Source organism: Cavia porcellus, unplaced genomic scaffold (assembly GCF_034190915.1).
Source record: "Cavia porcellus strain 051 isolate PalLab524CR breed Dunkin Hartley unplaced genomic scaffold, mCavPor4.1 scaffold_40, whole genome shotgun sequence".
NCBI classification, from domain to species: Eukaryota; Metazoa; Chordata; class Mammalia; order Rodentia; family Caviidae; genus Cavia; species Cavia porcellus.
Genome location: NW_026947523.1, coordinates 3,457,051 through 3,526,017, shown reverse-complemented (window position 1 = coordinate 3,526,017; position 68,967 = coordinate 3,457,051). Strand labels below are relative to the sequence as shown.

The 68,967-nt window shown below is 60.1% G+C and overlaps 1 protein-coding gene and 1 long non-coding RNA gene across 6 annotated transcripts in view; both read right to left on the bottom strand.

The window, feature by feature from the left end:
• Wnt7b (Wnt family member 7B) overlaps nt 1-5,354 on the bottom strand; it is a 33,151-nt gene extending 27,797 nt beyond the window's left edge. Inside the window, exon 1 of one of the 5 annotated variants that reach the window (XM_063243712.1) lies at nt 5,203-5,354. In XM_063243712.1, coding sequence (XP_063099782.1) covers nt 5,203-5,273 — 71 coding nt within the window. In that variant the 5' untranslated portion in view covers nt 5,274-5,354. Of the gene's footprint in view, nt 1-25; nt 205-246; nt 365-1,545; nt 1,931-5,202 lie in introns of those variants that run through there. The other 4 variants (XM_063243711.1, XM_013158730.3, XM_063243713.1 and 1 more) reach the window with 4 other exon arrangements.
• A 35,675-nt stretch (nt 5,355-41,029) lies between these two features.
• LOC134474866 (uncharacterized) lies at nt 41,030-57,912 on the bottom strand. The gene is made up of 2 exons (XR_010045755.1): nt 52,426-57,912; nt 41,030-48,693 (listed from the first exon to the last, which is right to left on the bottom strand). It is a non-coding gene; the product is annotated as an uncharacterized LOC134474866 (long non-coding RNA).
• Between the last annotated feature and the right edge of the window lie 11,055 nt (nt 57,913-68,967).

The window sequence follows — 68,967 nt, the reverse complement described above, 5'->3', positions numbered from 1 at the left end:
CCCCCAGCGCACCTCCCAGGCATACCAAACCTCAGCCAGCAGCTCCAAAAATGACTCGCTGCCGGATGGCTAGCGAGGCTGGCGACCCAGATGCCAGGATTCTGGGGAGGGGGAAGCTTTCAGAACTCCCAGAACCGGAAGCCGGGTTCCAAGGCCCCTCTGCCATCCCGGGAGGGACACCAGAAGCAGGACCGTCCGGCTGGTCACTCTTTTAGCCCGAGTCCCCACGAATCAGGCGGTGCTCACCAGGCCCTGCGCCCTGCCCAGGGCGGCGTGCTGCCCCCCACCCCGCCCCAGGCGATGCCTCCTCAGCGGGGCTGCCCGCGGGCCTGGAGCGCTCGCTCTGCCTGGACCTTGTAATTATGTCCCACAGCCGGGGAAACCGCGGGCCTCAGCAGCATCTGGCTGCGGTTGCAAACTTTTGTTTCAAGATGCGCGACTATTTATAGAAGGGAAACTGGTAGGATAGTAATTTCCTAGGAGCTGGAGGAGAAATTGGCTGTGTATTTATTAAAAGGAAGGGGGGCGCAGCGATTTATTAGGTCCGCGGCCGCGCGGCGGAGGGGGTGGCGCGGGAACGGGAGGCGGTGGCTGTCCCCTCTGGCCACTTTAGGCGACCCCGGACGTGGCCCGCGTGTAAAGGAGGGGGCGGGGGAGGGGACGCGAGGGGGAGGGAGCGCTGGCGCTGAGGTTTAATCAGTAGCATCCAGCTTAAATTCCCCCAAACAGCGGTTCCATAAATCAAACTCTTTTAAATCGGAGGCCAGAGCATATGCGTCCTATTAGAGAATCGGGCGAAGCCACCGCTGTGCGGACGCGCCCCCCTCGATTCACTGGGCCGGACTGGGCCGCCCGGCTTCCCGGAGGCTGGTGGGCGCTGCCCTGCCCAATGCCCGCGTGCCCCCGAGCTCCGCGCGCTCCCTGCGCCCTGACACCTGGGCGCGCCGCCGCCGCCCTCGCGCACTGCGCGCCCTCCCCGCCCGCAGGTGAGACGCAGACCAGAGCCGGGTCCGGCTGCCCAGCCCGGCAGGGAGGCACGAGAACCCAAGGCAACATCGCTGGGCACAGGATGGGCGCCGCTGACCGGGCGCCGGCTGCACCGCGTGTCCGGTGTGCACAAGGGGGAGCAGGCGTGCGCGTGCGGTTCCCGCTAGTGTGCACGCCCACGCGCGCCTCGTGGGTTGACACAGAGAGACCCCCTCTGGTCCAGATCCGGCGGGGACGCGCAGAGATTGTCTGCTCTGCCCCATCCCTCGGCCCTCGCGCCGCCTGCACACAGCCCGGTGTGCAGGGCCGCAGGACACCCCTCTGAGCCCGTCCTCCCCGCCCGCCGCTGGACTTCCTCTCCCTGCCGCAGCGGCTGCTCCCCAGGTGCGTGCGCTGCCCCGGCGGCTCAGCAATCCAAGATCCCCAGCCCCCTGCCTATGCGCGGTATCCCCGGAGCCCTTCCCTGGACCCCGCTGCCCAGTTCCTCGCCCGCCCCGCTTTAGCACTGCAGGCCGGGGGATCACACCACCCACCCTGCGCGCCGCCCGCGGCACTCACAGGTAGCTGCCGCTGGACAGGAGGAGAAAGATCTGCGGGCAGTAGACGGAGAGGAGCGCGCTGCGCGGCGACAGCAGGAGCATGGCGGGCCGCGCGCCTGGGGCGCTGGGCAGGCCCCTCTGACAGGGCTCTTGGGCCAGCCGAGGCCGGGGGCCTCCGCGGCCCTCCCCGATGCAGGGCGGCCGCACTGGGCGCTAGGGGCCCGGGCTCGCGGGCCAGGAGGCAGTGGTCGCCCGGGCCCCACCGCCAGGGCCGCGCATCGCGCTGGATCTGGGGACGCGGCGGACGCTGCGGCTGGAGGAGAGGGCCGGGACCGGGGACGGGCCGGAGGTGGCGGACGCGCCTCGATGGCTGTCTGGCCCTCCGTCCGTCTGTCGGTGCGAACCGGCTCTGTCGCTGCGCTGGCTCACGTCTCCAAGTCTCCCAAGGCGCGCAGCTGCCATTGGACGGGCCGCCCCTACATCCGCCTCCCCGGCGGGGCGGGTTTTTTAAAGGGGAGGCTGACCGGAGAGCGAGCGAGCGGGAGGCGGGAGCCGCCCCCAGGGTTTGTCCAAGTTGCCTCCGCCGGGGATGCGCTCACCCCCACCTTCGCGAGCCACAGGGCTCTGAGCTGGCTCTGGAGCGCACCCCTGGGGGTGGCACCCCGAGGTAACAGCACAGAGGCGCAGGCTTCTCTTCGGGCTGGGCTCGGCAGCAGCGGCCGGACGCATGGATGTGCCGCCGTGCGCCTGTGGGAGCGTGGGCGCAGGTGTGTGTGCACAGACCGCTGCGTGCGGGGTAGGGGACCTGGGTGTGGACCCCCGCGCCGTGCAGCGGCTGTCTGTCCTGCTTGCCAGAGCCCTCCTGGAGTGGCAGGAGCCCTCTCCTCACACTAGGCAGGGCCCACATCCAGTTTTCCCACCCTACAGCTTGGGCTGTCCTTTGAGGATTTGCTTGGGACCGCTGTGGAGCGGAAAGACACTTTCCAAACAATCCCTTCTCTTTCTGTAAGGTGTTGTTTTGGTTTTTTGCCTAGAAGCACAGGATTGGAGTCCCAGTTCCTGTTTTTCTGCCAATCCTGGCTGCATAAGAGCATCCCCCTGCAGGGGTGTGAACCCTGTCCATTGTGGGGGTGTCACAGAGCATGCAAGGCCCTGCCAGAGTCCAGAAGAAAGGCTCCTCCCCCCATTCCTCCTTCATGGCTTCTGCTTCCCAGATCCTCTAGCCCCTCTGTTCCTTCTGGCCATGCAATCCCAGGCAGGGCTGGTCCTGAGACTCCAGCCGCCCAGACTCCAGCAGAGCTGCTCCCTGCCCCACCCTGGCCTCTTCCGAGCCTGGGGCTTGCAGGCCAAGCCATCCAAAAAGTGCCCCAGGTGAGGAGCTGCCGCTCCCAGGGCCTATCTCCTTGGGGACTGTGAGGGCCAACTTCTGGTTCCTCTGGTATGGGAGCCCCGAGGGCCGTTCTGGAAGGTTGCTGGGTGGGGGTGGGGGCTGCATGTTGTCCCAGAACATGCAGAAACACGCAGCACACCGGGGTGGGCTAGGGGAGCGTGGATCACGGAAAGCCCCCAGCACCCACAATCTCTGAACTGGGGTTGGAACCTTTATGACCCTCAAATCCCATCTCCCCAGATTGTGAGACGCTGGGCCACAGCGTTGGGACACATCCCCCGGTTGCCACTTAGGCTGTGGCCTCTTGGTGGTTAAGGTAAAGAGGCTGTATAGAGGTCCCTGCCAGGACAAAGGCCCAGGACACCCCTCTTTCCCCAGCCTCGGGAAGGAAGCTTCATGGGTAACCAGCTGCTGCTCCAGGACAGGCTGAGAAGGCTGGGGGTGGGACTCAGGCCCCCGAACCTCCTCCTCATCTGGGCCCCACTGTCCCCTCCTGCCTACCTGATACCTCTAACAGTGCACACAGGAAGCAGCCAGCCAGGAGGCTCCCCTCCCTGCCCACCCTTCCCTTAGGGACCTGAGGGACCCACCGGGGCAAACGACCCCCTCTGAGGTTCCTGGGTAGGGCGAGGGCCTCCAGGAGAGGAGCCTGGGAGTGCTTCCCGGCTTCCCACAGCCTGCGGTGAGGGGCCCAGCCTGGCCTTAGGGGTCCACTGGGCTCCGGCTCACCTGCTTTTTCTGTCCTGTGCCATCCGGAGTGGACAGAGCCTCGATCACTCTTACAGCAAGCAGGCAGGGGCACAGACCTCCATGCTGGGGACTCATCCCCCCAGGGGCCCAGGCTGCCTGACCCTCAGCTTCTGCTACTGGGGGAGGGGCCACAGAGGGCCCCAGCTCTGCCACTGATCCCCGTGTTGGAGACTTGGCCTCCTCACTCCTCGGGATAGTGACTTGGCCTCCTGCACTGTTTCCTAATCCTTAAAGCCCAGGGAGCTAAAGCCCCAAACCAGGGCTTGCCAGGAGCTGCCCAAGGCCTCCGGGGGCAGCCAGGCAGCAGAGATGGCACCCCGGGGCGCCAGGTGTCTGGAAGACAGTGGCCGGCCCACCCCAACCCCGGAGGCTGGACGCAGGCGCCCCACAGCTCCATAAACAAACACGCAGGGACACAGCCTGCCCACAGACTACAATAAACAGAGCCACCAGAGCAGGGCAGGCGCCCGCCCAGGCCTGCAGCACTGAGACCAGCGCCCGGGCTTCCAGCACTGCTCCGGGGGCCCCTGCTCGGGCCGCGGTTTCTCCACCTGTAAAACTGCGGAGGCCAAGAGGTCTGAAGGACGCGAGAATCCACCACCGCCTGGGAGGCCTGCCTCTCTCTCCACGGGTCCTGCGGGTCTACTCACAAGGGGCCCGTGGGTGTGCCGGGCACACAGTAGGCGCACAGCAGGACGGGGCGGTGGGGTGCGGCTGCCCCAGGGCGCACGGCGCGGGGCAGTGGGCGCCACTTGCGAGGTGCACCGTATTCCCTCCGGTCACACCAGCCTCCACCCCCAATCGAGAGAGGCCGAGGCAGATTCTGTCTAAAGGAGATCGCAGCTCAACAGGTAAGGACTCGGCTGGGTTCAGGAATGTGGAAATACGACTCGGGGCAGCTACCGCAGCGAGCAGCGCGCGGCCGCCGGGTGCCCGCCCGCCGGGCCGCGCAAGGGGGAGCGCAGCGAGAGGGGGCCGGGCCCGGAGTCCTGGGCGGGCGGGGGCGCGGGCCCTGGACCGAGCCCGAGGCGGCCGGGCCAGCCCGCAGCCCATCCCGAGCCAGCCGGACGAGTTGTCAAGGTAATTTCAACACGTCCGGGTGATGGATAGAGACGCGGGGCCGCGGCGGCTGCGGGGCCTGCACGCGCGCCGCCCAGTGTGCGCCCCTGTCCCCCTCCCGCCCGGCCTGCCCGGCTGCGGACGCCCCCCGCCCCCCGCCTGGCGCGCCCTCCCGGCGGCGAGCGCTCGGCCCGGGCTCGGCGCCCAGAGCAGCCCGGGGGAGGGAAGGCGCGTCCCGCTCCGGGGCCCGGAGCCCAAACAGGTGAAAGTAGGCGCCGGGCACGCTCGCCGCTACCCGCGCGCCCCGCGCTCGCGTGCCCCGCCCCTGCCCAGCGCCCCTGGGAGCCCGCGGCGTCGGGCCCGGGTGCCGCTGCGCGGGACCGGGCGCAGGGCCGGTGCCCCGGCCGCCCTGAAACCGAGCGCAGCCTTGCGCTCCCGCGCCCACGTCCCCGAGGGGACCCGCCGCCCCGTACTCACCCGAGCTTCACGTAGAGGACGCCGAAGCAGAGGAACACGTAGAAGATCCACTCGCGAGAGTTTCTGTGCATGATCCAGGGCGGGGGGCTGCGCCATAGACAGCGGCGGCCGGGGGACGCGCGGGCCCGGCGGGGGCGGGCAGGGGCTGGGGCTGCGGGCGGAGCGCGCTCAGCCGGCGCTGCGGCTCGGGCGGCCGGCGACGCGCGGGCGCTCGGCGCGCGCAGCCACCATGGTGAGCCCGGGGCGCCGCGGCCGCCGCGTGCGCCCCGGAGAGGCACCGGGGCCCGGGACCGCGACCTCGGAGGCGCGCTGGGCGACCGCGGGGCCCTACGAGCGCGGGCCAGGGCCAGGCGCGGCGGGCGGGCGCTGCCTCCACGGGCGCAGCCGCCTCGGGCCGTGCGCGCCTCGCCGAGCGCCGCCGCGGCGGCCAATGTGTCCGCACTTGTCGGGCTCCCCAGGTGACTCGGGCCCGGCAAGCGAGCCGCAAGCAGCGAGCGCGCCCCAGGTAGGAGGATCCGCCTCCCGCCCGCCTCCTCGCTCGCCGCGCGCTCTCTCGCTCCCCGCGCTCCCCTCCCTTTTCTCCTCTCTCCCCCGTGACACAGACGCATCTACCCCGGACCCCTCCCCGCCGGCTCCCTCCTGACCGCTTTCCCGGGCGGGGGCGGGGGCGGGGGAAGGCGCCGCCTGGAGACACCTGCGCTCCCGCGCCCGCGGGGGGGGGTAGGGGAGGGGCGGGGCGGGGGCCGGGGAGGACCCCCGCAGGTCCCGGTGGCCCCTGGGCTTTCGTTTTGAGGAGGGGGTGGAGTAAGGGACGGAGAGACCGTCCACCCCATCTCCTAAATGAACGCGCATCTCCTGGCCCCAGAAATTATCCACGCTGGGTCCTCCGGACCACACCCTCAGCGTCCCCCCAGCACTGCCTCCCGCAGACCCGAAGTGACACAGACACTCTCGCGCACACACGCCCACGCTCAGACGCACGCACACACACCCAAGGGCCCAGCATTGCAGCCAGTGGCGTCAAATTGGAGACTTGGAAGAGGGACAGACCAGCCTAGCCACAGGCGGAGCGATGGCATGAGTGACCTCCTTGGCCAAGCACCATGAAGGAGGACACTGAGGGGGCTCCCGGCCTCAGGCGCAGGCTTCTGGGGTCTGCACCGGGATGGCACCACTCGGCTCAGGACCCAGGCTGAGCGTCACAGAGCAATGTGGACTTGGTCTCGGTGCCGGCATCCCGGGGCCGGTCTGGCTCTGTCCGGTCCCACAGGTGGCACCATGAGCCCACGGACCCTGCCACGCAAAATCCACCTGTCCTCAGGCAGGGGGGCGTAACGGGCATCTTCGGTCCGGGCCATGGACCCCTCTTGCACCGTGTCCCCAACCCTGGACGTCTGGGGCGGGGGCGCTCGGGCGTGGACCGAAGCAGACCGCACTTTGTTCCCAGACCAGCGCGGACGGAGCCCTAGGTGGCAGCGAGCAGGCGCGCAGGGCACGGACCGCGACTCCCCCCGGCCCCCTAGAGAGGCTCCCTGGCTCCCTGGCAGAGAGCCGCTCTGCACGGGGCGGCTGGGGGCTTCAAGGAGGAAAGGCGCGTTGGCGATCCGGCCAGGGAAACTGAGGCAGGGAAACTGAAGCGATGAAATGACAGTTGGCCCACCCCGCACCACCTGCGCCAGAGCCCCGGAAGTCGCCCCACTTCCCGAGGAGCTGAGCGGGGATCGCAGGGTCGCGAGGCTCACGAGCTGGGCGGGCGGATGCTGCCACCCTGCGGCGATAACGCGCGACAGTCGCGCGTTGCAGCTGGGCAGGAGGGCGCGCGTGGCCGGACACAGCGGACCGGCCGGAGAGGTGGGTGGTGCCCACCCGGGGGCCGCGCCTGGGGGCCATAGCGCGCCCCTCGGCTTCGGGCCGGGCGTGGGTCCTCAGGGCTGGGGCAGCCGGGGACCCCGAGCCGTCCCACGCCGGCCGCAGCGACCCGGCCCTCTCCGCCCCGCTCTGGCTCCTTCTGTCCCGCTCAACCCCAGCCCACTTGAGATGCGTTCATGTCCAGAGTACGACGCCGTGCTCCTCAGCCAACTGCCGCGCCGTGCCTCAGTTTCCCCTGCCGAGCGGAGCTGTAGGCTTGAGCCTGGGATCGCGAAAGGCCCGCGGCGTGGCGTGGTGCTGCCCTCTGCCGGCCGCGGGGGGAAGGGCCTCTAGGGAGGGCTGTGCTGTACCAGGGCGATGAGTGACCTCCCAGAAGGGGTCCCCAACTTGATCCAAGGCGGGGAGGGGGGTGGATGTGTCTGAGATCTCAGACCCAGGCAGGCTACACTGCATATTTAACAGGATGGCGGCTGGGGTGGGCATTCAGCGGGAGAGGGGGCCTGCAGCTCTCAGAGGGCAGACGTCCCTGGGGGTGGACACGCTGCGGTCCTCCGAGGCTCAGGTTACCTGCGGGATGCGGGGCTCAGCAAGTTCCTATGCGTGTGCCCTTGGCAAAGCTTACAGGTGGGTATACTAATCATAGAGGGAGGCTGAGGCAGGAGGGTGGCAATTTCAAACCCAGCCTGGGAAGTTTGTCAATTTAGGGACACCCTGCTCAAAATAAAACATTAAAAAGGGCGGAGGACAGCGCTCAGTGAGAAGACCCTGGCTTCAATTCACAGTGCAGCAAAGAGAGAAAAAAGAAAAAAATACTAACAATCATAGCCCCTGCCCCACAGCTTTGTTCTAACCAAAATGAGTTCACCCCAAAAAGATTAAAGAGTGTCTGGCACACAGGACACTGTCCCTGCCCTGGTGACATCCGGATGCCTAGCTCATGCAGGGTAGGATTGAGGTGTGGCTGGGCCAGGCCTCCCTCTGAGGGGTGCTGCCCATGGGCGTCTGCGGCAGGACAGAGCCCTGACCCTCAGCATGGGTGGAGGCCCAGTGGGCGCTGGAGCCGGCCCCATGCCTGCCAGCTCCCCAGGGACTACTTTTCTGAGGGACAGCAGCGCTAATCTGTCTCTCTGGATCTGAAAGTCGTCGGGAGGGAGGAGCGTGGTGCCTTCGGGAAGAAGCAGAACAGTGTGTGCAGCCGGAGTGGGGGGAGAGTCCTGGGTGCTCACCTGAGGGTCCTGAACTCAAGGACCATGGGAGCCATGAATGGGTGCCCTGCAGTGCAGCCCAGGCTCAGCTTTCACACTGGGACAGCCCGTGTGTCAGTGGGCCACCTCTAACCATCCTCCAGGCTCAAGTCCCAAGGCAAATGTCACATCTGAGTTATCTCCTTGTCCCCAAGGTCTAGAGCAGAGCCAAGGAAGGGTCTGGTGAGAGTTAAGATTGGTGGACAGATGAATGGATGGAGGGAGGGATGGATGGATGAGTAGGTCGATGGAAGGGTGGGTGGATGGGTGGGTGGATGGATGGGCAGGTGGATTTGCTGTGGAAGGCAGCAGTGTGCCATCCCTCTCCTCTGTGGGCCAGGTGTGTGTGGTTCTCCTGGGTCTTTCTCAGTTTTAACCATGAAGGCTGCGTATCTCAGGGTCCCCTCAAGACTGGACAAAGTGATAATCGGTTATCCTCCATCCGGGAGAGAAGAGTCCTGAGCTTTCCAGGCAGGTGCTCTGGGCCTGGTCCGTGGGGCCGTGTGCTGTGTGGCTGACCCCCAGCCCTCACTGAGGGGACGGGGGCTTCGTGACCCGGGACACTGCAGAGCAGGGTGGCCCCCGTCCCCTCTCTGCAGCCTTCCACTGAACGAGCTCTGCTGGGCACTGACATCCTGGCCCATGCTGGGCCTTGAGGGGACTCAGTGTCCATCCTCGGGAGCTGTCAAGCTGGAGGGTGAGAAGGACACGTCATGGTGGGGAGGGTTTGAGCTCCGTGCAGCCAACTCTCCCCAGACACTGCTCCCACGGGAGCTGGGTGGCACCCCAGATGGAGCGCAGTCCCCCCGGCCGCTCACCATTTCCCTGGCTGGAGTCTGAGACTTGTCCACATCCTTCTTTCCTGTCATCCCTGTCCCCTTGGTCACTGCCGGGTCTGACTGCTCGTCTCCTCCTGCCCTGCTGCCTCCACTCAGAAGGCCAACTGTGCCCTGGCCTTCTGGAACCCCACAGTGGGAGGCCCGGGTCCTCCTGTCCCCAGGACATAGCGGGGCAGGAAACTCAAAGAACGACTTCCTTAGAAGCTCAGATGGTGTTTGAGGGCCCTGGGGTTGGTCGTGACTCCCCAGCATCACCAGCATCAGCCCATCTCCACCATGCTGGGCTGCAAGGGAAGCTGGGAGCTGTGGCCTCGCTCAGCTCGCAGCACAGGGTGACCGGGAGAGGGACAGTGACTCTGGAGGAAGCCAGCAGCCCCACCTCGGTCCTCATGCTGACCACCCTTGTGCCTCTGGAATCTGTGCCCAGAGGCAGCCAAGCTCCCGGCTGGGAATGACTCACCCCGCCCTCCGGCCCAGGACGACCCCCTGGCTTCCTCCCACCCCGTCCTGAGGCTCTCTAGTTCTGCCTGGCTCTGATGCTTGAACAACAAAAGTCAATGTGCACGATAAATGAAATGATCTTTTATAAAGATAAATGTGCAGGTTTTTACACTAGAGTGGTCGGAGGGCCGTGCGTGTTGCGAGGCACCCAGGTTCCCGGCAGCTCATTTTCTTGTCTTCTCGGCTAGTGGCTCTTTCTTTGCCTGAGTCCAAAAGACCTGCAAGAGCTCTGCCTTCGTCTTTGCCTTCACGTTGCTGGCTTAGAGGAAAGCCTAAAGAAGGGCAGCCTCAGTCCCTTCCTGGAGGCCACCAGCCCCGGCTGTCCCCAGGGACAGAAATCCAGTGGAAGGAAGGAGGGACAGGAATGGGGGGCCCCTCTCCCCTCCACACCCAGCCACCCCTGCCCCAGGCCTGGGCTGGATGCGGAGGGCACGTTGTGCAGCCCAGACCCTTAATTATGTTCTCCGCACTGTCACCCCACGCTCCTCTGAACCTCATGCATGTTTCATGCCTCTTGGGCCAAGTGTGCTCTTTAGAAATCACCCCGGGCCGGGCTGCGCTTTCTCAGGCCCTCTGCGTGCCGGGCCAGCGGTGGGGACCGTCCCGGGAAGCTGGATTAGCCATGTGGAGCAGTTGCCTGTGCAGCCTAACCCTGTTGGCCAGGTTGTGCCTGTTCTTTGTCTTTGGCACCAAAAGCCAAGCTCGCCAGGCTGGCCACAGCTGGAATGAGGTTCTCACCCCTCGCCCCGCACAGGACCACTCTGGGCTAATCTGAACCCCTGGCCTTTGGGCTGGTGGCACTGCGTTTACCATTTGGTGGGTGCAGGCAGCTGCTCCAGGGTCAGACTCTGGGCTTGGGGGGTCCAGCCACGCTGCATGGGGCCTGCACCCCACCACTGCGCACAGCCCCTCTGTGGGGTCCTGGTGTCCGCCTGAGAACACACCCAGGGCACCGGGCCACATCCAGGATTGCCCGGGGCTGACCAGACCCCCAGATACTTGCGGAGGGGGAATGGCCAGGAAGAAAGAAAAAGGTAATATTCAAGGTACGAGGGTGGGCGGGAGGAACCCGGCTCCAGTGGGCAGCACAGAGGTCTCCACGGCTGACCCCTTTTACCAGCAGGCGAGGAGCGCAGGGAAAGCGCAGTGTCCGGCAACACAGTAAAAATGGGGCAGTTAGTGGAGACCGCGTCCTTCTCCCGGCCTTGCCGTGCCTGCCTGCTCTAGGTCGCCCTCCGCCGATGTGGTCTCGCCCCGGGAAGGCTGCGGTCAGCAGCTTTCTCTGCAGCCCTCTGCTTGCTTCTCTGCCCTAAAGCAAGGACGCTCCAGGCTCGAGACCGCGGGACCCGTCTCACAGCCTGGCCCCCTGCATAGTCTCCTGGTCCCCAACAGTTACCCCTTTCTGTTTCTGTAATTGCAAGAGCTGAAACAGTGCACCTGGAGGTTGGGTGGTGTCCACGCGCTGTCCATCTAGGTGCCACAGACGAGAAACAGAGTTAGAAGACGCAAGCGTATGAATCCAGTCTGCACAATGCAGGATCCAAAATGGGCCTGGGACAGCCGAAGCCTCCTCGGGTGTGGCGACCTTCTCCCCTGGCCACATGTGCTGGGATGGTGCACACGATGGCATTTTGTGACCTGTCGGTGCCTGAGCGTGCCCTTGTCCCGCCAAGCTGCTTTGCTGTCTGGTTGCCCCTGAGCAGGGCTTGAGCCCTGGGGGAGCCGCTCAGTTTATGCTCCTGCCGGTGACGCTCTGATGCAGGGTATTTACCTTCCCCAAGCACGTTTAGAACCTGGATGGTAAAGGCAGGGAGATCTAGCTGTGCACTTCTGTCTCTGTCATTGTCTTTAAGGAAAGCGTCGTGCTGTCCGGTGGCTCGGCCCTGCCGGTCTCAGGGATGCCCATCGTCGAGGCCCTGCTGACGTCCAGGGCTCTGCTCTTGGGTTTTGTTGGATGAGGGACTCCCTGGCAGCGGAGGCAGCTGAACGATGCTGGTGACATGTCCCACTGTTGCCACACGGCAGGTGGCATGAGCCAGTGAGGCCAGGTATCTACAGGAGCATGAACCTCTTGTCACCTCCCGAAAGCCAGGACACAGAGGGCTGTGAAGAAACCAGTATGTTAGATCAGCAGTAATCAGCGGCGACTCACAGGGGCCTGAAGGTCGGGCTCCAGGCGTTTACAGCCTCCGTCCCCTCAGTGACACTTGGCATGGCCCAGGCCAACCCCGAGCTTTCTGAAGCATCCCTTCTCACGTCCTGACAAGCTGGTAGAAACTTCTGAGCCTCTGGGGGCCCTGAGCTCCACGGGCCCATTTGTGCGCGGTCCTTACTTGCATTCCCCAAAGTGGGGCGTAGTGGTGGTGACCGCTTGTGAGGGGGGACCCGGCTGCCCACGGCCTCCTGCAATGTGGCAAGGAGCCGAGCGGGGGCCCTTGTGACCCCCGTGAGACCTGCAAAACGGACTCGACGTGGGCGCACTCCTTGGGTTGCACCCACACCTGCTTCATCGGGTGGGTCTGGTCGCAGGCTTCGCTGGGGTAATTCAGCAAGGCCCTGATCCAGCAGCAGCTCCTCCGCGGCTCCTGCTCTCCCGCTGCCCTGTTTCTGTCCTCCTGCTCTGCTGAAATGAAGGATCTTGTAGTTTCCTGCTGAAATGAAGGCCTTGGCCTGTGGAGAGACGTTGTGTGGAGCCCACAAGATGTCTAATATCGCGTGGGGAATCGAACTCAGGACCTTGTGCTTGCTGGGCAGGCGCTCAAGCTGTGTCCAGACCCATTCCGTGCCAGTTCTTTTAAAATTCCATCCTCTGTTCCATGATGTTCATGTATCACGTGTTGGGGATTCTTGGGGTCCTGACAGTAATGGGAAAGCACCAGGACCCCACGTGGTCCCCAGCTGTCCTAGTTTGCCAAACCAGTAATCAGACAAGCAAGGGTGGCCCGTGCCAGCCTCCAAACATTGCAGGAAACCTTGCCAGAGAGAGTCTCTGCTTCCTCCCTGACCACTCCCCTGTCCCTCATCAGGGAAGCCTCCACAGCGCACGAAGGCTGTGATACTGCTGTCCATGCTGAGGAGGTGTCCGGGGCAGTCCGCTCCCGTCCTCCACATCCCCGGCTCTGCTCATTCCTTCCGCTCTGGCGGGTCCACCCTCCACCTCTCAGGTCCCCGTTTGGGCGCCAATTGCCAGGGGCTGATAAGACTCCTCAATGCCTAGAGGGGAACGGTGGAGGATAAAGACAAGGTACAAGGGGGCCGGGAGGAGCCGGCTCTGGCGGACAGGCACAGAGATCTCTGCACAGAAGGGTCAGCACAGCCGTCTCGGAGCAGCAGCGGCAGTCAACGGGGGACGGAGGAATGGGGAACAAGTCCTCCTCCTCCCCGATGCCCTGCATGCTTCAGGTTGCCCTCAGCAGAGGCTGTGTTGCCTAGAAATGCTTTCTGTGCATATCCAGGAAGCAGGCAGGTCACCCCAGCTCTAGACCTGGTGTGCCCAGCATAGTAACGTATTGCTTCGTAGCCCCTGGTCGCCAACACAGGGTGTCAGGACACACTTTACGCTAGCCTGGCCCCAAGAGCTTTTCTCTCCAGCATGCTGCAGGTGCTGCTCTGGGCAAAGAGCCGGATTGGAACCCAGATCCTCTCTGAGGCTCCGCCTGGAAGGGGAAGCAATATCCTGGTTGCTCAGTGCCTAAGGAGAGACACTGTCCAGCCCCAGCAGTGCTGGGGCCCCTGGAGGGGGTGCGGTTGGCTCCTGGGATTGCAGACAGGAGGTGGGCTTGGGAGCCAGATCTGGAAACTGCACAGGATTCTGGACACTGCGCTCAGGCCTGCCCACCTGAGACCCAGTGCTCCCCTCCTGGGCCGCAGGACACAGGGGTAACCTAGGGTGACCCAGAACAGCCAGAGGCGTGGCCAACAGCCTGCAGGCCCTTCCAGGGTCTCTGGAGCGTGGACAGCTCACTCAGTGACCCTGCTGGGTTCCCCGAGGGGAGGTAGGCAGCGTGAGGTGTGGTCTCCTGCCCCCCATTACCCTGTCCCTGCAGAAGCCCTGGGTAGATTCTGCAGATGACAGAGGTATAAGACAGTGCAAAAGTCCACGTGAGCCCATGTGGTGAGGTCCCTGCCGTGTGATCTGTTACCACCCAAGCCGGAAGGAGCAACCCTGATCCTATGGAGCTTCCGGGGGACCCAGGTTAGGTGCTGGACGGGGTTCCGTCCATTGGGTCCTGAGCCCTGCACCTGCAGGGGCCCGCTGGGCTCTAAGGGCACTGTGGGCACTGAGGTACTAAAACAGGGAGGTGTCATGAAAATCCTGGAGTACTCACAGTTCAAAACATTGTTTCTTGCAGTAAAGCACACACTGGCCAAACCCGCCCTCAACGCCTGCTTCCCACACACGCTGAGGCTGTCTGCAGCCGCTCTGCAGGCCCTTCCTGAGGGGCTTCACAGGGGTGATCAAAAATACGGTGAATGCTGCTGCCGAGAGCCACCCAGGGACAGGCAGGCTCGCAAACCTGCCTGTGAATTGCACCCACCTCCTTTACCAGATTGTCCTTCTGCTGGACAGGAGCCGCAGGAGTGATCCCGCGTGGCAGGGAGAGGCCTTGGTGGGTGGAGCTGTATCCTCCAGAGAAGCGGGTGTGGACCGGCCAAGGCCCTGGGTGGCGGCAGGATGCTCAGAGGGAGGTGGACGGGCACAGAGCCCGCCTGCAGGGGTCAGGCTACTTCAGTAGCACAAGAAGCCACCCAGGAGGAGGTGAAGACTGGACAGCAGTGGTGGTCATGCAAGTCACACTCTGTTCCAGGAACCGACCAGAGCCCCGGCTGTGGCAGCCCTGAGGGGCGCACAGCAGCTGGGTGTCGGGGACGGATGCCTGCCCACAGGACGAGGGCCGCTGTGCCCCAGAATGAGCCAGTAGGGCGCCCTCGGGACCAGCATCCAGGCCAGGCACAGTACGGGCGCGCAGCTGCTCACGCCCAAGTCCAGCAGCGCTTTCTGGGGCCTCCCAGGGCACAGAGCCTGTGCGGCCACCCCTCAGTCCCAGCCGCCCTGAGCCTTGCCTGGCCCTTACCCGCTCCCTGACCCGCTCCCTGACCCGCTCCCTGGCATGCAGCCTCCCCTTGTCCTAGCCGAGGGCTCCCGTGACTCCGCTGCAGCTCCTCCTTCAGGGAGCCCTCCCTGATGGCCCCAGTGACACCAGATGCTCCCCCATGCCGTCACGGCCTCACTCTGCCCCCCAGCTCAGCCTGGTCCACTGTCCCCGGGGGAGGCCTCTGGAAGCCCTGGGGCCTGTGGCCACCCACACCGCTCCTCTCCCCAGGCCTGGAACCCGGAGTGCGTGTGGCCACCACCGAGTGTGGGAGAGACCCAGCACAGCCACGTGGTGGGGCCACCATGGAGCCCACGCCCCGCCCCGAGGTGGGCATGGTGCTGATACTGAGGGGAGGATGGTGACGGTGATGATGGTGACGGTGTCGCCCTTGGCAGCCAGCAAATGTTTCAGAGAACAGAAAGAGTGAGGTCTGCTGGGAACCTGGACCGCCCGCCCACCCACAGCCGCTGGACACAGCTGCCCTCCGGGACCTCAGTGTGCCACGGCAGAGGTGAGGGCTCTCTAGGTCACCTTGAGGCACCCCAGCTCTGCCCTGGTGATTGTGGGTTCAGGCAAGCAGAGCAGGCAGGGAGGGGACGGCTTGGCTTTCTCCTGAGTCCAGTCACGTTGAGGACCACAGCGGGGCCAGGCGAAGGGGCAGTGTGGCCGTCCAGGGCTTGTGGGTCCTGACTCCCAGAGGCCGTGTGCTGCCAGCCAGCCGTCCACTGCAGGGTACAGGTGCCCAGGGCTCCCTCCACGCCTGGCCTTGGCTCAGGGCAGTGCTGGGGGAGGGAAGCCTGGGGCTCCAGGGCCCTCCAGGCACACTTCTGCCTGATGAAAATCTGGCGCTCAAGTCCAGCACGTGGCTCCTCCTGGCCTGGGGACATTGGTGACTGGTCCTCCCAACACACCACACCGGTGTGCTTCCGCCACCCACAGAGCCCCCAACACACAGCCGCCTCAGGCTTTGGGGTTCCTCTCCTCTGAGGCCCCATTGCCCCCAAAGGCCACCAGAGGGCGCCCTGCAGCAGGGAAAGTTACTCTGCGGGGCAGTTGGGCGGCCTGGGTGCTGGAGCCCCGCGCTGGACCTGCAGGGATCCGGCCAGGGGCGCGGGGTGGGAGCGTGGGCCCTGCTGCCGGGCCCAGGGTGCTGTGGCCCAGGCAGATCCCTGGGCTGTCATCACAGTGCCCACCGGAGGGCTTTGGGAAGGACTAGGGGAGCACTGCACCCAACCCACACGGGAAACGGGCCCAGCAGGGACGCCTGTGGGGCCTCATCTATCCCCACAGTGGGGCCAGAGGGGCTGAGCGGGGTCTGCAGCCCTGGAGTGGGTCTCCGTCATCGGGCCACGCGGCCTCCTTTGTGTGTGGTATTGTTACAGCGACCTGGGTGGGGGCGGGGTCCCCCTCTCTCCAGGAGAAGAGATTAAACCCAGGTGTATCTCAGCACTGAGCTACAGCCCAGCTCTTTAAAAAGCTCACTGTCATCATTAGTAGTAGCAGCAGTGTGGTTTTGGTAGAAAGGGTCTCAATATGTAGTCAGGCTGGCCCTGAACTCGCGGTCACCTTCCTGCCTCGGCCTTCCGAGTGCTGGATTGCAGTGTGAGCCACCGCACACGGTTGTAAGAACATTTCTAAAGCCCGTGGAAATGTAGCCAGGGCCACTGTGTGCTGGGTTTGTGGTAGTTTTTAGAGAAATTAAACTGAGAATAGAAAATAAAACACTTTTCTCTAAAATAGGTTTTAAAAAACGGCGCCCCAGGTAAGCAGCAGAGGCCCTCGGGGCTGGACATCCAGATGCCGGGGTGAGCCCTGCAACCCGATCCCCAGGAGCCTCCTGGGCAGTGTCACCTGGCGGGCCCTGGGTGGACACCTAGGACCTGAGGCCGTGAGGCCAGCAGCACAGAGGCACACTGGGGGATAGAGTGGCCTGGCCCCGAGCCCCGTGCTGACCTGCTGTGAGGGACGGGAGGTCAGGTTACGCACTGCTCAACCCCTCCAGCCAGGCTCAGCCACACAGTGGCTCTGGGGTTGGCCCTGCCCTCACCAGGTATTATTCCCAGGGCTGAGGACACCAGACCCCGAGCAGACAAACCCACCCTGAGTGTGTGAGCGGGCTCAGCAGGGGGCAGGGGACTTTCAGGGGTTGTGCAGAAGAGACAACCAGCATGTGACCAAGAGCTCTAATTCAAGGAGGTGTGGGCACTGAGGGCGGCAGGCACGGCCACGCAAAGGCCCTGGGGTAGGAAGGTGCGTGGTTCAGTGGCAACACAGCCCCAGGCAAGGGCTGCAGGAGGGGGTTCTGGGGCCGAGCTTTCCTGGGGCGCCCGTCCCTCCCCACCTCCAGCCCCAGTCACCGCAGGGCTGAAGAGCCAGGGTCACTCAGGACAAAGCCCCTCCTCCCGGGATCTGGAGCCCTCAGTCGCAGCCCGGGCGCGGGGTCACCCCAGGACACGCTGCCTTCCGGGCTCCGTCATCCTGTGGGGCGGGAGGACGGGCCTGGCGCCGGGCCACGGCTCCGCCAGCGCATTGTCTGCTGTCTGGCCGGAAGCAGCTGCTGCCCAGGCCGGGGTGGGGGGAGGGGGCACGGGGACAGCGACCGGGCGGCTGCAGGCTGCCAGGGCTGCAGGGAGGTGACCGGCCCGGCACACAGCCCCGCCTCGCCTGGACTCCTGGACTCCCCACCAGCCTGGGGCGCAGGCTGAGCACGGCTCGCAGTGGCCCCCGGCTCTGCCGGTCAGGCCAGGGCCAGGCCGCCCTGTGTCCCCGTGACTGGCCACAGCTCCCAGGGTCACGCACAGGCTGCCACCTGCGAGTCCGGGCTCCACGGCCATTCAGGGCGGGGCCTCACGTTCGCTAAAGATCGGTTTCCAGAATCTTCTTGTGCTGATTCTCTCCCCGATGTTTTCTCACCTTGGTTTTCAAAGTTTTCTTCCTGGTTTTGGTGAGTTTTGTTTGTGGCCCTGGGGATGGGGCCCAGGGCCTTTGCACGGAACTGCATCCCAGTTCTTTTATGTTTTGTTTCAAGGCAGAGTCTCCCCAAGTCAGTACACTGCTCAGACTGGGCTCAGACTTTCCATCCTCCCGCCTCAGCCTCCCTGAGCGCTGGGATTAGAGGCTTGTGCCCCCAGCCCGCCTATCCAGGTAGAGTTTAACTCAAAAGCTGACCGGAACCCCACCGCTCCTCTGAGTCTCCTCCGCCGGCTGCTGTGATGGGGTGCGAGTGGCAGACTTGGGGACAAAGGTTCAGCCTCTGGGCCGGGTGCAGACGGCCGTGCCCAGTAGACAGGCGCTGTGGGTCCAGCCCAACGACCAGATGAGAACTGCGTGCCTCCCCCACAGCCCTCCACGGCTCCTCGCTGCCACCCCGAGGTCCTGCTCTGGGGTTTCCTCGGCCCCACGGCAGGGGAAGGTGTGCAGGCCCCAGAGGACAGAGTGGGGCTGAGCAGCCAGGACTTGACAGCGCACTCGGGGTGCCAGCACCCTGCTCCTCAGGCCTGCTCCTCGGTGCAGATGGGGAAGAGATGAGGGCGGGGTGTGGGGCCCCAACCTCGGCACTGTGAGAGGCTGAGCCAGGGAGGTCTCACACTGAGTGACTTTGAGAGAACTGATCTCAGAATTTAAAAATGTGGATCAGAGCTGGGTGTGCAACTCCGTGCAGAGACCCGGGGCTCAGCTCCAGGACTGCAGAGTCATAGACTTATTTTAAATATCCACATGGAGATTAAAGGTGGGGACACAATGGGAGGAGAAGGCAGACTGAGCTCCCCAGTGGCCAAGACAAAAAAGGAAAGCAGTGGCTGTTTGAGGCGTTCCTGATATTCCATGGCTACAGCCGGAACTTGCAGTGACCTGAGCCTTGTGCAGATGAGGCAAGCACACTCTGCTGAGCTACAATGAGCTCGGCATGGGGCTTCACTCTGAGGCTCCCACCCTGGGGGAGGTAATGGGAAGAGATGTGGGGACCCCTCCAACCCGAGCCCAGCATGGGCCAAGGAACCCTAGATTGTGCGTCCAGGGCACAGCAGGTGCCATCCAGGCTCCGGTGCTTGGGCCTCGGTCTGTGCTTCTGCTGAGGTGCAAAAGGCTTTGCGGGGCTGTTTTCTGGCCGCCTGCTTTGCTCTCTGCCCGGCGCGGGCTGTGTTTGTCACCCCTGCCATCACAGCCAGTGCTGAGCTCAGTCTTTCTGGGCACTGCCCTTGCCCCCCAACAGGGACCCCAAAGCCACTGAAGAGGGCTCAGGTTCCATCGAGGCAGATGAGGCCATGCTGGGGGGGGAGTGTCCAGGGGGACCCCAGGGGTGCCCAGCGCTGGTCTGCTCCGGACACGCCAGCCACTTCCTGCTCTGGGGTCCTGCTAGGAGCACCCGGTCTCTGCTCACAGGATGGGGGCCTGGGCCATCAGTGCCGGGGTGATGAGGACTGAGCACCCAAGAAAGCCAGGCAGATGCCAGGGGCTTCCACGGCCCAGCCCTGTCACTGGCCACCACAACGAGTGAAGGGACTCAGATCCGTCCTTGGCTGGGGTCCAACAGGAAAGGGAGATGGACGACGCCCCTCAGAGAGGCGCCCAGTCTATCTCCAGACCCCTGTGCCTCCTCTGAGCCGACTCCTGGTGGTCAGCAGACCCCGGTCCCCAGCAGCCCCTCCGCAGGGCACTACCCCGGCTGGCCCAGGCTCAGACATTCTTCAGATGACCCAGCTGAGGTCTGTGGTCCCCAGGTCCCGCTGTCCCCCCACCTGCCCCAGTGGCCCGCCTGCAGCCTGTGCTGGGTGGCTTCCTTGAGACTCCCCGGGCGCTCTGCTTCGAGGCCAGCCCAGCCGTGAGCTCGCTTAGCAGGGACAGAAAGTCCGGGCCCAGGTCGGGGAGCCGCCCAAGCACACAGCTGAACCAACAGCCACCCCCACCCCGGCCTGGCTGCGCCGGGACCAGAGGCCCCGCAGGCCAAGCGCTGCCCCTTGCAGCTGGCCAGCGCCCGCCCCCCAGCGCCTGCTGGGCTCCTGGGGCCCAGGGCGGGCAGAACCGCTGGTCCTCCAAATCCCGGCCCGGTGGGCTCTGTGCAGCAGGGGACCTTCTCCTCCCTGCCGGGGTCCGCAGCAGAAAGGACAGATGTGCGGTTCCTGGGTGTCTCCCGGGCTAGGGACGCAGCGTGGCAGACACCAGGCTGGTGACGGAGCCCGAGCCCTGCCTGTCCCAGCCTCGGCTCTGTGGTCATCCTGGGCCTCCGCTTCCCCAGGAGCAGAAGCTGCCGCCGGGCACGGTGGGCACTGGCCCCAACCGCACGCTGAGTGTCCAGGCCAGGCTCATTTCCTGGGGTGAGGGAGGGGACGGGCGTGGGCCTGGAAATGGGCACATAGTGGCCAAGCCCCCGGGGGCAGCCAGGCCAGGCACCCTGGGGATGACACAAGGACGGGGACGGGTGGCAGCCTGGCTGTGGGCCCCCTATGGGGTGGCTCTGGGCCACCGTGTCCCTAAGCCAGTAGAGGATCTCACCCCTGTGATGGCAAGGCCCCTTGTGACCTCCGGAGGAGCCCTCTGCCCCGGTCCCTGCCCCCCGACACGGTCTCGTTCCCAAGAACCGAGCCTGTTCTCAGCTTTCCGAAGCTGGGGGCTGGGTCTGTCTGTACCCCACAGCCAAGCCAAGCCCCGGCCTCCCCTATCCGGTCTTCCAGATGACTTCAGACGTCGGCCTTGGGCTTCGGGCTCCGTTTCCTGCAGGCCCTGCCCCTCCTAGGCTCTGGGCTGTGGGTGGCAATCACAGTGACGCCAGTCTGATTGGAGGAAGTGAGGCAGGTGACTGACACCCCGGCGCCCCAAGAGCCTGGCCGGCCTCCTCCAACAGGAAGCTCTGATTGGTGGAGCACCCTGTGGCCACCAGGGGGCGGCAGAGGGGCGCGCTCTGCCCCAGCCTTGCTTTGTGCAGGGAATCGGGAGGCCCCGTGGGGTCACTTGGGGCCAGCTGTGCAGTCAGGCCCCGGTGCCTCCCACGTGACTGGAGCAGGCCTCCGTGGGCACTCAGGGAGCACAGGGCCTTCAGCAGTGCAGAAAGGCAGCTCCAGGCGGGAGGCCAGGCTGTACCTGCCAGGGGAGCCCAGAGGCCCGCTGCAGCCCCTGTCGCCTGCCTCCCTTCTGCAGATAGGGAAACTGAGGCCAGGCCAGGTCAGAGGCGTACCCGAGGCTGCAGAATAAATCAGAACCTGAGCCGGGGCCAGCAGGGGCCTGCCGGGCCTCCAGATGACCCACCTGCCTGCTTCTCCCGTCCTGGGACATCAGGGGTCCTGCCGGGCCCACTGTTGGCCCACTACTGGGGACAGTGACCGTCCTCCAGCTCCAGGGCCCTTACAAGAGCCACAGGGCCAGGTCCTGGCAATGTCTGCCTGAAGACCCAGACCCAGGGTGGACGGTCCCTTCCCCCAGCCCCATGCATCTCCAGGTTCAGCACAGGGCAGTGCTGGGCTCTGTGGCCAGAATGGTCACAGCAGCCGGCAGCTCACATCATGCCCACTGCAGTCCAGCTGCAGGAGCCCCCTGGTGTGGGGACAGGAGACACTGGTACCGCGGTGGCCGTGGGCACGGCGGCCTCTGCCTAGGTCTGGTTCCTGCATCTATATAGAGGTGCTGAATGCAGGCAGTGGAGGCCGAGAGGCCGGAGTCCGGCACCGTCCCCCTCAGCAGCAGGCAGATGAGTGAAGCCCCAGGGTCCCCAGGGCGAGGCCACCAGAGTGCTGCCTGCTCTGGGCCCTCCAGGCCCACCAGCAGCCCCGGGCAGGTGAGCCGGCCACAGGCAGCTTCTCCCCACCAGGCCGGCCGGAGCGGTTCCCAGGTCCTGCCTGGGCTCCAAGCTGAATGACCTCAGTGGGAAGCTCTTTTGCAAAGGCACTGTGGCCAGGGTCCTGGGCCTCCCATGGCCATGGTGCCAGGGACAGCAGATGTCAGGCTGCCAGCCGGGCCACCACAAGGAGGGCAGCTGGCCTCTATCAGCGCTGCAGGGCACTCCTGGACAGGCACGGGATCTATCTCAAGAACCGCAAGCAAATGGCAGACTCGGGGCACTAGGGCTGATGACAGAGGCCAAGCCCGGAGCTCAGCGCTGTCCCCATGGACACAAGCAGCCCTGGACACAAGTGAACGCGTGACTGTCCCCGCTGCCCGTGGTGGGTCTTCACTGAACCTCTCTGGGTCCCCTAAGCTAGGGTCTGTCTGGTGCCTTTGCCCACTGAAACACCGGTGCCCAGGGCAGCGCACACTGTCCTCCAGCCTCAGCACCCTACACAGTTCCTTTCCACAAGCCCTGTGTACCAGGGAAACGCCTACTCACCCTGCAGAACTCCAGGTGAGATGCCCACCCTGCCTCCTCAGAAACGCCTTGTGGGTTTGCTCTAAGCCCCAGAGAACAAACGTGTGACTGCGTGGGCAGAGAGCTCTCAGCCTGGCACACGCCTGGGGCAGCCAGCGTGGCTGCAGCAGGGCCTCAGCCAGACCTCAGCCAAGGCAGACGCCAAAGATGGAGGCAGAGTGGGAGGCTGTGAACACGGTCCTGGTGTCTTTGGCTCCCCCACGGAGGGAGGCCTCTGCTGGACCTGGTCACCCAGCCCAGAACCAGCCACAGCGCCGCCCGAAGTAGGTCACTGGCCCCAAGTCATTCCAGTCATCCCTGGGGAGACGCCAGGCCACGCAGAGCAGAGCCGTCTCCACAGGGCCCGCCCAGGATCCTGACCCTCAGAACTCGGAGCCCAGTGCGACGGCTATGGTGGATGCCTCTGTGTAGGGTGCTTTGTTAGGCAGCATTAGCTGACTGCAGCAGGCGGGGAGTCAGATCCTGCGGGGGTGGACACAGCCATGCAGCCCTGGGTACACTGGGCCAGCCTGGACCTCGGACCCCAGACAAACGCTCCTGAGAGCACACTCCTGCTTTCCTGGCCAGCCCAATGCTTACCCAGTGCTTGGGGGCGCTGTGCTGGATCGCTCAGCCCGACCTCACCCGCAGAGCTTTGCTGAATCCACACCTGCAAGGGTCTGCTCACCTCGGGGCTCCTGTGGCCCTGGCTCCTCACTCGGGGCCTGACCCGCAGGACGGCGGACTCACCTGACCTGAAGGGAGGAAGGAAGGAAGGAAGGAAGGAAGGAAGGAAGGAAGGAAGGAAGGAAGGAAGGAAGGAAGGAAGGTCACTAAAGGGAATAAAAGGATGAACAAAACACGAACTCCTCCGACCGACGGTTCATTCAGCCGCGCCCACACGCCTTAAGGCTTCCCGCCTGCAGCCCCAGGTGCGGGCTTTTGCACACCTCCAGGACAGGGAGCTCCACACTCCTCAGCCGGCTGCTTCCTGATGGGCAGCTCTGGCCCGGGAGCTTTCCCAGAGCTGCTGGGCCGCAAGCTTCCCACAAGGAGCCCACAGGCAGGGAGGAGGGTAGCAAGTCCTCTCTACCCAGGGCCCAGCTGGGCAAGGACAGTGCCCAGGAGGTCAGCTGGCACAGGACGGCCACCTGCGAGGGCAGAGCTGGGTGGGACAGGCAGCTGAGGTGTCCGTGGCTCCCACCCTGGACTGGGAAGGGCAACCTAGGTAACGGGCAAACAGAGCCCTCGGCGGGGGCAAAGGTTGCTGTGTGGGTGCAGCTGTCCTTGGGCCCCGGGGGTCACACTGGGTGGCCAGAGGTGTAGGAACCACCCGCCTGGCCTGCAGGAGCCTCAGGGCAGTGTCGTGGGTGACAAGCGGGCTGTGGCCCAAGCTGGTGGAACCCAATGTGCCAGGTGAGGGTGCCAGGTATTGGCCTCACCTGGCGTGGATGACAGCACCCTCGGCCACGCCTCCCCACTCTGTGGGGTGCTGGGCACAGCCTGCTCCAGAGACCCCTCCCATGGGAGTCTGTGCTCAGCGGTGACTTCTGGGTGGACCCCGAGCCGCCGCAGGTTGCAGAGTGACCTCTGCTGCATTCAGGATGCCAGGCATAGCAGCCTCGGCCTCCTCGAGCTTGGGCGGTGACCCTGTCCTCTCAGTGGGAGGCCTGGCCACGAGGGTCAGAGGCCAAGGGTCTGGGGTTTGGATGCCGGGCTGTGCCCAGGCAGAGGTGAGCCAGGGCAGCACCTAGCTGCACCCTGTGGACCCTCGCTGCCCCTGGGCTCTGGGACTGGCCCTTGAAGAAACCCACCCTGGGCGCCGTGCCCTCCTGCAGACCCTGCCACCCCGGTAGTGCTGTCACCAGCATCCCCAACACTGGCTCAGCTCACCCTGGACCACAATGGCTCTGATCCAGCTGTGAAGCCACCTCCACGCACAGCTGGCCTACCTGGCCCTGCCACAGCTGTCCTCACGCCCAGACGCCAAAGGATCCTGGACAGAGGGTCCCGGGGAGCCTGGCAGGAGCTGCTGAGCTGGAGCCCCAGCTACTTCTGGATTAGGGAGGGCAGATCCTGATGACCTCTGACCTCTGGACCCCTTGGTGACATGAACCAGCTCTGCCGGATGTCCCATCCATGTCTGAGCGTCTGTCCACCTCCCCTTGGGCACTGCCAAGGCCCCTGCGGCCCCTCCCTCCAGGAGCCCAGAGGACCTTTGCTCCTGGGGTCCTTGGAGCTCGCAGGTGGACCTGCCCCTGGCCGGCTCTGGGCGCTCAGGCTGAGGGGTGCAATCCTGCAGATGTTGATTCCACCTCTTCCGATGACTGAGGAGCCCCCCTCTGCCTCACACTGGCTGTGCTCAGACTCTCGCCCGACCTCTCCCGGTGTCCGAGCTTCTCCTGGACTTCCCTGTCCCACGCCACGCTTTAAGCTTCTGTGGACTGGGACCGATTTTAGAGGTGAGGTCACGATTCCCCAGCAAATAGGAAACAACCACATGTCAGATTGTCCCTGTTCACTCGTTAACCAGGGAACCAGGAGGGCACCGAAACTGCTTCAAGCAGAATCCCAAGGGCCTTGCATGCATAGACCAGCCGGGGAGGCAGAGCTGGCCAGCTAACAGGGACAAAGCTGCTTCACTCGCCACGGGGCAACAGTGTGCTCTGGGTGACCGCTCCTGGCAACTGGACGTGGTGCTGTCTGCTGGGCTCAGCCCGTCCAGTCCTTGCCATGGACCAGGCCCAGTTTCCACACCCCACTCCCCCCAGGACAGAGCCATGAAGCAGCTGGGCGTCCAGGGAAGGGCACTCCCAAGGGCTGTGCTGGGCAGAGGTCCCCCAGAGACCCCGAGGACAGCGGCAGGCCAGCCCGAGTCCCAGGCGGCTCGGGGGCCGATGGGCTCATCTGGGCTTTGCACTCAGGCTCAAGGCTTGGTTCCCACTTCCCTTTGGCAGCAGCAGGACTTGAACTCGGAGACGTCACACCCAGCTGCGTCCACCCGCAGCCCCGCTGGCTGCCTGGGGTCTGGTTTTTGTTTCTCCGAGGCACCCAGGCCGGTGTGTAGCCCCCCGCTGCTGCCTCTTAATTCTTTTCTGTCCTTTTGACTTTTTTAATTTTAAAGAAAATAAAATCCAACAAAACAAAACAGAATAAGTCCAGTCAAAACAGAGCCATGGAACTGGCACAGAACTCAAAGCAGGGCGACAGGGAAACATGGGCGGCCACCCGGGCACCTTGCTGCGGCACAGTAGCAGACCCTCCCACCGGGCAGAGCAAGCTCAGACGGAACCGAAGTGGAGTAAAACCAATCAAGACCGACACCGAACAAAGAAAGCAACTCGCCGGAACAGAACAAACAGTGGGAACAACACTGGACTTCAAAGACAAGACAGAGAGACCCCAGAACTGCCGCACTGCACCCCGCCGTCCTCCGCAGGTGCCACAGCTGCCGGCCCCAGGGCTGCAAGTCACCCAGACAGTGCGAGCATCCGGCTGCTTCTGGTCCCTCAGCTGCCGTCTGAGCTCCTTCCTAATGGGTTTCGCCTTTGCCACAGCCCACGGGGACAGAGGTCTACTTTGGATCACTGCCCCAAGCAGGCAGGGAAACAGGTCCAGAGTAGGACAGATGCTCAGGACACAATGGCCAGGAGCCTGAGCACAGGGCAGTCGGGAGGGGATGCATCCTCCCAGGCCACGCCCCCAGGGAACCCCTCTTCTGACAGACCCCCTCCACAGCAAACTGGGTCCTGACCTCTGAGGATGAATCCACTGGTGGGTATTGCAACCCCAATCTAACTGCCTCTGGAAGCCCCTCCCCGGGTGCATGAGGGCTTGGGGGACCTCCAGCTGCTCCCCACCTACTCAGCCCCACTCCCTAGCCTCCCACCTGCCCCCTCCCCATACATAAATTCTGCATGCCGCTTGCCCCTGGCTGTCAATTTTGAGTATGAAAAGCATATATTATTGGTCAAAAATTATCTTAGTCCTTTCAAGACTGTGGGGTTTCTTAAGAGGCAGGGGTGAGTCCTGGTGGGTAGGAGACACACTCTCCCCTGCACTGGGCGCCCCTGGGGGCTCTGCTCCACTCGCTGGCACTGATCATGGGTGCCACTGCTGTGTAACTCTTTTCTTTTCTGGTGTCAGAACTCAAACTCAGGACCTTGCATGTGGCAGGTGGACGCTGTGTCCCTGAGCTACACCCCTGACATGTGATTTCTGTGTAAATCTTAGCATCCCAGGACAACAGGTTTCACAACCGTCCCGCCTGGAGCAGGGCTTCTTGCATGTGACAATTAGTATTTCCCATTAATTCCGAGCAGTGTCCAGCCATTGTCCCAGCTGGCCTGTCCTGGCCCGAGCTTCTGTCCTCTTTCCGAGCTCAAACCCAGGTATTCGGGCCGCTTACTGTTCCCCCACAGGCTCTCCCTCCTCCACTCTCGTTTCTCGGTTTCTGGGGGTTCACCACGTCCTGCCCAGCTACCATCAAGCTTGTTGATCCTTCCGCTGCCCTTGTGAAATCGGAGCCTGTCTAATAAATCTTTAAAATTTCATGATTATCATTTTCAGTTCTAAACTGTTCATTAATCTGCAGATTCCCCAGCTGGTCATTCACTGGTGTCCTGTTTTCCTTTCTTCCTCAAACATAGTCTATGATTTATTCGTTTATTTTCAATGAGATTTCACCGAGTCCTCCCAGGGGCACAACTCTCCTGCCTCGGCCTCCCAGGAAGCCGAGACTCCGGGCGGGCATCACCACAGCCGGGTTCCTTGGGTATACTCCTGTGATTCTTCTAACACATTTCCAGCAGTTGCTTGAAGCTCACAGCTCCTGCTCCACGCCCCGGCCCGCTGGGAGCTCCTACCTGCCGAGCCCCAAGGGACACACCGGCCTCTCCGTCCAGTCATCTTTGGTCCAAGGTTAAGTGTTAGGCACAGGAGGTGGTAGCAGCCCTGGGGCCAGGAGCTGAGCGAGGGGACAGAGCAGGGCCTAGAGCGGCAGAAACCACAGAGGCGGGCGGTGGAGGGGACGCAGATGGAGCTCATCAGAAGTCTCCTGTTGCCCTCTGTCCTGCCGGCCTTTCTTTCCCTCCCTCCCTCTCCCCCTTTTGGACTTTCTCTGTCTTGGGTGCGTGTGTGTGCGCGTGTGTGTTTCCCTTGAGACAGCGTGTCGCTGTGTAGCCCAGGCTGGCCTCAAACTTGAGAGGATCCTCCTGCCTCAGCCTCCCCAGTGCTGGGATTGCAGGCGTGTGCACCTCCACACTGGGCAGTCCTCACTCTGCCAGACCCGACCCCGGAATCCTTTGGGAAGCTCCCTAGCCATCCAACCAGGCGAAGGCCCCCCTGAAATAGTTCAGGTACTTTCCACAACTGTAACAGCAGAGAACTTGCTTGGTCACATTCTCCTCTCCTGCCTCCCCCTGCAGAGAGGAAAACTCAGGAAAGCCCAGGCCGCCCTGGCGGGAGGCGCTCACAGAATGTGTGTCTAGCGGGTGGGCACCGCTCGCCCCAGAGGCGTGTCCCCGATTCAGTGTCACCGGGACCCTTCACAGTGTCCACCCTGAACTCTCTTAAGTCACAATCTTTTAAAGTGCTTCTTGGTGATCTTTTTAATAAGCGTTTCCAATGGAATAGCTAAAATCGTAATCTTGGTTTAAGTTCCATCTTCTGAGGTCAGACCTCTGCCGTACAGCTATCGGCAACGTGCATTTTCTCTAAACTTCCTTCCCATATTCTTCGAAAAATTTTTTTTATTGATTTGCGAGAGCATTTTCAGAGGGAGGCGCCCTAAGGACTGTTCTGTCTGTGCAAAGCTTTTCCCCAGTATATTTATGGTTTATTTATTTATTTATTGTCTTTTTGTCTTTTTGAGACAAAGTCTTGCAGTGGAGTCCAGGCTGGCCTTGAGTTCACTTTGTAGCCCAGGTTGTCTTAAACTTTCAAAGATCTTCCTGCCTCGGCCTCCTGAGTGCTGGGATTACAGGTGTGCACCTCCTTCCCGGCTGGCTCCCTTGTTCCCAGCCAGCCTTTGTTTTTAACCTGAAGATTCTCGATTTTGTCTTGGTGCAACAAAGCACAAGCCGCCTAAGTTCACCCTTTTTTTCTTTTCAGAATGGTGACCAGTTGCTCCAATTCCATAAAAATGTGCCCAAGCAGAAAAAACTTGTGTGTCACATCTCTATTTCTTCCTGAATTCCCTGTTCTGTTCAGCGATCCACCTATTCCAGTGAGTCCAACAATTTTTTCCAAAATATTTGTCTCAATTATTTATATAAATATATATGTTTATGTTTATCTATATACACATATGTTTTCTTGAGACAAGGTTTCATTATATAATTCAGGCTGGCCCCAAATTTGTAGAGATCTTCCTGCCTCAGCCTTCCAAGGCCTGGTGTTACGGAAGAGCTCCAGCACACCCAGCAGTGTACGCTTTAGCCTTCATTTCGCTGTCTGATACTAAATCTCTCTTGAGATTGCTCTTCTGACTTGCCTGGGATTTGCTGCAGTCCCCGAGACCAGCTGGAAGCGGAGGCGACGTGGATCCGTGCCAGGTCGGGGCGGCCACCGTGGGGAGGCCTGTAGCCGGTTCCACGCTGGTCTCATTTTGAGAACTTACAGACCGGCTGCCACGCAGCTCTGATGCACCAGCGGCCACGTGTGACAAAGGGGTGGGCCGCAGGGGAGGCCTCCTGTGCACCCCGCCAAGTTCCCTGCGCCCCAACGCCACCCACTGCTACCAGGGCAGTTTCTCAGTGGTTCTCCCGGGCTTTGGACAAAGGCAACACAACCGGGCCGAGTTTCTCTGGCGATGTCACCCGGTCCCTGGGTGTGACCCTGCCTGCCAATGCAGAGCCCTGTCGGCTGATGGAGCAAGGGACCAATGAGGAGCTTGCTTGCCCCTTGTCTGCCAGGTGGGCACTTCTGAGATGCCTGCCTTCTCATGAAAGTGAACTCCCCAGTGATGGTGCACAGCTGTGATCCCAGAGCCCTGGAGGCTGAGGCAGGAGGGTCACTAATCTTGGGCAAGGTCCTGTGTCCAAATAAGAAACAGCCAGAGAACTCACACAGTCCAAAGGCCCTGGCTTCAGTCCCCAGTGCCATGAGCACTGCTGTCATCAGGGGTTGTGAAGAGGAGGATCAGGACGCAGAATTTATAATATTATTTACAATGGTCACCCAGAGTTAAATACGAGAAAATGCAGGAAATCTGTCCACACACTAAATGCCCAGAATACTCAGTCAAGGGCCTGGATCCCACAGCAATGTCCCACATGACAGCTGAAGACCCAGAGGTCATGACAGTGCCTTCCACAAGTCCAACTGGAGGCCCAGAGCCCAAGACAATGACTCATGCAAGTCTCTACCGAGGATCTGCACTGGGAAGGCTCAAAGGTCAGCGGTGGAAGCCAGAGAGTCTGTGCCAACGGGGTGAAGGAGCTGTGCCAGCAGGCTGAGGGTTTGCATTGCAGCCCGGAAGTGATGCTCAAAATAGGGGCCAGAGCTGCCCTGAAAGGTACCACACCATCCTCAGGGACAGTGAGGTCCTGCGCTCCTCCGACAACAAGAACAGTCAAGTACACGTCAGGAAGCCAGCGTGACGAGCTTCTCCTGGAGAACCAACGGCTCCAAATGACAGCAACTCAGGAGAACCCACAACGCTGCCCCTCCTCTCCTTCTATGCTGGCAGCTTTCCTCAGGTGGCTCAGGTGGCTCAGCAGCACCGTGCGGATTCAATTCAGAGGGCGTTAAGTTGACCACCAGTGTTTAATCCATAACAACCACCAAAAAAAAGGGGGAGCTACTCACCAGTGTAGATAAATATCAACCCCACAGACAAGTGTAGCGCATGGTGGCACACGCCTATAATCCCAGCACTCAGGAGGCTGAGCCAGGAGGATCGCTGCAAGTTTGAGGCCAGGCTGGGCTACACAGTGAGTTCAAGGCCAGCCTAAACTGCAGAGTGAGACCCTGCCAAAAACTGAAATAAATAAGTAAATTTCAAGAATTATAAAGAATACGATAGAAAATCTGATAGGTTGGGGCTCTAAGGCTGTGTGGTCCAGGGTCCCGTATGTTACCCCTCAGGATGGTTTACACATAAACATGAATTAATTAAAATTAAACCCTAGCCCCATGCAAGGCCACCCCCACCACGTGTGACAGATTCACATGCAGGGCGCTTGGACAGTCACAGAAAGCTCTGCTGCATGGTGCTGGTCCTGCTAGATCCTAAGAACAAGATGCCCAGCTGGCCACTGCATCCAGCAAGGAGACAGAACCTGGCACAGAAGTAGACAGTGATACGGTCACAGGAAGGAGAAAGGGACAGAGAGGGGACAGGGACAGTGTGCCAGTGAAGCACCAGCATTTACTCAGCTCCTACTGTGCGCCTGGCGTGTGAAGCCCTGTGCTACGGGGTCAGCTGACTTCCCATCCTCACTGTTAAATGATTTCACAGTGGGGGGAAACTGAGGCCTGTGGGGTGAAGCTACTTTGCAGGGGTGTAGGGGGCGGTAGATGGTGAGCCAGGGTCAAGCCTGGCAGCTGTGCCCCAGCACTGGCCTCTGGGCCGCACCCCCACCCAGAACAAGGACGCAAGGGCTGGGGTGGGGAGCACAGGAGCCCGCTCCGTCCTGGGCTGCAGGGGCGCAGAGACCTTGCTGGAGGCCTGGGCCTGCCTCTGGTGGAGGCTGGTGGCAGCCAGGCCGGAAGTCACATCGGTGGGCAGGCCAGGGCTGCCGCTGCATCAGCGCAGCAGGACATCCCGGTCGACGCCCAGTGACACACACAGCCCTCTGCGTGGGCCGGCCGCTGGGCGCCCGAGCTCAGGTAGCTCGGGGACGGAGAACATGACTCACCGCTTCCCGAGCGTGGGCCGGGTTTCCACTGCTCAGTTCCCAGGAATCCGGTGAGGTAGTGGAAAGGCAGAGGCCGGCCCACCCTGGCTGCGGACCTCAGTCTCCGCGTCTGTCCCCCAGGCCCCAGGGGCCCGGAGGCGCCCAGGGTCGCAAGGATCACAGGTCACTGCCTTTCTGGTCCTGCTCCAAGCTATGCCTTTGGGAGTCAGGAGCCTTCATCCTGGGAGACGAGGACACAGCACTTGCACATCCTATACTGACCCCTGTCCCCCAGCCACCCTTCGGTCAGGAGCCAGCACCGGAGGACACGTAGCAGGCCCCGTGGCCTCTGGGACTCAGTGCAGATCGGGTGGGTCCAGCAGCTCTGTCCTGCTGCCCCTCCCATATCACAGCCCCCTCTGGGCCAGAGCGAAATCGGCCCTTCACATGAGGCATGCAGGACGCTGGCCCTGGCCACTAGGAAGCAGAGCCATCAGCGTGTCCTCTGCTCTCCTGCCCACTCCTGTCCACTCCGAGGGGCACAGAGAGCACCTGGGACAGGGGAGGCACCAACGGGACCTGATAGGACGCACCCTCAGTGTCCCAGGGCTGGTGTCTCGCGGTTGACAGCTGCTCTCCAGGGCTGGGTCCCAGCACCGGAGTAGCCCCCTGGCTGACCGGCCCACCACACGCCCATGGAGACGGAGGACACCAGGATGAGAAGCACCCGAGTTAGAGCTGCAGGAACACCCCCTCACCCCTCACCCCTCACCTCTCCCCACCCCCCACCCCCGTCAGCTTTTAGACCATCTGATTCCAGAGCTGAGCCAGGCCTGGATCCCAGGAAAATCAGAGCTCGAAGGCGCCCAGGGTTATCAGGGATCTAGCTGCTTCCCTGAGCTCAGCTGTCATCAGGTGGCAGACAGAATGGTCCCTCCAGCTACGACAGCCCGGAGACCTCAGCACTGGTCCTGAGAGCGGGGTGGGCCAGGCTGCTCTGTGACCCGGAGGCCCAGGGTGGCCAGGTACACAGCCCCAACCCCAGCCTTTGTTCCCCTTTTCTGGGGGACCCCGCGGTGTCGCCTGCCACCACATCCGTCCTTGCCTCCCTGCAGGCTGCACTGATCCAGCCCTTCCCTACTGGCTCCCACGTGGGCGTCATAGGGCCTGGTCTGTGGGGTCCCAGGAGCCAGGGCTTTTGCCCCGCAAAGTCCAGTAACATTAGGAAATCGTCAAGAATCTTGGCTGTGAGAGAGACAGCCCTGGGGACAGCAGAGCCGTGGTGCATCATTTAGTTTGTTCCTTACTTTTTTCCAGTCCTGGGGAGTTAAACCCAGGGCTTTTGCCCTGAGCGCCACCCCCAGCTCTTTTTATTTTTTATTTTAACACAGGGCTGCACTAGTCTTTAAATTGCCCAGGCTGGGCTTGAACTTGTGATCCTCCTGCCTCAGCCTCCCAGAGGGCTGGGATTGCAGGCGCAGACCTCCGCGCAGGCTTGTTACTGGCTTTTTAGCTATAAAACTCAGCCCAATTAAAGAAAGATCCGAAGGGTAGGAGTGGGAAGAGCCAGGCTCAGATCGGAAGAGCCGGGACCTTCAGGCCTGGCCAAGCGGCCCCCTCCTTGCGGCAGCGGCGCAGGGTCCGCGGGCTCCCTGCTGGGGGCGCGCTCGGGCTTGGCGCGGCCGCGCCGCGATTTGCATGCGCTCCAGTCGCAGAGGTCCAAGGTCAGGAGCCGGTGGCCCGCCCCGCCCCGCCCGGCCCTGAATGCCGCGCCGCCGTCTGGACGCTTTGTGTCTGGGCTGGGCCAGCTGGGCCTGCGGGGACGTGCGTGCCAGCTCGGCCTGCGCCCGCGCCATGCTAATCAGCCTGGCAGTGCGCCCCCGCGCCTAGCCACCTCGCCTCCTGCCAGGGACCTCGCCAGCTGCCGGCGGTGGCCCTGGCCATGGCGGGCAGTGGGCAGCAGGGTGCAGAGGCGCGGCCTGCCCCGACCTCAGGGACGGTGCCCTCTGTGGCCTCCGAGGCGCTAGAGAACCTTCAGCCAGTGGCCCAGGTCAGGGATGCACACGCCCTTAAAGGCAGACTCTGAGCTGACCCAGAGTGACCACAGGGCACGGTCCTCTCAGGCCACTGTTGCCACTGCCCGGGCCTTGGGGTGCTGCAGTGGCCCCTGACTCACTCATTGAATTCCTGCCCCTGGCAGCACTTGGGGTGCAGACTCCCAAGCTTCCTAACTGAACGGGTGGGTGCGGGGTGGGGGTAACTCTGTGTGACAGGAGTGGGCCGAGCACAGGCATCACAGTCCCTGCCCAGGGGCTCAGGCCCAGCCCCCAGCCTCAGAGGGACCCGCTGGACCTCTGGGCACCTTTCAACCTCTCTGAAGCTGTGATCGACGCCACCCTGCAGGGTGTTGAGAGGCACAACCAGGAACTCGTGAGCTCCAGGCTGCCCGGACCCCAACTTCCTGTGGCATTGGCCCACGTGGCAGCCGTGTGAAGCCAGCTGCTGGCGCCAGGGAGCCTCATGGCCAGGGTCAAGGTCAAGCCCAGGGTGGGGTGGGACAGGCTGGGGCGGCAGCCTGGGCGCCAAGGGGTCGGATCCTGGCCTACTGGGTGACACTGGTGTCCCCTCCCTCCAGCCTTGTCTGCTGGCGACATGAGTCCAGGTCACTTGCAGGTCACTGTGTGTCCCCAGCCTGGTTCCTGTGCTCTGCATGTGGAGTCCCCACCCGCCTGTCCCCTCTTCTGCACCCACTCGGAGCCACCAAGCTCCTCCTGCAAGGTTTGGTGCAGACTCCACCTCCGCCAGGAAGCCGCCGTGATCCTGTCCTGGACCCTCTGAACCCCAGGGCCATAGGGAGCCACTGCGTGCTCTGCACAGGCGGCGGTGACCTGGTCTCTGCTAGCAGCCACACAGGAGGGGACACCAGAATCCTCAGGCCAGTCCGATCTTAAAGAAGATATTGTGGAGCTGTTGGCTTTCTCCTCCCCTGCTGAGGCCTTGAGAAAAATGTCTAATTCTAATCTGCCTTGAGAGAGAGAATGTTTGAGACAGAAGAGGAGGAAGACAAACTCCGGATCAAAAGGCTTTTTCTTTGTGCCGAACAATCCAACCTTTTGTCTTGAGTCTTGCTCTGTAGCCCAGGTTGGCCTTGAACTCCAAGCAATCCTCCTGCCTCAGCTTCCCTCTTGGAGAAGCACCTCTAGGACCGGCCCCATGTGGTGGGTGGGTCCTCCTCCTCTTGTTCCGCCACAGGAGTTCTTTCCCCTGGCTCATGGTCTTCATGACCCCCACGAGGCCAGATGGGCCCCCCGAGTGTCTCCCGGCTCGGCAGGGGCCCTGTGACCCAGTGCTCTCAGGGTCTGACCAAGAGGCAGCAGGTTGGTCCCTGAGACTCAGGCCACGGGGAGCGGCTTGGGGCGGCCACGGGGACACACATGCTGAGCTCCAGGAAGAAAGCTTGTAGGGCAGGAGGCTGGGCTCCTGCGGATGAGCACATGGCATATGAGTGTATCTGTGGCCCCTGTGCACATGGTATGGTGTCCCCCAGCCCCAGGCTAGAGGATGCTGGCTGATCCACAGAGAGGGGCCACCTGGCCCTGCCTGCAGGGGTGCAGCCCGGTGCTGCCAGAGGTGGGCACCATGTTCAGGGGCTGGACCAAGCCTCCCGGCCTCGGAGGTGGGAGGCCCAGGGCAGTGGCCGGGCAGCGCAGCCTGGAAGCGGGGTCCGTGGCCCAGAGAGGGCCGGCTGCCGCCTGCGCTCATGCCCGCCTCAGCGCTGGCCTGCGGGACTCGGTCCGGCATCTGCTTCCCGCTCTCCTTTGCTGCTTTTGGTTTTTGTGGCTTGTTTGATTTCTTCAGCACTGGGAACTGAACCCAAGGCCTTTACACTGTGCTGTGTCCCCAGCCAGAAATTCATCTTTCTTAATTTTTAATTTTGAGACAGGGTCTCACAAGTCACTAAGTTACCCAGTCTGGGCTCGAACTTGCTCCCGACTGTCCTGCCTCAGCCTGCCAGAGTGCTGGGGTCATAGGCGTGCTATGCAGCCGAGACCTTTGCTTTTTTAATTCCTTGCTGTCGGGATGTTTGGCCCGTCTCTGACCTGTGCTATTCTGGTCACTGTAGTCCTGGACTTGCTCCTGCCAGTACTGGGACCGACACTCATTGGGCCCCAAGCTGGGCCCTGAGGACCCTGAAGACATAGTCTTTGGTCTCAGGAAACTCCGAGTCTCATGGGCCCCAGGAAAGACAGGGAGCTGTACCCAAGGGTGGGAAGAGCAAGACCCGGAACAGTGGCCTGTGAGCCCCAAGGGGTGCAGTCCTGGGAGGCTCCCTGGAGGAGGTGGCTGAGCCAGCAGTGTTAGCTGGTGTTGTCATCACTGTAAGAATGGGGGTTGGGAGTCAAGCCCTATTTCTATTGCCTTTTAAAAAATTCTTGATGCTTCATTTTCTCATGTAAGAGAAGCCACATGACACTGAAGCTTGTGTGCCTGATTAATTTCACCTGACACTGTGGTCTCAAGATGCATTCATTTCCCTGCAATACCTCAGGTTTATTCTTTTTTATGGCAGAGTAGTGCTCCACTGTGTTTAAGATGGGGAAAGACCACGCTGTCTTTCCCCATCTATCTGCTGATGGGCATATAGGCTGCTTCCAAGATCTAGCTACTAGGAGATCTGCTGTTATAAACATGGTGCCAGAATTCACAGTGCCAAAAAAAAATACAGAAAAATACAGTGACCCATGTACACCCATGTGTAAGCAGCTCTGGAATCCTCTTTCCTGTCTTTGTGAGGACCCTGCTGCCAATCCCCAGAGGCAAAGTGACTGTCAAGGGGGAATGTTTTGAATCAGTTCAGGACCTCAGGGCAGCCACACCTGCAAAACTAGACCCTCAGGAAAGAGCTCTCCCAGAAGTGCTGTAGAAAGTGGCAAGCACGATCAGACGAGGGTGGTGGAAGTAAGGGCGGGGATTTGTGTGTGGGGGGGATTCATGGCGAAGCATTTTTATGGTGATACTTTTTTTAAAACGTTAAACACCCACCTTATTTCTCGATGGCACCTCCTGTGTGTAAGTGTGTGCACACACACGTGGGAATGTGTTTTGGTGGCCCAGAAAGGAAAGCGCAAGTTCAGACTGAGACCCAGCAGACTCACGCTTCTCTCCCATCTTGGAAATTATTACAGGAAATGCAGATCGTGGAGCCCAGTGTGGCCCCGAGTTGGCTGCCCAGCAGCATCACCCTCCCTGTGCAGTGGTCACACGAACAGGCCTTGCTCCAGAGGGGCATTTCCAGGACTAGAACCTAAGGACAATCTCCAGCCCTGCACCCCAAAACTCTGTTTGTGCATGTGTGCGTCTGTGCAGTAAAACATACACACCAAATTTACCTTTCGGGAGCAGCCAGTGTGTGCATGTTAACGTGCACCATCAGCTTCACCTGTGAAGATGTTTCATCCTCCCAGACCCCAACTCCGACGGGTGAGTAACAGCCCTGACCCCCGGCCTAGGGCTCACCCTCTGCTTCCCTGGCTTTCCAGGCCCTGCTTTGTTTTCCTGAGGGCTCAGCACACGGTTTCCCACAGCACATGCACCATTTCCCATTCCGGGCACAGTCCACGCAGGCACCAGTTTCTGTGCTTTCCGAGCCTACCAGGGCTATCTTAAGCAGATGCTGGTCCTCACCTCCCTAATGACGAGTGACGGTGGCCATACTTGCATCATATTGACCATTTGTATATCTTCCTTGGAGAAATTCAAGTTCCTTGCCTATACTTAAATTGTATTTTTTCACTGTTGAGTTGAGGTTCTTTATATCTGAGAGATGTGACAGATTTGTTTTGATATAAAGTATTCTTAGGTCAAGTCAGTTGTTAAAATACTCATTTGATGATTTTTTTTTTTTTTTTTTTTTTTTGGTACCAGGGATGGAACGTACAACTGCACGCTTTCAAGGCAGGCACTTATGCCGCTGAGCTAAATTCCCAGCCTTTGTTGATTTTTTTTTTTTTTTAAGGTGCTGGGGATTGGATACAGGGTCTTTGGACTGATCTACAGACCCAGATCTTAAAAAAAAAAATTCTTTTTAAATTTTGAGACAGGGTCTCACTAAGTCCTAAAGTTGCCCAGGACCTAAACTCAACAGCCTCCTGCCTCAGTCTCCCAGAGAGAGGGAATTACATGTGTATCTCACCAGGCACCGCCCAGCTTCTCATTTGTTAGCAAACACATTTAAGAAGGGGGTAGGTCCAGGAAACATTCAGAGCAAAGCTTCTTCTTCAACACAGCAATTCCGTATTTACGCATTTATTGAAGGAATTTCCACAGAGACTCAAGATACAGCCTGGAGGTGACCGCCAGGAAGGGAACAGGAGGTGGAGAAGTAACTAGCTCTGTCAAGGTTACAAATGTAATTATAAAAAGACGCAAGAGCGCCAAATGTGTTGACACTGTGATCAGGTTATTTGTATTTTCTTCAATTTTCCAAATTTTCTGCAATAACACTCGTGGTTTTTGCAGAAAAAAAATCAGTTATTTAAAGGCATCCACAAGGGTACACAGTGTTATCCAATTACGCAAAAAACAATATACTGTATTTACCAAAAAAGAGACTCCAGAGGGGCCTGAGCGGCGCGCCACGGCAAGGTTCCTCTTTCTCTTGGTTTTGCACGTTCTCCACCGGCTGCTTTGTCTGGTTTAGGGAGAAAGGGAGTATTTACGCTTTTAGAAGAGAAAAATCTAATTTAAATGAAAGTCCAATTTAAACGAAATCAAGCTGACGGATCTCCGCGACACCGAGCCAGGGCGGCGGAGTACCGCCTAGCCCGGCGGGAGGCGACAGCACCGGAACCTAGCCAGCGTGTGCAGTCCAGCGCCAAGGCTCCCCGGGTGCCTCCTAAGCTCCGCCCCCGGACCGCCCCCAGCGCAGCCGCCCGCCCCGCCTTCCATGCAGTGTTCCAGGCCGGCCGCCCGAGGCCCCGCCCCGTCCCCGCCCACCCCGCTATGCCGCTGCGCCGCACCGCTCGCTCTCGGGGAGATCGGAGATGGCTGCCCAGAGGCCCCGCCCAGGTCGCGCAGAGGCCCCGCCCCAAAGTTAGGCCCCGCCCCCACGCTGCCTTGCAGCGTAGACCCGCACCCACTCCAGCGTCCTGGTTTTCTGAGTCCGCGGCGCTAGGCCCTGCCCGGGCACAGTGGCCCCGCCCCGAGCGCTAGGCTCCGCCTACACCGGCAGCGGCGCTGCGTCCGCACGTCGCGCCTCGCGCTGTTTCCGGGGCGGGACAAGGCCCCGGAAGTGCGTGTGCGCGCCAGCGGCCTCCGCGGTCCAGGCTGGGGAGCGGGGTGCCGGGAGCTGGGCTGTCAGCTCCGTATCTGCTCCGCCGGCTCGCCGGGGTGGGCGGGCGAAGGGACGGCGCCCTCGAGCCGGGGTTTCTGCTGTCGCCTCTCGACCGTGAGCCCGGCCGCGGCCGGCCGGGAGGAGCGCGGTGGCAGCGAGGCCGGCGGTGGAGTGAGCGCCCCCTCCGGAAGGCGGGAAGCCCGGCGATGGCAGCAGCGCGGTTGTCGGAAGCCTTAGCCGCGAGCGGGTGCAGGCCCGGGCGTGTGAGTGCTGTCACGTGCCGTCGCCGCAGTCACCCCTTCCGCAGCGAGGGGAGCCTGGGTGCTGCCCTGTGCCGCCGGGCAGCCGGGGATCGTGGCTCCTGCAGCCGGCCCCGCCGGCGGCCAGCGCAGTCCCTTGGCTCCGCTGCAGCCCCAAGTACAGCTGATCTTGGACTTGGGGTGGGAGCATCCTCCTAAACCACCGTAAAAACATCACACGTTGAAAACACGGCCTGCCCCTGCCCTGCCAGAGCGCTGCGCAGGCACCGTGCTATCCTGGGGTCTCGGGGCAGCTCTAGAAGGGGCACCGTGCCACTAGCACCAGCGCGGGAAGTCAAATTTGCGCGTACTGTTTCTACTGAATGCCCCTTGTTTGAGTGCCAGTACCACGACACAGTCCAAAACCCAGAACCCCGTGTAAGCTGGGGGCCATCTGTAGGCTGCCTCCCCTTGCTTAGGAAGGGAAAAGACACCTCTGCGGCTCTGAGGAAAGGGCCTCAAGGAGCAGGTGAGTCTGACACGGCCAGTTTGTTGGACCAAGTGTGTCTGGCCTGTGACCCAGGAATTGGATGTGTGCGTGGGAGGACGCCCCGTGTGCGCATGCGCATGACACACACACACACACACACACACACACACACACACACTTGCGTGCACCCCCTCTCCATGTCAGGAATTGGATGTGTGCGTGGGAGGACGCCCCGTGTGCGCATGCGCATGACACACACACACACACACACACACACACACACACACACACACTTGCGTGCACCCCCTCTCCATGTCAGAGAAGCCAGCCCAGTGCACCCCTGCCCCAGGTCCACTGAGGGCACCTCCCGTGCACACCCACCCCCTCCCTGCTTTGCTGTGGCTGTGGGCTGTGCGTGCTGGACGCTGGCAGCAGACAGCACCCGGGGTGCCAGGCCCAGGCTGGAGGCCCAGCTCAGCTCAGCTCAGCCGTCCAGATTTCCTAACCTCCATCGTACCTCGGAGAGGAAGCTGCGAGTTTGATTTTTTTTTTTTTTTTTTTTGGCTCCATATTAAAGAACAAAGCATGGGAACTGGACAGGCCTCTCTATAAACAGAAAACACATGTTTTCCAGAGAATGGGCTCTTCCTTGTCTGGTTTTGTCTCCCATAGACAGAGGCCTCCTTCAGCCTGCTGACCTCAAGACAGGAAGGCCTTGGAACCAGGGCCGCCCCACAACAGAGACCCACACCTCTTTCTTCCACGGTACCAGGCACTAGGCAGTGGGATGGGATAGCCATTTCAGGGCCTGAGCAGGAGTTTCCGGGCCTGGAGCCTCCCTGTCTGCTCTTGCGGGCCTGCTAGCTGCTGCGAAGCCAGAAACCCATCTAAGCCAGGAGGCAAGGGCTTAGGTCGGCAGGGCACAGGATTCCTGGACCTGGAGGCCAGAGCCGGGCAGCCTGGGCCACGTTTCCTCACCCCTCTGGGCCGCCAGCGTCCCCTCTGGAAAGTGGAAATAACCATCCTTGGTTGTTGAGGGCCAAGTAAGGTCGTGGGAATGGTGGCGCGGGACCCTTACCTGGGAGCCCTTTCCTGAGCAGGCGGAGTCAGACTCGGTGGCAGTTTCCGTTATGAGCTATTTCCATGGCCCGGGCATTTGCAGAGTTCCGGGAGCCCTGCTGCCCACACCCAGGATTCCTGTGCCGACCAACACTTTTTCATCCTGCCCCTGCTGCACACGGCTGTGCCCAGTGCAGCTGCAACACCTCTGTGGAAGTGGGCACCTTGGGGACCCGTCAGCCCTTAAAGGGGTACCAAGTAGTGAAAGATCTGGAGTCCTGTTGGGGGCCAGGATGAACCTAAACTGCCAAATCTTTCATAGAAATCTATCCTCCTAGGAGAATTTGGAGCGTTTCTGACACAGGCAGGTGTGTAAGTGGGTGGCTCTTGGTCCCCGAGGACGAGTTTTGTTCCCAACCTGTCCCCCGTCAGCTGCTTCTGGCTCAACCCTGTGTCCCTCTGAGGCCTGGTTTCCCATCTCCAAAAGGGAAAGACCTAGCCCGAACCCACGGTGACACCGCTCGTGACAGAACCACAAGTAAGCAGGGTGCAGGAGCACGTAGCTGGGACCCAGGCGTTCACCAAGTTCTACTCATGGTAACCGGAAAATCAAACTCAGCAGCCACCCGCCCCTCCCTCGGTAGACAGGGGGGCTCTGGGGCGAGCAGGGGGATGTCGGGAAGCAGGACCAAGGCGCAGTGGACAGACGCAGCCACGTAGACCGGGGCCGTGCGTGCCGTGCAGGATCTGGGCTCCGCTGCCCTCTTCACGTGGTCACCTAGAGGTGCAGCTGCCCAGCGGGCTCAGGGCTCAGATGGGCTCCTGTCTGGGCCACAGGCGGGACTGGGAGAGGGTCTGAAGGCGGGGTGACCGTGGGAGGCCTCTTCCTCTGGCCAAGGTGGTTTCACAGTCTCCCGCATTTAACAACTCGGGGATAGTGAGGGGCCTGACGTGGGGAAAGTATACTTCAGTAAAGCAGGATTTAAAAATGAGTCGAGAGCTTTTATTTTGTAAGCCTTATAAGAAACAATATTGAGTGATAAATATACCATATGAAAGAGAAAAGATTGCCAGGCATGGTGACACAGGCTTATAATCCCAGCACTCGGGAGGCTGAGGCAGGAAGACCACGCATTCAGAGCCAGCCTGGACCGCATACTGAGTGCAGGGACCGCCTGCATTCCATAAAGAGACCCCGTCTCAGAAAAAGAAGGAGTTTAACAATGACCTGTAGTATGATCTAAGTATACACATAAACACATACACATATATACATATACCCTCTGCAGGCCCCGTTGTACACGTGTGAGTGTACACACACATACATGTGCACGTGCACATAGGGTTTGGAAAATACACCAGAAGGACTTCCAAGAAAAGGCACCCAGGATTGCCTCATGGGTAATTTTTGTTTTTGCGCCTTTCTGTATTCCCAAGTTTTCCTTAATGAACACTTTTCTTTTTATAAACAAATTATGTAAGATCAAGCTTATCTTGTTTGTTGTCTTTTTTTCTCTCTCTCCTGGCTATAGCGGGCCTGGGACACGTGGGCTGGCTCCAGGGCAGGGCACTGAAGGCATCCCGGAAGAGGGGAGCCTCCGAGTGGGGGACCGACGCTGGCCATTGGCTTTGGTCCCCTCTGGATCTCTCCGCAGTGTGGCCTGCTCTCTGGGTGCGGCCAGCTGTGGGCTCTCAGAGCAGAAGGAGGGACCCTGTGGGTGTGGCAGGCGACCATCCTCTGTGGGCCACCGGGCCTGGGGCCCCGTCTTATGTGTGTCCACTGCAGGCCTGGGCTCCGGTTCCTGCCTCTTGGACTGTGTGCCAGTGACCCTGTGCAGGCTGTGAGCTCAGGGCTCTTGTTTACCACCAATCCTTGTCCAAATTGGGGGAAACTGAGGCTCAGGAGAAGTAACTTGTGCCCAGTCACCACAGGCTAGGGACTTGACCCCAGACTGGACTTGCCTTGCCCTCCAACCTCAGTCCACAGAGGCCTGGCTCCCAGCAGCTGAGCAGCCCAGCGTGGGGCTGTGGACCGGAGCTGTTTTCCTGGCCAGTTGGACCAGCAGCCTGGCTGGGCTCCCGCCTCCCATGATCTCCACCCCCCGACAGCGGTCCCCACCCTGCCAGGCCCCAGCCGGCTTCACCAGGGTGCCAGGGTGTCACGGGGAGGCCTGACTGCTTCAGATCTTTTACCCACCTTGACGGACTGAGCAGATTCCGCAACAGCCTGTGGGAATTAAAATAAGAGCCTGGAACTGTTAAAAATAATTTGTTTTTAAACAAGTCCCGCATGAGAAAGCGGAGGCACAGAAGGTTAGGACGGGGTGTGATGTGAAGCTTTTGTCCCTGGTACTTTCATACCGCAAATGTCACACTTTGCAGTCCTGGAGGACAGGTGGCCTCAGCTTAGTCCACGTGTGTGGTGTGTGTGTGTGTGTGTGTGTGTGTGTGTGTGTGTGTGGTATTGGGGATTGAACCCAGGGCCTTTGCACTGAACTACACCCTCAGGCCTTAATTTTTATTTTGAGACAGGGTCTCACTCAGTCACTAAGTTGGTCAGGCTGGGCTCTAATTTTTGATCCTCCTGCTTCAGCCTCCCACAGTTCTGGGATTACAGACCTGTGCTGCCAGCCCTTGCTACATGTATCTGTTCATTTGTAAGTATAATTCACTTTTAGCTGATACACAAAACATAAAATTGTGTATTTTTATAGGCTGCTATGTGATGTTTCCAGAATTGCATACCTTGTATAAGTTTATACCAGGTTAAAGATCCCTTTACTGTTACTTTAGGAGGAAAACAGCCCTTTCTTCCAGCTTCGGGAAACACTCGGAACGCCAGCAGCCCCACTCCCGTGTGGGCCGCACACGGAACTTCCTGTCACCACGACCTGCCCTGGGTCAGCTCTGCTCCGAGTCTGTAGCCGTAAAGAAATTCTCAAAGTTGTGCTGCTTGCTGGGCGAGTCCCAGAGTGTGTGGACCTGGGGCCCAGCGTCCTCCCAGATGAGAACTCAGGGCACAGGGGCCACTCCTGCTCCCCAGATTGCGCTATCGTCCCAGCTTCCAGCCTCTTAAACACTGAGGTCTTCAACTGAAAGGTTGTTTATTCTGGTTGCTTAGGGTCTGGATTTCCATATGCAGAGTTTAGGAAAAGAAACACACAAGTCACAGGCATTTACCTCCGTTCCGCAGGACAGCGTGAGCCACAGCCAAGGTCAGGGTCAGCTACACAGTGTGCAGAGCCCAAGACAAGATAGCAGTGCTGGCCTGAGCCCAGCAGCAGGGGAGGCCGAGGCAGAGGGCTGGAAAGTTCCAGCCCTGCGGGGGTGGTGTGGCCACCCTGAGATCCTGTCTCATTGTAAAACAGACAAATGCATTGGGGTATGCAGCTCCGTGCAAAGGCCCTGGGTTCAATGCCTAGTACACACACACACACACACACACACGCACACACACACACGCACACACGCAAGAAAGGAGGGAAAGAAAGATAGAAACTTGAAGCTGGAGGCCAGCCAAGCAGCGGGAGTGGGTCCTTTTGCGTATGTGGCACTTGGGAGGCTGAGGCAGGAGGATCATGAGTTTGAGTCCCACCTGGGCAATTTAGACCCTGCCTTAAAAATAAAAAATAATGAATAAAAAGGGCTGGGTGTGTAGCCTAAGGTGAAGGCCTGGGATCACCGGCCCAGTAAGAAAGGGAAAAAAAACTGAAACAGAGAGCCCAGTCTTGTTACCATGGAAACACAGTAAGAAGCTTTGCCCCATGCACCCTGGGAGAGGGTGAATTCCACCCCTGGAGCCCCTGGGGGACACTGGGGACACAATGCCAGCCTGCAGATGCTGAGCACCTGACCCCGGCCTGGCACCCCAACTGGCCCCTCTGCTGGGCCGTGCGCTGGGGTTGCCGGAGGGGGGCAGCAGCAGTGCTGCGGTGAGGTGCCCACTGTCGCCTCCATCTGCCCCGACTGCCCCCGGCACCCTTGGGAGTGGGCCCGGTGGACCCAAAGGTGTCCTCGGGATTGGGCTGTCACATCTCAGGGGCCGGGCAGGGGCTGTCCGGAATGGGGTGTTCTTTCTCATTTACAGCTTAAGAAAAAAACCCAACAAAACTGCTTGCCTGCCTGCGAGAGCGCGAGAGCACGGTGGAGTTTGGGGCTCCGGGCCTCTCCCGGTGGCCCTCTTTCCCTGGCTTCTTCCTCCCTCTCTCCGTTTGTTGCCAAGTTCAGACGTCCTGCTGAAACCCAGCCCAGCGTCAGTGCAGCCCGGAAACTTCCAGCTCAGAGACTGTGCACAAAGTTGGGGTGGCCAGGCCTGGGTGACAGCCCGGCAGCCTGGGGACAGTCTGCAGCCGGCCATGAACTTGACCCCGCGGAGATGACCAGGTGAGCAGTGGCCGGCAGCGGCGGGTCGCCAGGCCGCTCTGCAGGGTGGGCAGCGCCCCAGGGTGGCCGCCTGCAGCGCAGCTGCGCCCCGCCCCGCCCCACGCCCTCCCGGCTGGTCGGGAACAAAGGCCGGGAAGTTGGGGAGGGAATCTTTCCCGACATCTCCCTCCCGGGGCTCAGCTGCGCAGCCAGGGCTCTTAAAGGGGAAAAATCACGCGGGGTCCCTCAGCTTCTCCGTGCGGCCCTGCCCGCGCCCTGTGCTCAGGTGCCACCCTCCAAGGCCCGGGGGCTCTGCACCCAGCCAGGACTGGGGCTTGGGACTGCAGCCTGCGTCCCCATCAGCGCTGCGAGAGGAACTGGGGGTCTGGGCTTTGTTCCCTGCTCCAGCCTGAGTGCAGTCCGTGGCCACCCTGGGTGCCACTGCCACCACCCTGCCTGCTCTGCATGGGGCAGCCGTGTGCCAGGGGCATGGCGGGGGCGAGGGACCCACAGCAGCTGTGGACAGAGGCCCCTAAGGTCCCAGGCCCCCTGGGGAATCGTGTGGGGCATCTGCTGCTCCCCCACCCCAGCCTGGTCCCCCTCTGAACTTAACCAGGGCCCTAAGCCACCGCAGGCCTCGCTCCCAGCCTCCAGGGAGCACCTGCACCTTCTGGGCCACCCCAGGCCACACGATACCCAGAGTCCTCTGCGGTGAGATTCCCAGGGCTGCGGGGCCCTGGATACCAGGGCAGTGGCTGTGCCCTGCTCCCAAGCAGCTGGCATGTGATAGAGGAAAGTGATCCTGAACTGGAACCTTGCCCTTGGCCCCGGTATTGAAAGCCTGGGCGTAGTGGTGACCAGCAGGGTCAGCTCTGCCTGGGGCAAGACAGGCCTAGTGAGCTGATCTTGCCTCTTAGCCTCAGTTTACCTTCTTGTCAAACGGGTCGTTAGCTGTTGTGCCTCAGATGTGTTGCTGGGGGGTCGGGAGCAATCCTCATGGACTCGGCGTTCGAAGCACACAGTTGGCGTAGCTGCTGTGCTCCCGGGCCGGACGGGCCGCTCCTGCCTTCTCCAGCCCTGTCTCCGAATCTTCCCTCCACTCTCAGTGGCTGGTGTGTCTCCTCTTCCCTCCGAGCTCGTTTCTCGTGCCCACATCCTGCTCTGAGCACTGGGGACTGAGAAGCCTCTGCAGCCGCTGGACACCCCGTGCACTGGTGGCTCCAGAGCCCACGTGGTGCTGCATGCTTATAATCCCAGCACCAAGAGGCTGAGGCAGGAGGATCACAAGGTTTTTTTGTTTTTTGTTTCCTGTTGCTGAGATCTGAACCGTGGTGGCACAGGTGCTAGAGAAGTGTCCTAGCACTGAGCTACATCCCTGGTCTTGAGGACGATCACAAGTTCAAGCCCAGCCTGGACAGTTTAAGTAATATAGTGAGGCCATGTCTCAAATCTTTAAAAACAAAAAAATAGATTTTGCAAAGGGCCAGGAAATGTAGCTCAGGGGAAGGCCCGGGATTAAACCACCAGTGTTGGGCAGGGAGAGAAGCATTAGTCAGGGTGTCCGGCAGACCTCCCATCTGGGAAGGGGGCCCCTGCACAGCACTGCTGCCCTGGCTGCTCAGTCTGTTGAATGCCACCCGGGACGGGGAGCTCCCTGCAGCTCTGGTGGGGATGTGCAGGAGCTGCGGGCTGAAGGAACCCTCCCGAGCCTTCGTCGGCAGGAGACGGCTGTCCTGTGGGCCAGGGGCTCCAGGTCTGATGTCTGGTTTTCCCTGGGGAAACATGGGGACTTGGCAGAGGTGCAGGTTTTAGTCTCCAGAAAGAGCACCGCAAATGGTCGGTATGTGCGAGTCTACAAAACAGAACCCTCTTCTCCTGCAGCGCGTCCAGCACCCCAGGGTTGAGCTAGCCAGCCTGCCCGCCCGCCTCCTTCTGAACCCGACTGCGCACTTGGGCTTTGGTTTGCTGGGCCTGCGCCCTCATGTCTCTAAGTCTGAACACTTGGACAAAATATGAGAAGAGAAGGGGCTAGTGAGGCCAGATAAACGGGACCCTGGCAGAAGCTGGCAACATGGAGCCGGGCAGTGTCAGAGCCTCGCCGTCCATTGCTGGCCAGCACAAGGTGGCGACATGTGGCCCTGCTGAAAGCGACCTGTCTTTTTTGTTCTGTTTTTTCTTTTAATCAGTATCTGGGCCTCTGGTTACTGTAGATCATTTTTCCTTCTGAGCAGTTCACTGAATATTTGATCGTCACGCTTTGCCTGTGTCAGGAGGCTCTGAGGGGCAAAGCAGTTTTACTGGCAAGTGAAAGTCCTGCTGGGTGAATCTTCTTAACCAATCCTGTTTTAGGTTTGTATTTTTGTGAGTCCCTGTTTGCAGTACTTAACGATGACACTTACGGGGTCAGCTGGTCACCGCGTGGTACCCTGGTCCCCTGTGCATACCCTCCGTCCATCTCTTGGTCCCTCCCAGTTTGCAAAAGATCAATCTCTCTGTTTCCCATCATCCACCTTCTGTTCTGCTCTTTGGTTTATTTACTGGGCGCCAGGCTCCTCCTGCATTTTTCCATGTCCTCTCCTGCCAACGCCATGAAGGCTGCTGTCTCCTAAGCTGGTGGACCCAGGCCTTCCCGTCCTGGGGTCATCTCAGAAGACCTGCCTTGCCCAGGTGCCCGAGCTGCAGTCTTTGGTAGGTGGCCATGCCGATGGCCTGGCATCTGCCACCGGCACTGCACAGACAAAGCCCGGCTCCATGAGCAGAGGTCCTGGCCCCGGCCCAACGCGCGGACACCAGAGGTTCTGTGCCTTTGGCATAAGGAGGACAGCACAGAAAACAGCCCCTGTCCCACCACCCTATGGATAGGGCCCACGGGTGGCCAGATAGGCCGCCCAGCTCACTCGCCCGTCCGGCTGGAGCTGGAAAGATGGAGCTGTGGTGTTGGAAGGATGTAGCCTTTAGCATGGTGCCCACTCCAGGGCAAGGGTTCCTAGATGGCCAGGAGGAGGAGGAGGAGGAGGAGGAGGAGGAGGAGGAGAAGGGGAAGGGGGGGAAGGTGGGGGAGGGGGAGGGGAAGGTGGGGGAGGGAGGGGGAGAAGCGGATCCCCAGGAAGTGATCTTAGAATCCTGGCAGAGGAGTGTCAGTCTGCCCGGCTGAAGGCCCTGAGTGGGGGGACAAGGCACGCTCATCCACGGCCCCCCGGGTCCAGCAGGTGAGTGCCACATGGCCGCGTCCCCTGGGCACACTGGGGTGGAGGAGGGGACTTTAGTGTCCCGGGCTGCCTAACAGCCTCCCACTGACATGTGGCTGGCACCACAAAGTTTACTTATTATCTTTTCCCACATGGCGCTGGGGAAGGTGTGCAGGGCTCTGCCCATGCTGAGCTAAGCCAGGCCAACGACCTGCACCCCCGCGCCATCTTGGGCAGTCTAAAGTTTCAGGTGGCCGAAAGGGGTCTCTCCGGGATAGCGCCAAGCTGAGGGCAGGGCTGGTTCCTTCTGAGGCTCTGGTTCAGGGGCCTCCTGAGTCCCTGGGCCCTGGTCCCCTCGTCTGTCTCTGACCGCAGCTGGAGCTGGTTCTCTGGTTTGCAGGGTGACCAGTTCCTTGGGCCAACGGGATAATCCCAATGCCCACGCCTTTGACTTGGGCTCCTTCTGACCACAAAGAAACGCGGTCCGCACTACCTCAAGAGGGTGACACCCAGAGACCCGGGACCTGACCCTTCCCTGAGACAAGCCTGGAAGAGATGCCACCTCCCTCCCGCTTTGAGTCCGGAGCTTGAGCTTGATTGTACCTGGGAAGGTCAGGGAAACTGAGGCCCTGGGTCCCCCTGTGTGTGTGCCTCTTCCCCGGCTGTGATGCACTTCTGGGGGGCCCTCCCAGGCCCTGGTGATGCAAAGGCTCCTTCCCCGTCATACAAGTGAGGACTCTGAGGGCTGCAGAGGAGGGCACGTGTGCTGGGCTGTCCCATGGACAGAGGGCCTGGCCCCGGGCCTGGCAAAGCCCTGTGGGTGGGCCTCTGCCCTCAGGATGATCGCTCCTCCGGGCAGAGGTCGGGGAACAGCGCGGGTTGATTCATTTCCCAGGACATGCAGCTACCTGGAGGAGCCAACAGCCCTGGCCCTGTGGGGGGCTGTGGGGTGATCTGGAACAAGGCCGGGATGCCGTGGTTAAGGTGAAGACTTTCTCCAACACCAGGCAGGGCCGTTCTGAGTTGGAATCCTGGGCCACTGTTCTGCAAGAGCTTTGGCACGTTGCCAGCCTTGCCATGCCTGCACCTCCCCACCTGCAGAAGAGGGGCACCAGTAACGTTAGGGGACCCCCAAGAGGCTCCAGAGCCCTCCCCTCAGTGCAACTCTGTGACTCAATGGCTTCAGGCTGATTCCTCAGCAACTTGCCGGATACCCTGGCCCAAGCTGGACTTGATCTCTGGCTGAGGTGCTTCCTGTCAGAGGCCCCTCCTTGCTTGGCACAGGGAGGGCATACATCTGGTCCCTTCCCATTTCACAGGCAGGTATACTGAGGCCCAGAGAGGCCAGGTGCCTTGCCTAAGCCTGTCCAGCTGGCAAGGACAGGGCTGAACCATGGTGACGTGGGACCCCAACCCCATGGCCTTTGCTTCTCCCCAGAGGGCCAACTGTTCTCTGGGACAGAGGGCTCTAGGGCCAGCTTTGGGGGAGAAGCTTGTGGGAGTTGAGTGGAGGTGGAGGTGTGCACGCGTGATGGGGGACAGAGCTGTCCCTGCTGCAACTGTCCCCGTGGGCACTCCCGGGGGCCCTCTGAATAGGGACCGAAGGGAAACGTCCAGTGCCAGCCTGTGGAGCTGGAAGGGCCCGTGGCACAGGAAGGTGGCCGAGGCAGGCACGCGGGGCAGACTCCGCCAAGGACACTGCCAGCGTCCCCTCCGAGCCTCCGTGGCGGTGCCCCGCTGGAGCCTGGCATGGGAGGAGTTAAGCCGAAGCGGGCACCTTGGCACGCCGCGCTGGCCACAGTGTCCAGCTCCCCACCCCCACGCTTTTCTTCCTTTTTGCCTTTATTCTTCTTAATTAATCATATGCTGCTGCCCAATTTAAATATGGAAATGCCCAGGCCGAGGCGACACAATTATTCATGAGGCCGGGCGGGCCGTCCGGGGCTCGCGGGCTACGGGCCGCGTCGTGGCATCGCTTCCTTTCTGCTGTGTGTGAAATTATGTGCACAAAAGGCGCCTCCTTATCTGGGTGTGTGAACTAAATAAATAAATAAGGGCTTTTGTTTGTTTGCCGGCTCCGCACATGACTGTTTTGACTAAACTGCTTGCGTTGTCTGCGCCTTTATGGGGCTCAGGAGACCGGGAGGCAGGGGGCCCGGCCGGCCCAGAGGCTGGGGGCGGCCGCCGGGCACCTGGGGCCCACTCCCGCCCTTGGCACCGGCCTCGCCCCCGCACCCCCCAGCACACCCTCGCCTGAAAGTTCGCCCTGCCCGGGCTGGGCTCCCAGGCAGCCTGGCACCGTGCCAGGCTCGCCGCCGAGCGCAGGCAGCGGGGTGGGGCGAGCAGCAGAGGCGCAGAGGACGTGGCCGGGCGCCCTGGGCACGAGCAGGACCCGAGGCCAGGGACCGGGGCCCAGAAGGTGAGGACGCCCCAGGTGGGCACAGGGTGGGCCATCGGCGGGCAGCAGGCGGTCGGCCGGGCTGGGAGCGGGCCTCGAGGGGGAGCAGCCTGGTGGAGGAGGCAGGCACAAAGGAGGGCAGTGCCAGGCAGCCGGCACGGGCAGTGCCGCCACCACCCCGGCCGCTGGCCCGGCCTGGGCTCCGCGGGGGACGCGCGTGCACGGGGGTGGGGTGGGCCCCGCCGCAGCGGCAGGCAGACACGGAGCCAGCCGGAGCCCAGGCAGGGCCGGCCGCGGGCTCAGCACAGCACGGCAAGCCACAGCGCGGGGAAGAAAGGGGCAGGCAGGGCAGGCGGGGCCGGGCTGTCAAGGAGAAAAACATCCCAAGGCCTGCAAATTGCTGCTCTCAGCTTCCCCCTCCTCCTCCTGCCTGGGGAAAAAAAAGCAGAGCTTCCTCCGGAGGCGGATGCAAGAGGATGCAGAATTTTAACCATCTCCTGCACCTTCCCGAGCGGGCCGGGCCCAGGCCTGGGGGGCCCGCCCAGGCACACGGGGACCAGCCTGCTCAGGGCGTCGCTGCAAATCTAGGCGTCCTGTGTGCAGCCCTGGCCACCGTCCTGGGCCCACAGCCCTGAGCAGGACTGCGTGGAGGGGGTCGTGCACGCAGCACCCACGCAGGCCCCGTGCGTCACGGGCTGTGGCGCGGTGCCAGTTGCTGCCATGTTATGGCGCCTGCTTGCTGGGCTGCCCTCTTCCGGGTCGAAGGTGGCCCCCCCCCCCCACTCAGGGGCATGGACGGGCGCTGGGGGAGCCTCTGTTCACTGCAGCCTGTCCTGACTTTCTCCTGACCGATTTTTGTGTTTTAAAAATAACGCAGGGTGCTCCCAAGTGCTTGGGAGGGAACGCGGAGTTCCCTGTGCACTCAGCGAGAGGCTTCTGAGCGAGGAGGGCGGCGCCAGCCGAGGGCAGGCCGGCCCGCATGCAGAGGGGAAGCGGCCACAGCTGGGAATGTGGGGACTCGGGGACCATGCCCAGGTCCTGTGCCACCAAGCACAGTGCTGAGGGCCCACAGGATGTTTCCAAGTTAATTTCTTCTATAATCAGAAAGAAAAATGGCTATAAAAATAATGGATCTATAGTAATGAATTCAGCCTAGGTTATATTGGTCTTTAATCCAATGCAGTCATAAATTATAATTTTTCATATTTATGGAGGAAGGGCAAAAGAGTGCTGGGTCCATGAAAACCAGACCAGGACTTGAGCTGGTCCTGTTCGTCCTGGGCCCAGGGTCAGCAGTCTGGCTCCAGGGCCCCTCTAGGACCATCATGGGGCTCTGTGACTCTGGCTTTCAAAAGCTGGCAGGACGGGGGCCCTGCCTGGCGTGGAGGGGACCGGGGCTGGCGGTTGTATATTGCGTATGTGTGTGCAGGCCTGGCTGGTGTGCATCCGTGTGTGTTTTGCCACGACTTCTAGACAGCACATGTGCAAGTCCTGATCCTCAAAACGGGCAGATACAGGGCTGGCTCATGGCACAGTGGTGCTGTGCTTGGATGAGAGGCCACTGTCTGCCTGCAAGCAAGCGAGGGACCTTGGGACCCGGTCACGGCCCCGGTACCCACAGCACAGCCCCACCACATCCGGTGGGAACAGCAGGCCAGCCAGACACGGCCACCTCTGTGCCTGAGTGTCCCAAGAGGTGGGAATTGCTGTGGTAATCACGCTCATCTGCTCTAATACGGTGCATCTCACACAGTGCGGTTCACACGGGATGACCCGGGCACCTCCTCCACTGCTTGTGCAAAACCCCAAGTGTGCTGAACACAACCATCTTAGCTCGGACTCTCTGGGGACGCACAGCCCCGGCCTGGGCAGTGCAGGCTCAGCAGGTCCCTGTGCTGCTGCCCACCCTCCCCCTCCCGCACCGTCCCAAGTTGGGAGACTGGTTTTCTGCTTTGATTTGCTTTTCTTTCTTTCTGTCCTTCCTTCTTTCTTTCTTTCTCCTCCCTCCACCCCTTTTTCTTTTGCTGCTGGCCTTCTTGGCTGTGGGAAGGACGCGTCTATGGTTTGCCAGGCCCCCAGCCCAGCAGCCCTGGAGCGGGCAGGATGGGTGTTGGGCTGCCCATCCTAGTGCGGGGAGGGGGGCTGCTGGAGAGGGCTCTTCGCCTGTGTCCCAGACGCCAGGGGACTATACAAAGGGCTGGCTTCAGGCTCACAATAGTGGGGCGGTTAGTCACAGTGCCAGGGCAGCGGGCAGGCAGACAGAGCCCCCTGTGTTTGTGCCTGTCGGGCTGGGCCCTGCAGCCCCCCGTTCCCTTGCCTGGGTTCCATCCCAGCCCTGCCTGTGGGGTTGTGTGTGCGCCGCACCCTGCTCCCTGGATTAACCCCCTGCTGCCTGCTGTCTACCTGCCACCCGGTGGGCACATTCTTACCAGGCTCTGGGGCCACATCCGCCGCCCTCTTGGGAGCCGGGCTCGGGCCTGTGTGACTTCATCAGCCTCTCCCAGGAGGCGGCTTTGGCACGGCCCGGTCACCGTGGCCCAGCAGCGTCTGGAGCCCGGGCAGAGGTTTCCCTGGTAGAGGGCATAGCGGGCTGCCCCCGCTCAGAGCAATCGCCAGCATTGGAAAGTACCCGCCGCTCTAAGATGGCATTTCTGCAAACAATGAACAGCTAAAACTGTGAAAAATGAGGGAACAGCCTTGGAGCTGCTGCCTGTGACCGCCCTGTCTTAAAGCGAACAGACTGATATAAATATTTTAATCTGGCACATAGATAGATGGGTAAGATAAGAATAAATTAGTTATGACCCAGCCCTGTCTGGAGAATCCCTGAAAGCAACATTTGCTATTAACCTCAGCGTTTGCTCTTAGTAATTACAATTAAAATCTCTCCTTCTAAGCTGCCAGTATGGCCCCCGAGACAGGATTAGCGTTTTGTTGTGAGTTGACAGTTAAATTATTGACACTTGGAGAAGATGCTCCCCCAGGTATGAAGTCCAGATAGCAGTCTCTCGCTCATTTTTAATATAAAAATTATCTCAGCGATTCCGCTTTTCTTTGCTGAGTTACAGTGGCATGTGTTTTTATTTTAGAAAGCAGGGGTATTTTGCCTACATGAAGAGAGGAAGAAGGATACGAGGTCTTTTGCAAATATGCCCATCGACTTCTCGCTGACAAACCCAAGCGCCAGACGTTTTCCGTGGAGGACATAAATGTGTCCGATTTAGGACTCTTACCTGTTGATTGTTTTCTGTACTCATTGCCTTTGTGATTTAATCCCTGCCTGGTGCTCCAGCCGTCTCCGGCATGGGAAAAGCCTTGATCTCTTCAAGTCCCCCTGGACACTGGGACCTCAGGGTTACAGTCAGGGGGCACCGCGACCCGGCCGGCAGCTCTGGGGACAGAACGGGTCCGAGCGTGTGTGCAGCAGACAGCTCGCCTCCCTCTGCCCCCAGAAAGGAGGCGATGGGAGACATATGCTCGGAGCACATCATGTTGTTCTGGTTTATTTTAAGCCCGTGAGGATGGGTTCAGCACAAAGAGGGGTATATCTTGCCTGCATTCTGAGAGCCACTGGGTTTTCATGCTGGAGTACTTTTTTTTTTTTAGTCCAAATTTAGAAATTGCCTTTTAGAGAGGAAAGCAGCGTGCTGGTTCGCCTTTTAGCCCAGTTTTAAAGAAAGATACTTAGGATGAAAAATAAAAGAAATTCGGTTTGCAGATTGGTCCCTACTCCTGCTGTGCAGGGCTTGGAGGTGACCCACTCTTCACCCCAGGGGTAAGAACGGGGTGTGCCCAGTGGCAAGTGGCCTTGTGGAGAGAGCGTCCCCTCGAGTCCTGCTCCTCCTGGGCACTTTTTTCCTTCCAAGGTGGGGGAGGCATTTACCTCTAAGGCCATTGTGTACAAGATTCCCCACCTGGCTGAGACACTGTCTCCTCCCCAGGGCCAGCTCCCCGCACAAGGCCATGCTTCAGGGTGCCCCTGCTGCAATGAGGGGACCCATATGAATGCATTATGCTGAAGCACACCCTGCAGAATTACTGCCCATCCCAGTCCCTCCGAGGCTGAGGGCGCCCCTCTTAGCACTGGGGACAACCTTGGGAACAACAGGAAGCCCACTGGACCCCCAGGGAAAATGGCCTGGAAGCTGCTACAGGGAGAGCTGACCCAGGAGACCACAGCCGTGGAACCTGCCCTGTTCCAAACCTCAGCTTCCCAGCTTCAAAGGAGGACAGTGCCCGGCCTCGCCCACCTCGGCCGAGGGCCGCAGCCCGGAGCACAGCAGCAGCCGGTGTCTGCCTGGCAGCGCTGCCTGGTTTCATTTTCTGTTTTGAAGAGCTGCTGTGCAGGGCAAGGCGCTGGGGACACGGGAGGCACTGCTGTCCTCCCAGTAGCTCTCCCGGCCGCTCAGGCTGATGGATGACCCCATTTCTCTTTGACTCCTGAGCCTTCTTATCTGAGCTGTATCTGTCCTGCAGCACAGAGACACACCAGTAACTCAGTCCTGTTCTGACCATGGAAGCAGGGCTGCTCAGGGTAGGAAATTTGGAACATACTAAAAGGTGCACGTTTGGGGAGGAGAGTTCAATCCTCCACAAGCAGGCAGCTCTGGCCACGGCTCCCCGGCTTCCTTCTCCACGATCCTGGCAGCATTCTTTGGAGGGTAACACCACCGTGCTTTTCTGCCTCGGTCCCCTGGTCCCCTCTGTGCTTCTCTTTGTCAGAGGTAGTGGTAGCTCCTCTTCCAGGGCTCTGGCCTGACATGCTCAGTGACCAGGCCTGGGCTCCCTTGGTAGCAGTCTGCTGTCCTTGGGGTTCTGGGAGCTCAGATGGGACAGGCCAGCCACACGCAGAGCCAGACTGTCAGTGGGCTGCGGGCATGGGCAAGGGGCGCGGGGCCATGAGAGCCACAGCGGTGGGAGAGATAAGCGGGCAGGACAGGGGAGGAAGGGGAGGGCAGGCGGGCCACCGAGAAAGCACAGAGAGCCCGCAGCGTGGGTTGGTGGCCAAAAGCATTCGGGTGGCTTGGGTCCTCAGCAAAGAAAGACAGCGCTTCTCAGACAAACGCCACGGGTCAGGCTGCTGAGCGCTGTCCAGTGCATCAGCCTCTGACCTTGACCGAAGCCCCCCAAGGAGTGCAAGTCCCAGGAGTGAACGCCAAGTGGCTTGCGGGGCAGTACCCCAGGGCAGAGTCCTCGGATGCCAGGTCACAATCCCAAATCCACCTCGGCCAACCCCACGCGCTGGCATGCAAACATTCCACACAACCAGGCTCGAGGCAGGGAAACCAACCAACAGATTTCCTGTTGCTTCCCAGAGCCACTGCGGTCCCAAAGGAATTCACAAGTGCCAGGTTCCCATGGGACAGAACACATGGAACCCACAGGTCAGCCTTCGCCCTTTAGAGTGACGCGGTGGCCTCGACGACCTCATGGCAGGTCGAGAGAGGTTCCCTGTAACTCACCACACAGTGGGCTAGAGTCTTAGAGTCTTAGGTACAGGAGAGAAGTATCAGCGAGAAACAGAGCAGGGGACACAGTGATACACTCAGAATGAAATAATGGCATTTGTGTCACCCCAGAAATACCATTGACAGAGTTTGTAACGAGCAGGGGAGGTGTAGATACAATAGTTCTCCACGATTGTCAGCCTGTGTTCCCTGGACAGCAGACGAGGAGGAAACATCACAAAATACTATTTCTGGGGAACGGCGCGGAGGTGAATTTCCCCCTTTACGCACTTTATAGCTAGGCTATGTATTTTTCTGCTTATTTCTGAAGTTATCTATATCTTAGATATTGCTGTTCAGAGTTTGTCATGAAAGTGGTTTACAGGTCAGATTTCCTGTTCTTTACTTACATACATGGGATTTTTATAACCAGGGGAAAAAGTCGTTTTGGAAGGCTCGTGAGTAGAAATACAGATGCACGCATGTGTCCTTGCCGTTGTGGGAGACAGAGACAAGGCAGAGGAATATTCGTTAGAACGACACGCATGTGTAGTGAGTAAATATCATTTGTTTTTCTATAAAGAGGTGCGGCACTGGTAGCTTGCTAACCGCGTTCTGCTGGGGTCTGTGATCAAACGTCTATCTGCACACAACCATGGGCGTTAACATCTCGGTTAAGACTGTATGTGGGTTTAAAAAGTGTTTTGTCCCCTACACGATAGCAGGGGACAGAGGACCTTCTCCTTGGACAGAGGGGAGCGCCTGACTGCCGAGCTGCCGTTCTGTGCGCCCGTGTGGCGTGGAAGGAAATTTAAGAGACTGTATGTTCACCCCGAGACGCCTGGAGATCCTGAATCCATAGCGGCCGATAAACTGTGGTCTCTGGATGGAAGGCTTCGTGGTTAGTACTCACCATTTGCCTTCTTAAAAAAGAAAGGAAACGTAATTATTTTCTTTAGCTTTTGCTTCCAAGAGCTTCTGTCTCTCCGAAACGTCTCCTCTGGCTCAGTCACATCTGGGGTGCATCTCTTGGGTTAAGAACAGAGGCCAGAATTTTATTTTTTAAGCCATCGTGCTGCAGGATTTTGTAATGTACAAAAATCTGCCCCCGTTCCCACTAAAATTTGCTTAACTTTCAAGCAACTGTGACCTGCTTATCCCTAAAACAAATGCCCGGGTCCTGCGGGACTGGACAGGGCAGAATTCTTGCAAATGCACGACCAAGGAAGCAAGGCTAGGACGTCCCCCTGGGCTTCAAAGGCTCTGCCGGGCCTCTGGGTGACCTCCGCGCGCGGTGCCAGTGGGCGGCCTGGACAGCTTGCCTCAGTTTCCCCCGCGGCCGGCGAGGCTGCGGCCCGGAGGGCGCGCGTCCTGGGAGGTCTGGGCTGGCTCGCCCCGCCCGCCCGAGGGGCCGCGACCCCCTAATCCGCTTTAGCCGATCTACACCGCGCGCGCGGCCTCCGCTGAGCAAACAGCGCACAAAGCAGCGGCCGCCGGCCCGCGACTCCTGACCCCGGGGTCGCGCCCTTTGTCCGCCCTCCGCGGGGGCCTGGCCGCGGCTAATTGGGGCGCGTGCCGCCGCCGGACCGGGTGAGCGGGCTGGGCGCCGCGTCCACGCGGGCCGCACGGGCCTGCACCTTGGGTGCAGACGGGCCCGAGCCCTGACGTCTCCACCGGTCCAAACTCCGACCCGGACCCGCACCCGGATTCAGGGATCGGACCTGGATTCTGGGCGCAGACGGATGGAGCGATCTGTCCATGTGGACCGGGACCCGGATTCCAGGCCAGGATTCTGCGAGCAGACCTGGGCGTGGGGCCCTGATGTCCATGTGGAACCGAATCCGGACCCAGATCCTGACATCAACACGGAATGACCGACAGAATCCCAGATGCGCCCTCAGACCCGGCCCAGATGGACCCGAACCCTGGACGCAGACTCCAGATGCGGCCAGGACCCCACCTCAAACCAGCCCAGGTTCAGCCCCGGACCGGCTCCAGCCCAGCCAGATTCCTGCTCGGCGGGCTCTCACAGGACTCCAAGCAAAGGCCAGGTCCCGGGCCATTCGGACGCGCCCCATGCAGCGACCCCGGCGCGCCGCGCGCCCCTGCCGGGGCTCCCCGAGCCCCGAGCGCCCACCGCGGTGCGGCGCGAGCGCCTCCGCTGTCCTGGCCGGCGCGCGGCTCCCGTGGTGGAGACGGAGGGATGTTCTTTCGCTGCCCTTTATCCTTGCTGGGAAGCCAGTCAGCCGCTCCCGAAAGCAGATGCAGATTCCCCTGGCCAGGGAATGAAAACCTCAGCCCCTTCCGCAGGCGGCTGCCCGTCCACTGCTCTCCCTTTCCTGGCACCCTGGCCCTGCTGGCATCCCAGGTCACCTGCAGAAGCGTGGGATGCTGAGGCTGTGAAGGACCCAGGCCTTACATTAGGACTGTGACCCTGTCTGCCCTCGGTTACTTTCCCTCAAATGTTGGACAAAGTTACCAGCTTGTAATCAAACAGGGCTGCGGAGGTAGCTCAGTGAATGGGCTCTAAGTCCAGCCCTCAGGCTCCCTCCTCACCTCCAAAAGAAAAAAGAAAAGAAAAACAAGTTGAAGAGGGTTATAATTTTTATCCCAAGAAGCTTCTGAGACTCAGATCTTGTGTTTTTATAACAACCTTAGAAGACATTTTTGCTTGTTATTAGGTCCAAAAAGGAAACAAGCAGAAGACCCCAGGTTCCTTTGCCTTTGAACACCCACTGGACCCTGCCCCTGCCCTGCTGGGTAAGGCTCAGTGACCGGCTTTCAGTTATTTCATCTTACTGCCCAGCGTTAGCTATCGGCTGTCTTTGCCAGGGAGACTCGGAAGGTCGGGTCTGTTTCTGAGCCTGGTGCTCGGACTCCGTGAGGCTGGGTGTGGAGCCTCCCCGCCGTGCTTTGCGAGGTGGCGTGGGGAGGGCTGCTGCACGGTCACCGGAGTGAGGCAGGTGCAGGGGTGCTGAGCATCCCTCAGGTGAGCCTCACTGTCCCGGCCCCCCGCGGGGCAGCTGGCCGTACAGTCCAGCTCTCTGATCCATCCTCAGTTCTGTTGCAGGCATGGCCCAGCCTGTGCCAAGCCTTTCTATTTTCTGGGGAGCTGCTTTTCCATTTGATCAGGGTAAGTTTGCCTTTGTAGGAAACTGAGGCACAGGCAGTGAACCCTGGTCACCCTCATCCCAGGAGCTGGTCATCAGTTCCAGTGCTTGCTGACCAGAACTCTGAGATTCTCCCAGCCATTCTTAGCCCCGCTTGGTCTTTTCTACAAAGACCACAAGCAGGTGTCTTCTCGGCTCACAGAGCAAGGCCGGGCTTCTGGTGGGGCTCGGAACCAGGCTGGCAGCGTAGCCCAGCAGGATGCGGTTGCTGGGTGCTGGCCCCTGCAGACTAGGGAGGGGAGGGTGATCTCACGAGCCCTCTGCTTGGAAAAGCTGACCTTGCTGGGAGGACTCTGGCAGACACAGCGGGCTCTATGCCTACAACTTTACATCCTCGGTCTGTGCCCCAAACTGCGTGGAAGGGACGGGTAGGGTGCACCTGGCAGGGCAGTGGCACCTCAGAGGCCGAAAGCCAGCTGCAGAGCTTTGGAGGGGGCTGCAGCCAGAGCTGAACCCGCTTCAGGCAATGCTGGGGCCAAGATTTCAAAGGGGCTCTGTTTTTCCTGGAAATCACTCTTACCTATAAAATAAGCCTATGTGTAGAGGAGCGTGAAGGGGTGGATGGTGATGTTTTCCTTATTTAAAAAAAAAACAGCAAAAGCAAACATAACACAGTGCACGTGTGTGCGAGTGATTGGGTCCCAGGTCTGGGCAAATCAGATCCAGTCACTGTTCCACTTGCGTAAGCCTCAGTTTCCCCAAGCTTTGAGGGTTCACCTGAAGTGGGGCGAGGCCCTGCTGTCTAAATTACACAGAGCTGGCGGGGCACACGTGTGGCCCTATTGTCCCCACCTTCAGAGAAAGCCTGCACTGTCAGGGGTTTTGTTGTGCTGAACGTGATCCGTGACGACTTGTGTGGTGCTTGGCGCTGACCACATGGTCCAGGCCGTATCAAAGGCCTCTGCGTCGGCTGTGCTTCGGGTGGGGGACCCAGGATAGTGGGAGCTGGAGCAACTTAAAGAGCTCCCCAACCCTTCCAGGCCTTGGACATGGCCCGTTTGGGGAACAGGAGAGGGTGGCTTGGAGACGCTTCCAGGACCCACCTGCGAGGGCTTAAGTGTTGGTCTCGGTCCTGGCCCAGACACGACTGTGGCCCAGCATTGCCCTGCCCAGCCGGGCATGGGAGTTACCCTGGAGGCCGCCGCCCAGCGCCACCCTCTCCCTCAGGGCTCCTGCTCCAGGACAGCAGGCCTCTGCCCACTGCTTGCTCACGTTCACGGACATCATTTGGTATTGCAGGGAAAGCCCTGGGACCCGAGCGTGTTGTCTGCTGGGGGCCGCGTTTTCCATGCCTTTCCGTGTCAGTGTGTAAGGAGGGCTGAAGTCAGCAAAGCTGCAGGTGTGGCAGGGCCCCTCCCTCGGGACTTCAGGCTGGCCCCCGAGCCCTAAGTGCAATGGAACTTTTATTGCCATGCACGCAATCACGCACACACGTGCCCGTGCACACGCACGCAGCACAGCCATGCACACACGTAGCCCAGGATATTACTCACACGGAGCTGGCGTTTCATGTTCTAAGTATTAAAGTCTGAAGCACCAGCAGGCTGTCTTAAAAGGCTCATTCAGCCTGTCTGCCTTGGAGCTATTTTATTTATAATTCTTCTTGTCACGTCAAAGAACTCTGTGTTTCTTGCAGACTGTGTTCGGGTGGTTGAGTGTTTTGGTTTTTGGCTACAGCTGGTTAATTTTTCCGAATCTGTAGATCCAGGTGTTCGTTGACAAGCTTTTTCCCAACTCGAGAAGTTTCCCAGGGAGCCTTGGAGTCCTGTTATAAATTTCCAGCGCTCTGGGTATGTGAGAGAGACTTCCAATTCAGAGGGGTTTCCAGAGGGGAGGTAGGGCTGGCAGGACCTGGGTCTCAGCAGCTGGGCAGTGAGCTCCCGAGAAGCTGGTTAATGGGTAAAGTATTATCTGAGTGCAAACTCTTGGCGAGAACTAATTATCCCTGCCTCTGTGTATCATCCAAGCTCAGGAGGAAATACCTGTCCAGATCCCTGGTTATCGTGAAATATTTTTAAAAGCATTCATCATGTAAAAATTATATAGGTTTTTATTTCTCAGGTTAGTTTCTCTTCTTGCCTGATGGCTCACATTACCTCTTGCCTTTGGTTAAAGAGGATGAAATTGTTGTTCTTTGGAAATTAGGACTCGCACTAAAAGTCACTCCATAAATAAGCCAGAAACGAAACGAAAGTATCAGTTCCTTCTTCTTTGTATCTTTCTCTTGGGGCAATTAAATATTAGCTTTTCTTGTGGTGATCCATTTAGTTAAAATTTTTTTTTTTTTTACTTTTTGTAGAAAGAGTAGATACAAAAATATCAGACCTTACCCTTAAAGTTAATCCTGTCTAAAACCGAGGCTACGCTTGGGCACAGTGAGGAAGAGGAAGCTGCCTCGTACAGAAAATGGCTCATCTGTACTGGGTGAAGCCACATTTAATTTTTTAAAATAAACATTTCAATCAATAAGACCAGTGTGTCAATTTCAGGCCACTGCTAGTTGACACCCCGCGCCCTGTGCTGCCCGCTCATTTTGCAAGCAGCTCTGGCTGTTGCAATCCTGTTAAAGAAGTAAATCGTGGAACCTTGATTCTGATTTTTTAAAAAGTTGTTCTTGACACTCCCTGCAATTTAACAATGAGCCATTTGAGTCTTAAATCGGCTCCCGTCCTCTCTTCTTCCTCTCTTCTGGAGGGCTTCTAATTTACCGAGCCCACGGAAGAACCGTCTGCCTGGGAAGCACAGGCTCTCATCTCAGCTGCGAGGAAGGAGAAAAACAAAACAAAACCGACTTTGCTTAGCACTTCCGTGTTATCTAAAAATGTGGCACATCACCCTAAACCCTTCCCACAGTTTTTATTACAGCTGCTTTCTCCTTAGATGTGAATCAAAAAGAATAGTAGTGGGTGAGGGGTTACTGCCGAGGCCACAGGCGTGGAAAGGCTGTAAAAAGACTTCGGATACAGCACAACTCGGCTGTGGCAGGCAGGCAGACTGCGGCTGCAGGGAGTGACATGCTTCCTCAGTTTCCTGATAGACTTTCATTTTCTTAGCAGAAAGCCTTGTGCTCCAAATTCTCCTCTGCCTTAACGTGCAGTAGAATGCCCCAAGTCTCTCGATCAATTCTTCAGCCAAATATTCGTTTCCCGATTGGTGATGGTTTCATTTGCAAAACTGTAGAACTGAACCACTAAAATTAATGTGACACTCGCCTCTCTTTGAAAGGCAATTTTTGTTCTTTAAAACTTGACTTTGCGCTGCGCCTTTCTGATCCTTTCTAGAAAACCGACCATCTAGTTTGGCATTTGATATCTTCTGAGACAATCAGAGATTTGCTCCATCAGCCTCCATGTGTATTTCTGATTTGTGCTGTTACTGCTTTGGAATGGAAAATATTAATTGTAACGCCTCATCTGGAAGGGGGAAATTTCCGTGCTCGTGTATATGATGAAATGTAATAATTTCCTGTATTTCCATATGATTGAACGCGTATTTACCATAGATTCCGGGGTGTTTGGTGCTGTTCTTTTATTTGAGAAATAACAGTGAACCCCTAAAGAATTCTTTCAGCGTTGTTTTGGATGCAGGCACCTGGGTGAGTGTGCAAACTTCCCAAGTGTGCAAGGTGGCAGAGCAGGAAGGCACAGACACTAAGCAGACCTGCTCGTGGGAGGTAGAGTTGGCAGCGGGCACCCCAAGAGTGAGGGCTTCGCTGTCACCTGCACGTGCACTAAACTACGGTCTTTATGTTATTTTTTAAAATCGGAGGGGGGAAGACACAGAAATGTGTCGGCGTGCTGCTTTGCACGGGGCGGGGTGTGCAATGTGACATGCCACACTTGCCTTTGTGCTCAGACGTGCTTGTCCTGCAGCCGGGTCCCCATTTCTGCTGGAAGGAAACGAACGCCGAGTCCCACATAAAACTGGGGAGCTAACGCGAAGGATTCTGCAAAAGGCTTCGTCGTGCCCGGAAGGAAAGAATCCCTTCTCTGGCTGCTTTTCCTCACCCAGCCTGAGACCCGTCATCTCCAAGGCAGCTTTCACTGTTTCCTGCTCTGAAAATGAGTGTACTTGGCCTCTTTTTTCTCAAGTTCCTCCATAAGAAAAAATATACATATATTATGTCTCCATCCAAAGGAGATGGAGACGATAGGTTTTGCGCATGATAATTGAGAATAGAACTGAGGCTTCTTTGAGTAAGTTATCACGGCACAGATGTATTAAAATGGACTCAAGCCTATTAACTACTTTGAGACAAAAGCAAAAAAAAAAAAAAAAAAAAAAAAAAAAAAAAAAAAGAAAGAAAGAAAGAAAGAAAGAAACAAGAAAAAGCAAGAAAAGACAATGAAGCTGGGTTGCCTTGTGACAGATTCCTCAAAACTGCTGAGCAGCCCTTCTGAGGGTACATTGTCAGGAACAATCCAAGCCGTGTCTCTCCGAGCGGCTGCAGACTTCGATCCCGTGTTCGTGGGACCAGCTTTAAAGCGCCCCTGTCCTCGGTGTGCGAGCTCAACTCCAGAACCCCAGTGAGGATGAGACTTTTCCCTGAGAGGCACCCTGCTTGCAGGAGCTGGAGTGCATCTGGTTAGTGAGTCTTCGGAATGTCCCACATACTGAAAGTTTAACACTGCTGAACGGCGTCCCTGCAAAGAAGGGAACCGAAACCAAACTCCCCCACTGCCCTGGGGGAGCCGGGGGCAAGCCGGGGTGCAGCGGGAGAGCCAGGCGCAGGGCATGGCAGGAAGTTGCCGGCCGCATTCCCATTAGGCACATCTTGGGAGAAATGAGGAAAAAATAACCGCACAAGACCAATACTGTAAACATCCTGGTGCGGCCGCAGCCTGTCCTCGGACCGAATTCACACGGCCGACCTCCGGCGCGGCGGTGGCCCGAAGGGACAGGCCAAGTTTTTCTTGTAGCAAACTCGTCCAGAGCTTGCTCATCAGGGGTGCAGATCTCTCCCATGTTCCCTCTTGGGTTGATTGAGCACACTTTCACAATTTTATTTACTTTAAATAATACAGTACAATAGCAAGCAGACAAAACAAAACTATTTAATCTCGCTAATACACAGGGCCAATTAATTACCTGAGGCTATTATTTTCCTTGAATTAAGTACAATTTGATTTCTGAATTTCCAACCAAATTATATGTAAGCCCTTGCCAAGGATGGGAAGTTGGAAAAAGTGTATTTCTTAAATATTATTCTGAATACACTGCATTTCTTGTTTTGCCAGATAAAAATTGGAAGGGGGAAGGGATTAAATTAACTTATTTCTATGAGAGTGAGAAAAAAATCAGGTACTAAGAAAAAGGTAGCAAGTCGATGTGATTATACAATGATTTCAGGTGAAAATTCCAAAGCTAACACCCTTCCATTTGTCAGGAGTTCTGTAATGATACAGTTGCTAGTTTGTATTTGTGCCAATGAGCAAAAGTTGTAAGTGGCGGAGGGGAAGATAATCTCTTTTTCTTTGTGGCTTTCAAAAAAAAACTCAGTGTTTTAATCCATCCATTTAATCACAAAACATATATCACATTAGTTACAATATTTCCAGTGTTTAGGAAAGTGGCATAAATAGATTAGAGAATGCTGTTGGACACAATCTTCCTTCCCCTGCGTGGACGGATCTCCAAGGTCCGGGCACTGTTTGAAGTGCACAGGAGAGCAGTTTTCTGTGTGAATAGTTGCCATACATTTCTGTTTGGAATCCCCGTTTGGTCATCACGGAGCTTGCTTGTGATTTTGGAAGAACAAGATTCCGTATTAAAAGGGCGGTTGCCTTGTGCCGCCAGCTCAGCTCCTGCAGGTTTGTGCTGCAGCCCTTAGACCTGCTGAGCCGCAAAATGTCTCTCTTGTACTGTTGGAAGGAGGTAAGTAAGGACGGGCCGAAGCAGCCTCTGGAGGTGGCAGTCACAGGCTGGGCTCACCCTGGGCGAGGCCGGACACCAGGGGCTTGACAGAGGCCCATGTGTGGGTTTCGGGGGCTGCCTGGCAGGGGCCCTGAGGAGAGCCTCCCCCACTTTCCGAGTTGGGGCCAGGAACTTTGATGGTGGAGAAAGCCCAAAGGGACCACGCTAGACAGCACCGCCTCCCACGCTGTGTCATTGGAGTGGGCACAGTGTGCCCGACCTGAGGCTGCCCCTCTCCTCCCCAGCCCTTGCAGGCACGGCTACACTGCACCTCTCTGGGAAAACAGGGTGACCCCCCCCCCCTTGCTTGGGAAAGCTCCCCTGCCTGAGTGACTCTGGGCGGCTGTGGAAGTGAAAGTTGGTTCCAACTCCAGTGAAAACATTATCTGGGAATCGCTTCTACTCCATTTTTCAAAAATGAGTTTTCTGATAGGAAAAGAAAAGCCAACAACAACAACAACAAAAAAAAAAATGGGGAGGGGGTCTCTGAGGAAAAAGCAGCTACCCTACACCCCAACTGCCCAGAAAGCAACTTGGGAAGGTTTCTGAAGCCTTTCTGCCTTTTCCTCCCTCACCCCAAATTCTGTCACGGGCTAGTGATGGTGACATAGGTGTGCAGTGTCCAGCAGTGTTCAGGGCAAGGTGGAGGGGGGTCCATGGAGCAGGGGAGGGGGATCAGCAGGCAGCTGAGGCCTTGGCAGAGCTGTCCAGGCCAGCCCTACCCAGTGTGGCCAGTTGCCCCCTCCTGGGCAGTCAGATCAAATGTGGGCCAAAGTTTCCTGGGAAGCAGGGCCCACGAGAAACTTTTGAATTTACCAATGGCGTAAAAATATATATTTTTATGACAACGGGCAAGTTTCAATTGGTTGACAGAAATGGCGAGATGTGACGTCAAGGGACGCTGGTTAGAATGCCAAGGCCAGGAGGAGGGGGTGGGCAGAGAGACGGTGGGACAGACCGGAGGCCTTGTTTCTCCAGGGTCCTAGCAGTTCACGGGCCAGGAATGGAGGTCCCTATGGCACCCAGCCAGAGCATGCCCAGGCAGGGCGAGGGGTCGCAGCGCGGCCACCCTGTGCTTGCCTGTTGTCCTCAGAGGCCCAGGCCAGTCCCTCGCGGTTTGGAAAACGCCTGGGCACCCCTGCTCGTGTCTGGGAAAGACGCTGCAGTCTCCTTGGCATTCATTCTAATCGGTGTCCAGGCCTGGAGCCCAGTGTTCCCTCTCCCAGGAGGGGCCCAGGAAAGCACAGTGTGGCCTGCGGCCAGCAGTGTCGCCGTCGGGCTGAGGGAGCAAAGCCGCGGCCTTGAGCTTCTCCCTCCGCTTCTGCGACCTGAGTCGGGAAAGCAGGAAGTTGTTTCCGCGGGGAAGGAAGAGGGCGAGCCCGGAGCTGCCCAGCTCCGGGCACTGCGCCCCAGCCCATCCTATGCCTCCCCGGGCACCGGGAGCGCCCCTAGCTCTGCCAGACACCTTGCGCGCCCCCTTCCATCTCCTGACACTGAACCCCCTTCCCACAAGGTGCCCTACAGCCGTCTGCCCCACCCCACCCCACCGGGCACCGCGCCCCTCGCTCCACTAAGCCAGCCTGGTCCGGGAAGTCGCCGCAGGGTCGCCGGTGCGCGCGCCTCGCCCCGGGAAGCTGCTGCCACCGTGGGCCCCGAGCGCGTCCCAGGGTCCAGCCCCGCGGAAACGAGCCCAGCAGCCCCGGCTCGCAGTGTGAAGTCGGGAGCAGCCGCGAGGCTACACGCAACCGGCGATCGTGGTTTCGCAAGGTCCCCGAGGCCGGCCCGAGCGCGCGCGCGCCCCGCTGCCCGCAATCATGGCAGCCGGCGCCTCGGAGCGCAGCCGCCGAACGCGCCCCAGCTGCCGCCTCGGTGCCAGGGCGGGGGAGCGCGCCGCCCGCACCCCTCGGCCGCGCAGGCCCCGGGGTGCGCCGCGGAAGGCCCAAGGGTCCCGGCGGAGCTGCGCCCCGCGGGCCAGGGCGGGCAGCGGGACCGCGGGCGGGGGCGCGCGGGCAGGGAGCGCCCGGGGCGGCGGGGGCGCGCACACGGGACTGCGGGGCGCGGGCGGCGAATCCGCGGCTCCCAGCGCCCGCCCAGCCCCGGCGCGCCGTCCCGGGTGGGGTGGGGGAGCCCGGGAGGGGCGGCGCCCGGTGCTCGTCCGCCGCGGGCACGGCCTCGTTGGTATTCCCCGCGCGTCCGCAGCCGTGACCTCCCCGCGGGACCCGGTGCACGGTGTGCCCCCCGCGCGGCCTCCCCAGGCTGCGAGGCCCGCGGGCGCCCCTCGCTCCCGCCCCCTTCTCCGCGGGTCCCCAGGACCCCCTCCCTCGCCCCGATCCGGCGGCGAAGGGGTGGGCAGGGAAACGCGCTCTCTGGGACAGGTGCCAACTCCGAGACAAAAGACATAAAATAGGCGGCAACGGGGGAAGCGCGGCCGGCGCGCTCGGGCGGGGACGTCGGCGCCGAGGGGCCGCATCCTCGGTGCAGACTCCGGAAAGTTTGGGAAGTGGCCGGGGCCGCTCGGCAGCGGAGGGGGACGCGGGTCCCGCCGCCCTCCGCGCCCGCTCGCCCTCCGCGCCGCTGCTGAATAATTCATGGCGCGGCCGCCGGCCATTAGCATGCACCGGGCGCGCGGCGCGTCTGTGCCCAGCGCCGCCGCCTCGGGCTCCCGGGCAGCCGCCGAGCGGCCGGGCCCGCGCCCCCCGCGCCCGCCTTGTGCGCCCATTGTGGCCGGCCCGCGCCCGAGCTCGCCGCGCCCGCCCGACGGCCACGCCGCGGTCCCAGCACGCGGCCGCTCCGGTGCACGCGAACTTGGAGAAAGTCTCGGGGCGCGCGGGGCCGGGCCCTCCGCGTCAGGGCGTGGGCGCCCTGCGGCCGGCGCGCTTTCGTTTTCGTCTGGGACAAAGGTCCCTGGCAGCGCCGGGCGCGGATGCGGGGATCGCGGGCTGCAGGCCGCCGGAGGCACCGAGCGTGTGGCGCCGGAGCCCGGCCTGGAGACGCGTGCGCTCGCGGGCGCCGTGCCCGGAGTTGCGGGATCCGCGCCGCGCTGCGCTCCGCCGTCCCCACGCAGGAGGCAGCGAGCGCCGGACACCGCGACGTGGCCGGTGGTCCAGGGCCTGGGCGGCGTGGACACGTGAGCGCAGCGCCCGCCCGGCGAAGGCACCGCCGTGGACCTGCGCGCTGCGGGCACGATCAGCTTCCCGGCGACTCCGAAGCAGGGTAAGTGTTTCCTCACTTTCGCTACTTTGTATTTAAATATTAATGAAAGGATCTGGAAAGAGGGGCCCTCTTGCGTGCGGGGCAGGCCTTGCGAAGTATCCGGGCACCGAAGGAGGTTGTCTGGGAACCCGAAGCCGCGCCAGCCTGCGACAACTCCGGGGTCGTCCTCGATCGATCGATTGGGAACTGGGATTGTGAAATACTACAGCTTCGCGGCTCAGGTGTGCGGACTGCTAGCCAGGGAGGACTTTGTTGACGACGTAAAATAAGCATTACCAGGCACCTTGAACAATAGAGGAAATATCTGTTGGATATGTTTGGGAAGGTTATTTGGAGTCACAGCCCCTGTACAATTGAACTAGTTGATTTACCTTCCATCTAGTTCCTAAAGGGCCTCCTCCTCCTCCTCCTCCTCCTCCTCCTCCTCCTTCTCCTTTTCCTCCTCTTCCTCCTCCTTTTCCTTCTCCTCTGCCTCCTTTTTGTTTATCCTGCTGGTGGGGCATCCCGAGGGCCGATTTCGGGGAGACCCTGGTCCAGGGTTAGCGGCAGTCGGCTGTGGACCAAAGGGCCTCACGCAGAAGCTGTTGTTTATGGTAACATAAAACGAAAAACAACTCGTAACTTTTTGTAATAAATGCCCCTTTATAGGTGGCTCGCACACGGGCCTGGCCAGCCACCCCGAGGAGGTTGTGGGGAGCAGGAAAGGGGTGAAGGAATGCTTGCTTGCCCTAATTATAGGGCTTTAAGGGAACGCTGAAATTAATTTCTTCAGAGTTGGGTTTCGAAAGCCGAGGCGGTCTCCGTAGGCCAGCAGTGGCTTGGTTTTATTTTAGCTCATCAGTTCTGCCTGTTTGGGATTTTTAAAACGTGTGCCTGTGCTTGCGAGCACCTATCCTGGGTTAAAATGAAACCCATGGCTGGTAGAGATAAGCCTGCTTGTTTTTAATTCGACCAGGCCACGGCTGCGATTCCCCTGCTCTGTCCACCCTGTTGATGTGCTTCGGTTACCCTGGCTGGGCGCTTTCACTGCCCTCACAGGGTGGGGCCCCCTTTCCGTAACACCCTGGAGTCCTGCAGAGAGGGCCTGAGTGGACCGGGCCCTCCTCTGGCTGCTGTGCTCCTTGGGGAGAACCCCACTTCAGCGGGGTCCGGCCAGCCGAGGAGGAGGCCGGAGGTTTGTTCCCATCTCAGAGGGCTAACGCTTGCCACCTATCTGCCAGTCTGCTTT